This window comes from Pagrus pagrus (assembly GCF_965226575.1).
Source record: "Pagrus pagrus genome assembly, chromosome: 14".
Lineage (NCBI taxonomy): Eukaryota > Metazoa > Chordata > Actinopteri > Spariformes > Sparidae > Pagrus > Pagrus pagrus.
This window is the reverse complement of record NC_140198.1, coordinates 17,338,634-17,410,722: the sequence shown is the minus strand read 5'-3', so window position 1 is coordinate 17,410,722 and position 72,089 is coordinate 17,338,634. Positions and strand designations below refer to the sequence as shown.

At 39.7% G+C, this 72,089-nt stretch overlaps 3 protein-coding genes across 3 annotated transcripts; all 3 read right to left on the bottom strand.

The window, feature by feature from the left end:
- Positions 1–34,716: 34,716 nt before the first annotated feature.
- Positions 34,717–56,941, bottom strand: ubash3ba (ubiquitin associated and SH3 domain containing Ba). The gene is made up of 14 exons (XM_084374467.1): positions 56,095–56,941; positions 40,126–40,179; positions 39,727–39,913; positions 39,370–39,568; positions 38,927–39,096; positions 38,574–38,782; positions 38,038–38,182; positions 37,814–37,934; positions 37,578–37,700; positions 37,321–37,413; positions 36,659–36,803; positions 36,307–36,413; positions 35,972–36,081; positions 34,717–35,868 (listed from the first exon to the last, which is right to left on the bottom strand). Exons 1-14 carry the CDS (start codon positions 56,220–56,222, stop codon positions 35,731–35,733), a joined length of 1,929 nt encoding a protein of 642 aa, XP_084230593.1. The 5' UTR covers positions 56,223–56,941; the 3' UTR covers positions 34,717–35,730.
- A 1,646-nt stretch (positions 56,942–58,587) lies between these two features.
- Positions 58,588–67,282, bottom strand: f11r.1 (F11 receptor, tandem duplicate 1). Its single transcript, XM_084373994.1, has 10 exons — positions 66,874–67,282; positions 64,114–64,173; positions 63,089–63,205; positions 62,312–62,455; positions 61,850–62,052; positions 61,654–61,756; positions 61,213–61,320; positions 60,248–60,260; positions 60,082–60,142; positions 58,588–59,966 (listed from the first exon to the last, which is right to left on the bottom strand). Exons 1-10 carry the CDS (start codon positions 66,923–66,925, stop codon positions 59,931–59,933), a joined length of 897 nt encoding a protein of 298 aa, XP_084230120.1. The 5' UTR covers positions 66,926–67,282; the 3' UTR covers positions 58,588–59,930.
- A 1,965-nt stretch (positions 67,283–69,247) lies between these two features.
- Positions 69,248–71,766, bottom strand: thy1 (Thy-1 cell surface antigen). Its single transcript, XM_084373387.1, has 4 exons — positions 71,720–71,766; positions 71,134–71,172; positions 70,631–70,954; positions 69,248–70,525 (listed from the first exon to the last, which is right to left on the bottom strand). The coding sequence occupies exons 2-4, from the start codon at positions 71,162–71,164 to the stop codon at positions 70,419–70,421; spliced, it is 462 nt and encodes a 153-aa protein (XP_084229513.1). The 5' UTR covers positions 71,165–71,172; positions 71,720–71,766; the 3' UTR covers positions 69,248–70,418.
- Between the last annotated feature and the right edge of the window lie 323 nt (positions 71,767–72,089).

Genomic DNA, 72,089 nt, shown 5'->3' with positions numbered 1-72,089 from the left:
AACATGGTATCGAACATCAATATTTTTCAAGGTATTGTATTGAAGTTAGACAATTCAGTATTGTTACAACACTAGACTAAACTATTAATTCATTAGAGGGAAAGATGCAATATACTGAATTCCACAATACTGTGTGCACTGTCAGTTCTGTTTTTTAAGCACAAAAAGGATTTTTTTTAAAGGTGCAGGTCGGTCAAGGGCCGTGCAGTTTGCTCCGTTTGGCTGTGATTATTGCTCCAGGACCTCCGCAGGCGAAGAAGCCAACAATCCAAGCATGTGAGGGAGAGGCCTTTCCATCTGTGTGCAAAGTATGCTTCAGCTGTGATTGAATTTGGATTGGTCTGTTCAAGTACTATTTCGGGGGGCATATTTGTGCCACAACTTGATTTGCATAAACATCTCAGTGCATCAACCAGAAAGCTTGTGCAACTGAGCGGCAAACAATTAAGGGCAATTTGGACAACTACAAAACCTAATCATAATGAAACGGATCAAAGCAAAAGGCAGAGGTAACAATAGAGCTACCTTCAACATCATAATTATCTATTGTAGGTCCAATTAGAATGCACAACACCGCACATTATGTGATTGCATCATATCACACTGTTAAAGTGAAAATTACAAAATTATAGATCTTGGTTACAGGTAAAAGCCAACCCCTGCGGATATTGAAAACAATGCAGCAAAGCATTCAGTAGCCATTTTTCAAATGGTCACAAAAAATTCCTAGTCAAGAATAGTCTATTAGACAGGAAGAAATCAAAGAAAAGGTGCAATGTAGGTTATATCTTCTAGGAATGCACAATACCTGGCTCTACCCAGGTGCAGCAGTTTGACATCATAAGTGCAACAACAGCATGATGCACTTGTTCCTCTTCTCCTTATCCCTCTCTGTATTTATCAGCTGTCTTTATTGGATCGCAAACCAACTTCTGAGGTGCATACCACCACCTGCTGTATTGGCGGATGTAGATGCTGCCCTTGTTACGTCCGCCAAGGAAGTTATGTTTTTGCCTGTGCCTATTTGCTGGCTCGTTGGTTGGTTTGTCAGCAGGATTACACAAAAACTACCAAACAGATTTCCATGAAACTTGAACGGCGGACTGGTCTCAACCCAGAACAGACCCCATTAACTTTTGGTGCAGATCCAGATAAAATGATGTATCCAGCGATTTTTTTCTCACTTTCTTTAACATTGCGAGACATGGTGTTTTTCAACAAGAACTTACATTTTTAGGGTAACAATGGATGGATTTTGATGAAAGAAATCAGGCTTATTTAGGTGGCTAGTACAGTTTGAGGCAGATCCAAATAAAAACCTGAATCTTGCAAATTTAAATATGTTTTATTTGAAACTGGGTTACGCTTGCTTGAACTAAAAGGGACTGCTGAGCATTGACGGAGGTATGCGCTCTACTGAGTGCCATTTTAGAAAAGTAAATGAAAGCAATTAGTTAGTAGCAATAGTTTTGCATTATCAGCTCCATTTACTGTCTATAATTAGCAGCTAATATAAATTTCCCAATACGTGGCGAATAATCTATTGATATAAATCTCTAATATCTTCTTAATGCTGTCTCAAATACATAAATACTTTATACTGTATAGTGCTATCTATATTATTCAATACGGGACTGGAGTTGATATCAGCAGTCAGCTTGATATCAGAGGACCAGGAGTTTTAGAGAGTTTTGATTGACAGGCCATTCAGCCTCTCACAGTCAGTCGTGGTAGTTTGGTGGTAGCCTCTCCTCTGCCCAACCCAAAGCCAGGCTTAAAAAACCTCTCTTCAGAGACGTGTGGGTGAAGTCGCAGAGAGTGTCTGCAGTCTGTGGTCACGCCTTTACCCTCTGACAAGTTACCCTTTTTCATTTTGGACATCACTCTGTGGAAGCCGCATCACTGGGTCCTTTTAATAAACAACTAGTGGAGCACTCCGGTTTGGAAAATGCCAAACATTACGCAGACATTGTCAGACTGTTGCACACGTCTGCTGTAGCGAAGTAAAAGGACAGCCAATGATCTGAATCTATGAGATGGCAGTAATTACTCTGAAAGAATGAGCGTCGGAGTCAGCGTAGTACAACAAACAAGAGGCAATTAACTTTTGCAGCTAGCTTTTCTTAGACAGTAACAGTTCACTGACTGGAAGTTAAACTCCAGCAAGGATGTGGTTTCAGCTTACGGCATCATAATCAATCAGAAGTGGATTATAAATCATCCATTATCACTTTTTTCTTTTTAATCTAAAGATGTATTTGTGTCTTAGCTTCTGATTATTGATTAGGTGCAAAAAAGGCTATTATAAATCTATGCTCATCACCAAGGAGGTGTGGTAACTGAAGCAGAAGAGAAGAGGTTTACCAAGCTTTGAAGTAATTTAGACTGAGCAAACAGGCTGCAGCGCCCTTTAATTTTGTACATTATTATGAGTATTTTACATTGTTGTGACAGTGGCCATATGACAATGAGTGGATATAACGATTACTTGACTGAAAGAAAATTAACAGCAAACTACTTTGACAATTGATCAATAGTTTGGGTAGACTGAAGAAGCAATGTGAAGATGTCAGTCTGGGCCCTGTGATATGTTTTTCAGTTTTTTACTTTCAGACTAAAATCCATTAATAGTGAAAATAATCCGCAAAATAATCACTGATGAAAAATTATATAGAATTCAGCTGACAAGACAATCTATGAAAGCATCTCTAACAACAGTACAGGTAACTGGCCAACTTGTTAACAGCTCCTGCAGGTGATTTTTGCTCCCCAACGACTATATAAGGAGTCAAAACTGTTTCTGCAGCAAAACTCATCTTCTCTTACCAACAAGCCACACTTGTTCATGTTATACATGTGCTCGTTAAGATGTTCTCTCTCCCATCCTGATGTCTTTGTCTTTCTTGAGTATACAGTTTTGCTGCCAGTTTTGTTGATTTCATTTTGTTCTATTTTGTCTTATTTAGGAAGGGCAAGTAATTTGTTTTCTTTGAGTTTTTGTTTGATTTTGTTATATATTTGTTACCTCTCCAATTTGATTTGTTTTGTTTGTTGTGCTGGCCCTGACCAACCTGAAGCCAATCCTAGCTCCATCTTTTTATCACATCAATAAACAGCAAAGTCCTTATATTCTACAATCTGTCCCTCTGGCTGTTTGGGACTATTTCATATTGCCAGCTCTAGACAGGGCATAACATTTGGATTCGTGGTAAGCTTGGTAAGTAGTTTTAGTTTCTTTGTAAGTTTTGTTGCTGTGTAGGGAAATTATGGAGTTTTACATCACTCATAATATAATTCTCTGCTTCATTTGCGTTTGTAATGTTTACAAACACTGGATAAGGAGATTTGATTTTTAATTGGTTTAACAAAGCTAAGGGGACAAGTCTGTTTGGCTCAAAGCAGGCTCTCATTCCACAAGAATTAGTTACACACTGCAGAATCTGCTGTTTGTTTTTGTTAGCCTGCTAAAGTTTTTAAATACAAAAAAGGACTGTTTCCACTGCAAGTGACAAGATATAGAATTATTATGAACAGTAACTGACTTAGTGGAAAAGTTTGCACTGTATTTCACCAAGTTTCAGCATGTGTTTCTGTAAAAACTGGAGCTTCTGCACAGGTAATGCATTAACCACAAAATGACTGTGTTTGTAGCAATCCACCAAGGAATGGACGTATACATGCACATTCCTCACTGACATTATGACACAGACATCCACAATAAAGTGTTAAGTAAGACACAATCAATAGTAACCACAATACCAGTCATACACAAAGTAAAGAGAAACATATATCAATGTTAAAATTCAATTAAATAACTAGTAAAAAACACAAAGTACTTCAACCCAATAACAAGTTGAATTAAAGCTTCAAGTTTAACAACAAATAATATTTTTAGCAAGTTTCTTTTAAACACAGAAACAAGGAAAACTGATAAACTAGTATAGTATGTGGCTGCTGTTTAAATTCAAGGGTTTTCACATACAGGATAACAAATACGACAATAACTAGAATGGCACTGAGTAGGGCGCATACCTCAGCCAATACCCATTATGTCAGCTACACGTTGGTGATAGTTGCAGTTTTCTATTTCTATTTTTTACCATACAGCGGCTGAAAACATAATCAAATCCATTAGATCCGGATTTTCACTAGGATCCACATCACATTATACTCATAGTAAGTACAAGCCACCTAAAAATGCCAGATTTTTCTCAGCAAGATCCACGCATTCTTCCCTGAGAAATTAATGAAAATGTCTGAAAAACATCTACTAATGTTAAAGAAAGTGAGAAAATATTCCATGAGCCATCCCTTTATCACATCTGCACCGAAAGCTAATGGTCCTGGGATGACACCCATCCTCCACCCAAGCTTTGAGGAAATCTGTAGTTTCTGTAAATAAACCAACCAACAAACAAACAAACAAACAGACACGGGTGAAAAAACAAACCTCATTGGCAGAAATAATAATAATAATAATAATAATAACAATGATTTGCATTCATGTATTCATTCATAGTAATTCTATCAAAGGGGCACAATTAGTGTCAGTGTAGTCTTCTTCAGTTGTAGGTCAGAAGTTCAGATGAGTGACTCAACACTGCCTGTGTCTCTCTATAGAACAACTGCTTTTGTTTCCAAATGCCATCAGTCAGACGACTCTGCTGGGTGTGTCTTTCCAATACCATTTCAGACATGATTCAGTGAAAAGCCATTATGAGCAAGAAAAAATCCTCAATTTCAGCAATCAAGTAACTAAAGTGTGTGTGTGTGTGTGTGTGTGTGTGTGTGTGTGTGTGTGTGTGTGTGCGTGCGTGCGTGCACGTGTGTGCGTGTCGGCACTTGGGTGTGTGAACTCACTGTGGTTTCCTGTACTATTGTGTCTGTGTTTGACTGATGACTCAGTTGCACTTTCACTTGTGGTGAGCACATGAAACAAACTGGTCATTCAACCACATTTCCACCAGCAAAGCTCTGAAGCCTGAATCATATCCTCGACCACACACGCACAGACACACACACGTACCTTAAAAAATGGGAACAATTAAGCACATATCTCTTTGTCATAGTCTTGTGCAGTGGTGAGGGCGTGAGGCACAGATCACACAGATCCACCCAAGTCTACGCTGCAGACACACGCACAAGCACACACTACACAGAAAACAAACACACACACACGCACACATTACCTTGTGAGTCATGAACTATAGCTGTGAGGCTGGGAGGCAGGGACAGACACAGACAGTGGGCAGAGGGTCTGCAGTGTCTCTCCTCAACGCTACCCCAACACAAGTTGCCTCCACCAATCACATTCCTAAAACCCTCATTACACACCGACCCGCATGATGACGCAGTCAGCTGTCTGATAGAGCTGCAGTGCAAACAGTATTTTTTTTCTTTTTTAAATCAAGCATTGTCTGCATTTTTCATCAGTGTGTCAATATTGATATAATCTTTTCATAAACTATTTCAAACAGATAGGTGATGAAATGATTTCTGAAGGCATTCTTTTAGAGAATTCACTGAATTGTGATGCAGCCTTTGAGATCAGAAGAGACGTCATTTAGACCTCATAATTATTCAGTTCAACTCAGAATAATAAGGATTAGTTAAATATCATTTATATTCTAATACTGACATGTATTTGATGGACCTCCCAGCTATACAGGCATTAATACAGTGTGTTTCTTTTAGCCTTGTCCCAGACATCTCTACCCACCTACAGCTCCAATCATTTCAGTGATTCAAACAGTGAACTAAAATGTGATGCCAGTTCAGTCAGATTGTAACTGTGTTTCAGTGACCTCTCAGTATAACTTCGCTGAGAGGGAATATGTGGCTGGTTTTCTTCTTTGTCTCCCTCAGTGTGTTGAGGTGGTCAGACGAGAATGCAGAGACATTCCTGTTATGCCCAGTAAAAACAGTAAGAAGCTCAGTGATGTGGCTGCCGTCCCAGAGGTGGTTTGAACAACACTTTTTTATAATAACGTAACATCACTGCATCAAACCCAGATGGAACTTACAGCTTCACAATGCACATTTCAAAGGCTCAAGGTTATTATAACTTGACCAAGTAATGGACTAAACAGATAAATTGTTCATTTATTTTGTATTGTAAAAGGATTGATTAATATTTTGGTGTTTTGACATGTGTACAGTGTGCATCACAAAATATTAACACAGAGACTGCATTGTAAATTCTTATATTTTGTAAAAAATGCCAATAAATACAAAAATGTGTTATATGAGTTATATCAAGTTATTATCTATATTAATAATTTCATTATTTTACCATGATATCAAATAAGTGAACTTTAATTTTAAAGAAACTGCCTCAGAAGTTAAGTGACAATAATTAAAATGAGTTTGTTGTTTTGTCTTTATTTAAGTAAAATACAAATGACTCGCCGCTGAAAAACACCTTGAATAAGCACATTTTGGCCAAGGCAGCATGGTGCACCTGTGGAGTATGGCTGCATGTGCAATCGGGCAATCATATGCAATGAAAAGTTAAAGATATTTCAATTTTTAAAAAGCGCAAGAAAATACGGTAGGTGCAAGAGAGGAGCACATGCCAGGTGCAACATACCATAGGAAAACAATGGTTTTGCTGGTGATGCTTTTCTAGCAATGCGTCTCAGTGTGACCGACTGTGAAGAGAATATTACACCATATTTTGCATGGTATTACTGCATTACTTGTCTTGGCATTAAAAAGCTTTAAACAATGTGCGTGATCAGTTCTCCTTCACAACAAATTCACTTTTCCTCTTCTTGACACATGAATGAATACACAAGTCCATCACTGTAAAAACCTCAAAGTGCACTTTCATTGGAACTCAAAGTAACAGGTGTCACCTGGATCTCAAGCAAACTATACAACAACAAAGATGTTGAGGCCATTTCACAATTAAGGTAATCCATTTGGCTTCTTCTGTTCTAAACTGAGGACAGAATCGTCAGAAGAAAAGGTCAATCAACTCTAATTAACAGTAAAATATTATATTTTAACATCTTACAATAAATTCTGAAACATTGTTTTCTAGAGATTAAAAGGGAATTTGGCTGTTTGACTTAATCACTTTAATGTAAACACTAGAGAGCTCTCAGAAGGAACCTATCTCTGACAAATCTCCAAATCTGACAAAAAAAGTATTTCAATAAGTTTATATATTCAGAAATGTTTGCTCAACATGTGAGGGTTAGGGTCCACATTAAGTAAAAAATTCTGAGAGACGGTCATGGGATACATCTGCCAGATTCTTTTCATCAAGAAGAAAATCTCAGTAGTTCAGGAGAAAATAGCAAAAATGTCAATGTGACAGACCCAATAGTTCCAGCATCTACTCAGATCATCTACTCTATGGGGTAAACATGCTGTGTGTATGACATGCTTAACATGTACTGTTATTAGGGCTGCGTTTAAATAATCTATTTTCTGATTCAATTCGATGAATGAACAATTGAATGATCCGATAACAATGAATAAAATCCTGTGATCAATTTTTTTACAAATGCCTTTTCTCATGTATGCGTGAAACTTTAAACCTGTTAGTCTCGCGTGGCCTGCCTTTGACTCTTCGTGCAAGGAGACCTGGCCACATAAAAGACTAGTGAAGGTCCACTGAAGGCACCACCAAGCCTACAGGCAAATGTCTGACTGCATTTCAGATTTAAAACTATGATGACAAAGAAGAGCTTGACAAAAACAACGCCATAGATAAGATGCGCAAAATTGAGGTAAAATAGTTTCTGGAGAAACCACAGAGACATCGCCCGGATACTCTATCTGCAAAAACCTTCAGTCTCAAACAACTCCCACGAGAGAAGGCATTTGGCATTTAGGTAACCATCAAATTCTCTGCATGCCAATAAAGTAACTGAAATTGTCGCAACTTTCATGTGCAAGGATATAGTCCCATAGAGCGTTGTAGAAAATGATGGCTTCCGAAGCCTCATTAAAATATTCGAACCACGCTGTTTACCAACACAGAAACATTTTAGTTACACGACAATCCCAAAACTCTATGCATATGTGAAACATACAGTCAGCAGAGAGAGTCGCCCTAATTTGTGACAGCTTGACATCAAGAGCAATAGATTCATACCAGTCATTTACTTTTCATTATATCAACAAAACCAGCTACACGGCAAATAATATAGTAATCTACAGTTTACAAACAAGCCATCATAAGGAAGAACGCTACAAATACAGTTCGCTGACGATGAACGCTTCCCGCAACAGCAACCAGTGATCTCTGCTGTCACCTGAACAGGTGCACAGGAACAAAAACAACCTCTGCACTCTGACAGACGTTGACATAATGGTCGTACAAGATGTAGTGAAAGGTCTTTTACTAGGGTGTGTGTGTATGTGTGCTAGTCTGTTTGTCTGTCTGTGCATGCCCATCTATATGTATAGCCAATGTAACAATATTAGGTGATTTAAATATGTGAAATCTCTATTAGAAATGTGGCCCTGAAGGACAAGCTGTTTGCAGTGTCAGCATTAGATCCTCACATCTTTTGTCCGATGTAGTCAGTGATAACACATACACTAGACTGATGACTGAAGCAAGTGTAATCTAATGCAAGTTATAGAAGTACATTAGTGACTGATTGTAGCAGCTAAAAAACAAGCAAATCAAACTCCTGAATATTTTCATCTTAAATCAGCAAGAATCTGATGGTGATGGAGCTGAGGAAACTGTGGCTGTACAGCAAGAAGACAGCGCCCTTGGTCCTGTTGGAGTGGATGATGCCCCTACTCCACCAAAGAGGTCAACAAATCTTCTGGAGTGATGTCTCCTTAAGTTAGCCTAAATGGAAAATGCCACCAAACTGCAGTAAAATTCCAGCTAAAAAGGCAGGAAATCTGTGGCGATACCCAGCTCTGTTAATGAGTAATTACAAGAATGTGTCTACCCACACACAGAAAGACAGATTCCAACACTGCAACATAACATCCTACTGTACATTCCACACAACTTATGTGTGTATCCATCTGGTACAACACCAACAAAGACAAAAATCGTTCACACATCAGTTAACTAGTACTGCAATGTAAAACTTCTGTGCTCACGGGGAACGTTCTCCCCTCATTCACTCATTACACAGGAACAAATGCACTGGGAGTAGTGACACATACAGTGCACACTGATAGAGAGGTCCTCTTCTAGCTGCCCACTGCTGTCTGGCGTGTCTGCGGCCGTTAAGACAGTGCTGCCACGCTGTGTCAGACGAGGTAATAGGCTTTTTTTTCTGCTGTGACTGACTTGACAGACACTGAAGCTGACAAGCCACATCCTGGCTTCATTCTTCAAGGATTGACAGAGGCTGACCCTGGAGTGCAGCACAGTAACAATAAGACACTCCATATATTTCGAGTGGCCAGTATACATCCCTGATGAGATATGAGGCTTCACTGTATAGCAGGAAGAGATCTACCTGCTTTCACAATGCTCTATTTGTCCTCTCCTCAATAACGGACACTGAATGCTGTTACACTGACCTTGTATGAATGAACGACTGACATCCATATTTATTAAGCCAGACAATTATATGATTCTTTTGGAGATCAAGTTGAGCTGAGGTGCAATGCAAAGTTGAAATGTAAAGGAGATGGTAGTGAGGCAGTGAACGAGAAGAAGAAATTACCAGAACACACGTCCCCCCTTCGTATTTGTCCTCCTTTTTCTATTGTCAACAGCAGAGGAACACACTTTCTCAAGGCAACAGGGTCAGCCACCCCATTAGCCATTGTTGTCAAGAGTAACAATGTGATCGGGAGGTGGTGGGGGAGTTGTTGCTGATTAAAAAACTAATTGTACTCATAGTTTTAGTATAGAACCCATAATATAGACTTTGAACATCTGCGGGTACCAAATTCAAATTTTGTTATTAACAACGAATAACTGAATCACAACAAATATTCATGCTACTATGCCGTGACTTGCAAAATAAGCAGAAGTACAGCACAGTAAAGATGGCTCCTTTGAATAAATTCTCAATTCACTCTTCTTTTTTTTTTTTTTTTACTACTGCTGGTGTCTTGCTGCAGTGCTTTGTGATTGGTTGAAAACATGTGTCAAGTCATTTCAGTGCTGTCAGGATAAGGGGTGTTATTGGCTCGTGCTCCAACACCACTCCACCCCCGCCAACTACCCACATCCCAATGCCGTGGTGTGGTGTGGAGTGGGCAGGCAGATGTGTGCATCAGGTGGGGCGGCACTCCTGAAGAGGAGGAGGAGGAGGAGGAGGAGGAGAGGGAGGAGGAGGAAGAGGCACTCGGGGGCACACCAGGTAACGGAGCACCAGAATGGGGACAGTGGAGCAAATGGATGCTTTTCACCACCCTTGATATAGTTCAGGGTTGCAGTGGAGGACTAGTACACCTGTGCTTAGATTTTGCTGTATTTAGCCAGAGAGATACATTCAAATCATCCCAGCAAGTAGCATCAAAATGGCTAACTAGGTCATATGAGGATAAAGTATTTTAAAAACAGCTGTTCACTTGGGCTTACGTTAAGGGTAATTCGCCTTATTATGATCAGTGACAAGAGGTCGTACCATTCCATGGCAGGACAAAAAGCATGTTAATTTTAATCTATAATCCACTTTCAGATAAGTCAAAGTCATGACCTCTCTCTAGTCTCATTCAACCCTCTCTGAATGTACAGACTCAGTGACAAGCCCAAGCTCACTTCAGGGCAGCACATCAAAGCTCAACAGAATTGGAGAAGCTGGCTGGCATCGCACTTAGACCTCACAATGACACTGTGGTTGAAAAAAAAAAAAAAAATGTAGGTCATGCCAGTGCTCTGAGTCACTTCATGTGGTCCTCTGCCATCCACCATCGACATAAATAGCGCCAACACCACACAGACAAAACAAAACACACACACGGATTCTCACTCACACAAGGTGAAGTGGCCATCGACAAACTGTCGCTTTGTCACATCACAGCAAACTTGGCAGATAAGAACAGTGAAATGGGAGCGGAGATTTTTTGTGTTTTGTTCGTGCTCTCAATGTGCTGTGTGTGGAGCACACATCGGGTGCAATGGGTGTGACTTCCACCTGCAGGGCAGTCAAGGAAGTAAGGCTCATTAAAGACTCAACTTACCGGCGGGAACGTAGATTCTGCTTTCGATCCACCACACAAGTTCGCACAGCCACCTACGAAAGAGTAAAATGATGATGAATAGATTATAAGTAATCGAAGCAAGCAAGTAGTCAAACGTTGCCCACCGACAATGCAGTCATATATGGCTTTTGGTTTATTCCGGAGCCCCACGCACATCAGTGTAACATTTTAAGCAGAGCAACAGTAGCTGTTTTGCAGATTGAGGTCAGGATTTGGCTCCGAGTGTTATGTAACCCGGTATATGGGCCAGAATAATAGTATTACATATGAGATTGCAGTTCAAATGGGAGTCACGGTGGTGAAAGGCAGGCTGATGCAGACTGCGGCAGTGTCTGTGTTTTCAGGCTGTGGCTCGGCGCTCGTAACAGACAGACATGCCCCAGAGAGCAGTCTAAGTCTTTCTTCTTCTTGCCTCGTTTCATTTCTCCCACCCCATCAGTTTGTGTTCTCCCCTTTTCTCACCCACGCGCCGCTTTTCTGTTTCTTACAGTTCTTTTCTCAGATTCCCTGATGTCGCCATCGCCACACTTTGATGCTTCCACTTCCCCATTTAGTCTCACTGTGACAAACTGCCAGACATCAAGACAGACAGACAGATAAATGAGATAGATAGATAGATAGATAGATAGATAGATAGATAGATAGATACAGACAGACACAGACAGACACAGACAGACAGACAGACTCACTTCATCTCTGTATCTAGCATCTCATTAGGGTCTTGTCAATCTGTCATTGCCACTTCTGTTTTTTTTTCTCTCTCTCTTGCTCTAGAAGGGTGGGATATCCGCATTGGTTGCTATGGCACCAGACAGCTCCTCGTTTCCTCAGACAACGGCTAACTGTGATTGTGCGTCCCTGTGTGTGCATGTGAGTCTGTGCACGTGCATGTGTGTGTGCATCCACATGTCTAATTGTGTGCACGAGCAAAGCACACATGTGTAAGGGCCCCGTGTGTTTGATGTGACAGCAAGCAGCAGAGTGATAATCAGCAGTGTTTGGTTTACTGTGCCTTCACTGCAATCAATCAGTGTTTTAAATCTTCCACCTGATGACTTGCTTGATTTATTCATGAGATGTGGATGGAGTTACAGCTGGCTTGCGACTATTTGAGAGGGAAATTGAATTTCTATCAATGCTAGATTTCAGTGTCTCCGCCTCGTCTCTGTTTCTCGGCACTCTGTAAAATGTGTGTGGATTCATAAACCCACATCTTAGGGCATGCATCCCTGTTGACCTGCCCTTCCTCCTCTGTCTGCACTCCAGCAGAGGGCAGTGTCAGCTCGACACTATTCTGTGCCTCTCCCCAACTACATCCACTGAATGTTTATTTTAAGCAGAGCCAAATTTCTCCGAAAACACGCACTGACTTTGCACTATTTGGATAAAAATAAAATGATTAAAACGTGAGTGCTTATATTTTCTGACCACAATCAAGCACAGTACATCGACACATCAAGAGGCTAACGAGAGAATAGAAGGAGTGAGAGAAAAGGGCCCTCTTACTGCCAAGTAAGACAAGTTAACAACAATACACCGAAAAATATCAAAATCTCACAAAATTGTATTTTAAGCTACAATTCACATATTATTCACTCAACAAGATAAGATGAATGCGAAAGCACTTGCAAGAGATCTTCAAACGACGACAGCGAGAAGCTGTTGAGACTACAAGAACTTGCTGCTCTGACAGCTGGGGTGGTAAAGAAAGGGAGCACTTGAGCACTTGTCTGTGTGTGTGTCTGTTTGCGCGTGTATGTGAGGAGGCTGTGGTGCTTGGTGAGAGAGGTGTGTTTTTTTCCACCCTGTGGGGCCTCAGGCTGGGTTAGGGTGAGGCGGAGCTTTGGGGAGGCGCAGCATGGGGCGGGCTGTTTCAGCTGAACTCAGTGCACTGTAACAGCACTCGGGGCGGGAGGTCACAGAGTCCAGCATTCCTCCAGAGCGCTGTCTGTTTACACGACTGCCGTTGTGCCGGGGGGAGGTGGCAGCTCCGCATAACTACACCATCAGATAACACTCATTGCTTGTATTTATGATCATCATCTAGCGGGGAGACAAGAATCCTTTCTTCATTGTTTCAAATGTTGAAAACTGCTCAGGCATTTTACTTCTTTAACCCCTTCATTCTTGCTTAGATAAAACCTTAAGGGAACAAAGGCTTCGAGGTAGACTTAACCAAACACATGATCCCTGTCTCAGTGTGTGTGCAGTCAACCCTTTGTTTATCCAGTAATATAGGCATAGTGATATACTGTATGCTTCCTCGTCACCTTTGTGTTTTACGTGCACAGAGATACTGAAGAAACATGTGACTGTACAAACTCAGTCCAATTTAAACATAGCAGACGGCACCTGTAATGTACAGAGACATTTGCATGCCTCACTTTTCAGCCCAAACCTTGTCAAGATGTGAATTGCAATAAGCAAAAAATGTGACTTTAATTTTAGAGCCATTATACTGAAGTATCTGCAAAATACAAAGGGTAAAACATTCTCAGCCAAAGAAAACCACTTCAGTCTGCTTAAACGTAATTGTACTGACAATAAATTACCTTAAGGGGAGCATAAATCTACTCAATTATCCGGTCTTAATTGTTAGCTAAGTGCTAAAAATAGATCAGCAAGATCGCAATTCAGATACCAATTTATGCACAGTGTCTCCACATGAATTTAATATTATACTAGTGCGTCAAAAACAGACTAATTCCAGCTCCAACAGAGCAGCCAAAGTCAAAGTCAAAGGTATCCATGAGCAGGACCGTGGGGCCAGGCCAGAGCTGAGATTATCTGGGGTGGCTCAGACTAAAAAGGACCAGCTCAACCTCCTATCAAGTGGCCGAGCTTATCAGGTTATTTATGCAGGAATAGCTTGGACTTGACTGGGCTGTGCTGCTGCTGCTGCTGCTGCTGGCCCCTCTGCTGGGCTAATTTGGGCTGAACTTTGACTGTAGCTCCTCTGTGCTGCTGCTCTCACATCCCAGAGCCTAGAAGCCAGCTGGTCAGCTCCAGGGGAGCACAACAGAGATGGGGAGTGACACCCAAGCCCTAGAGAGACAGTGCTCTGACTGTACTGTGGACTAGGGAGGGGGTATGGTTGTCAAAGGCTCCATTGTTTGACAGGCCAGCATGGTTTCACGTGCAGCGCATGATTCTCGATGCGGGTCTGAACTATAGCCCAGTCTGACCTAAACTGTCCGGGAGTGTGTAGCTGCAGCCTCCCTGGGCAGGTTAGAGTGTAACCTTGTCCGTGTTTTCTCAGGAAAGTGTGTTTATCTAGAGGACCAACACGGAGGCCCTTTTGTTTAACTAAGTAGCAAGGCTCGCCCTAAAAGTAAAGCTCTCTGAAACACACAGGAACCAGGTGGCCCTTCTCTGTTCCATTCACTGTTATTTAGATACAGTTTGCATGAGTATGTTTGTTTACATGTGTGGGGAAAAGCAGAATGCAGATACACAATCAATTACATGTCTGTGAGATGTTCATCCAGCACAATAAAGGCAGCACACGAACATGAGAGGCACCTACTGTATCTTCTGTGGTGAGTGAAACAGCTGCAGCCAATTAAATGCTAATAGTGTGAGGTAAATGGCCGGGCACAATGTGGCACTGGTAAATCAAAATTCTGGTATTCTTCTTGCTGTGACTACAGGTTATAACAGCTCTGCACCTGCCAACTCTATCACAGAGATTCAGCAAACCAAACCAACCAACGAGTGAGGCTGTGTGTCACTGTCGATTTAGTATGAAAGCAATAGCAAAAACGACAGAAATACTTCTTAACATTACTGAACTTATTTCAAGAAAACTAGGTAAAATGGCTGGTTATCCAGCAGGGCTGAAAAATTAAGTGCAATATCTAAATTGCAGGAGCTGCAAATAAAGGTAAAATGCTCACAACAAACCATTTTAAATGAAGCCGGCCTACAAATCATATTGTCCAGACTAGGGCTGAGCAGTATGGCCTTAAAATAATATCACAATATTTTTAGGCCATATCGCGATATATGATATATACCTTGATATTTTGAAATCTTTTCAAAAGCACTGACAAAATCAAATATCACAATATTTTTGACTAAATAGGCCCTACTTCAATATTGATATTGCAACATTATTGTAAGAATGACTACTGGTACTTTCACAACATACTAACTAAATGAGATTTCTGAGCAATAATCATCAGCAATGTGAATATAATGATGAAGTGGGTAAAGGCAAGTATCAAAACAAGTAGAACAGAAAAAGAATAAAGCAGCAAGAGGACATACATGTAACTGTGCTAAACGTGTCTGTCAGGATCTTTACATGCTCACAGTCACAATGCAGGTGTAATGTTTACCATGGTCACCATCTTACTTTAAAGATGCTAGTGTGCTAACATTTTTGCAGGTATGTGGTCATAAAATAAAGTATTGGATTAAGTGGCATTTTGAGCTGATTAAAGTGTTCAAAGGTAATTAGCATTCATCCTGCTAGGGATAAAAATGAGATGTCTAAACGCCCATGTACTGAATTTCATGGCAAAATGTCAGCCGAATGATGGCACTTGAGTCAAAGTCTAGGGATCACTAAAGTCATTTTGGCAATGACAGATCATAGTATTTATGCGATGGAAATTACCAATATCAATACAAAATTTTATGTCAATTAATCCGACAATTGTTTAGGGTCTGGACCAAATTAGTGGACCACACACTCATTTCCAAACCAAAGGGTTCAACCAAATGTTTCTTCTATTAGCTTAATTCTGTGTGGACTTAAAGACCGTAGAGTCTATCCCAGAGTGCGACGTCACATGGAGCTGTCCACCTTTACTCTCCTCCATGTTACGTCGCACTCGGGGTTCGACGCTTCTCCAGTGTTCATGTGTAGAGGCCCTGGTGATACTACGAGCAAAGTTTCATGTTGTGTCGAGTCTTCTTAGTGTTTTAAAAATAGCGATTTTGATGCTACCGTAATGTTGCCCCTAGCACGCAATTGAAAATGATTTTGACCCGAAAACGAAAGTATGGTAAATCTTAAAAGGTTGCATTTTGGCGAGAGTTTCACTTTAATTAATCAACACAACTGCTAACAATACCACTGCTCAGAAAACATGTTAAACGCTTGTTAGCTACAGTTCCCAGTACAAGTTTGTTTACTTTGTCTGTCCGTGGCCCTGCAAGGGATCAGCATGTCAACTGCTGTCAGTCAAATACAACAACACACCACTCCAGCAGCGGAGAGGAAAACAAAACATTTCTGTTATTTCCCTAAGGTACTTTACTTCCTTTTAATAATAAAAAGCCAATTAACAATACATTCAAAAATCATTTTGACATTATTTTTGAAAGCAAAAGGTATTAAAATTCCAGCAGCAGTTAAAGCAGATTGAGTCAGGTGAATGAATCTACGGTGTTCTGGTAAAGTGGACAAACCTGAAGAGAGTAATGTGAAAATGCTCCTCAGGATATAGGACATACAGAATGCGTCTTTCAGTTGATATATGTTGAACATTTCCCTGAGGTAGAAACTGTAGAAAACATTTGAGAACATCTCCAGGACTTTTCTTAGGTTTGCATATTTTTAAGACGAAAACCTTGTCTTTTAGTTGTTATACAAAAGTTATAACTTTCTAAATGTCTGAATAAAGTTATTTTTTATTTTCACATTGAACAGATAAAGTAAAATAAAATCTGATTTTATGGCAAACAGGAGGATCCACACTATCTGAAACCCTGAAAGAAATAAACAACTCTTGTAACAGTCAAAAGAGAATAAGGACAAAAGAGCTTTTTGTTGTAAGCCAGGTAGGCATGTATAATAATCTCTTGTTTTAGTTGAGAGTGGTCAAATCATTTTGACTTCCAAAAATCCACAATGCTAACAGGAATAGAATATGAGCAGCCCACAATTTATTTTTTTTAATTTTCAATTTCAGCTTATAAAATCCAAAAACATGCTGCCTCATTCATATTTTACATAATTTCCCCAAACACATGCACAGACACACATGCACAGACACACAGCCACTTTAGACACTTGCAAAGCAGACTCCTATCCTGCTAACCGAGTTAGAACCTGTCAATGCCACGCCAACATAACTTAAACCTATACATAACTTAATCAATTACATTCCATCTATAGCCAAATAAGTTCATACTATGCTGAATATGCTCATCACCACCAGATAAGGAGTCTGTGGTGACTTTCCCATGTTGGTGCACCAGTAGTGATGCATTTTACATCAACCAGCAATGTCTGGTTTGCCAGAGCTGAAGGGGGATGCACCGTAGCAAACAGCAAAATGGCAGCGCCTATGGCGTCATACGCACTTCGACAGTGTTTGTGACTACACTCACTGCCAGACGTGACCAAAGTTCCATATTGCAGTTTTATGTCTACTAACTATTATAAAAACAGTTTGCTCATAAATGACTGAGGAGCTGTATATTATTTAAAAAATTAGCTAGAGTTGCGCTCAAAAAGTTAACATTAGACTACAGTAAGCTGTTATAAAATATGTTGCACTGTATGCTCTGTGTGCTGCTGTCGATGCTGCTAAAATTAGGTCTCCTTACTTTCATCCAAAAGGGGAAAACAGCGGCACCAAAATCCTGCTAATGGCCAAAAACACATGACATCTGCAGTGACAAGAATTATTATAGAGAATGAATAGAAAAATTAAGTGAGTTGACATTTAATCTAGTGCTCAATAACCAATTGAGTAAACCCATCTTCCCCTGGTCAGAAGCTGCATGAATTACTTCAGCTGTGACGTAAACTGTGTGTTGGGTGTTGGGTGCTTGACTAAATGCCTTGTGGCAACTATACACCTTCATGCACCAACATTCAGTCGTGCATATAAACCATAGGGAAAAGACAAGTTCTACTTCATCATAGGCCTCACTAATATGGATAAGTGTTTCCACATACAGTATATGGAGACCACAGATGACACCTGAGTACCCCTTTAAGATCAAAGCATGCACCTACAGAAGAAAATATCCGTGCTCGCCATTGGTGTAATTATGTAACCAATACTTAACTTACTTCAGTTTGTGACCCTGCAATTGACAGGTTTTGGGTTTCATGCAGGACTGATTCTGCACAACTTGAGTATGCATGAGGGAACAAAGGTTATTATAATAACTGCAGAATCAGGGGTGATTGATGGTGGAGTGGATAGGTCACGAACCAGTTTGAATTCCAGACGGAGACCTTTGGGGTATCATTAAAAGGCATCATGCATGTGTCTACTGTATGATGCATCAGTGACACTGAATCATTGTAATCAGATACTGGAGGGTCAGACTGCTACAATTTTGAGCTATGCGGAAGTGAGTGCGGAGTAAATCAGACTCTTCAAAATTAGGAGGAACTTTGGAAATAAACACTTCTAACTTTTTGCCTCCAAAGAGAATGCACACTCAGCAAGGATGTACCACATACTGGAAGCAGATATAATGCCTTTTCTCTGGCCCAAGGGTCTGGATTTCCACTCATGGTGCTGATTCAGCCCACGATGCAGAGGCTAACTATGAGGAACGGGTTGGCAGTGAAGGGAAAAGGCAAGAGGAAAGATCTTGTTTAATAACCTAAAACATTGAAATATGAAATTTGTGTCAAAAAGATGAACTTCTAAGAGCTTTTACAGGATGTTAACTTGCTCCATGTGATTGATAGTTACTTTAGCCTTTGATAGATTCAATCCAATTCAAGCCAATCCAACAACGACGAGGCCTTGGTTTTTGGCAACAATGACTCTCTCATTGTAAGGACTGAGCTATCACACAACATTTTGAGACACTGTAAGAGAAACGTCCAACTCTAGGGCAATGTTCTGAAAGATGTCCACCCTACAACCTTTTTTGAAAAAAGTTGTGATGGCACTCATCAGTCTGTGTTTGATTTCCGTGACAAAAATGGTAGTTTTATGATCTTAAGAGATCCTAGACTTAGTTTAACAAATGTTCAAATGCAATTATGCAAATCCACTTGTTTTACCAACAATCCTATTCAACAAGTTGAAAACAAACATATCCAAAAACATACTTTTATCCCACGTATATCTAGTTTCACAAAGATGTTTCTCATTCTCTTGAGACAGACACACATGCCACCCTTTGTACATCATAAACAACTATCAATATTTGGTTTCAACTTTAAAGTTCTCAATCCATTCTTCATGTGCACACTGCATACATCTTTTGATCTCTGCAGGAAAGTATAAGTAGCTAATTTAATTATATACTTGGCTTCGACCCATACTCGACGCCAGTGCTGGATGAACAGCAAGTCAGTGACGTCTGTCCGTCGGAGAAACGGAGAGGAGGAACTGGACTGAATTCAGACAGATCAATCTAAAAAGTGTAATGGGCCTCGCTTTAACCCTCCTCTGTCTCTCAGTTTAACTGTAACCATTCTCTATGATTATACATGCAAATGTCTGACTCTCTGTCATTAAATAATATATATTCTACCATCTTTAACTTGATTATCTTTTTAACTTTATTAACCTGACTCTTTTTCCACAGTTACCACAACAGTTGAGTGCAAATACAAGGGAAAATCACAAAGGAGAAATGAGTGATTGTTGTGGTCGAAGGGATAATTGAATGCAGCCATCCTTTTTGAATGAAGGAGAGAAAGAGGAAATGCGGGTTACCCAGAGCCCAGTGTTTGTCTTCTGCACTCACATATGGTCATCCTTCATGCACTGATATAACTCTTTCCATATTGTACATCTTTTCGCAGCCACATGAGTTACTGGATCGAACTACGGCAATAAATCAGCTGGGCCGGTATTTTGGCTGATATTTAGTTATTGTAGGTGTATCATATCAGTGTAAATGTCAGCCAAAAACATGTTTGATTACATAGTGTATCAACCAGTGTGGGGAGACAAGTGTGTTTTTTAACAGCAGAATGTCCTGTTCAGTAAACATCTTATAGGTCTATAATGATATCGGTATCCGTCTCAAAAATCTGGGTTACAATACAGTATCCACGACTGGAATACAAGAGCATCAAAAACAATCTGAAACAATAATTTCTACACCAGATAGCACTTAAAACTTACATCGGGTTCAAAGGGTGTTTGTATATATCATATTTGTTTTAAAAACAAGAAGCACAAATTAATTGACTCTCTGTAATGCACTACTGACCCCACTGTCAATCAATCTGAAGCTCTATACTCATTATTTTTCATCTGCTAACCCCCAAAACCACACGCAGCAACTCCCATCTGCAGCCTGAAATTACAGAAAATCCAAAACAGACATGAAACAGGTTAAAAGGGTTCACAATCTAGCAAGCTGAAGAGATTATTCTTCCCAGGAGAGGGAAAAAACTAAACTAGAGACCAACTTGCGAGGGGATCACACTCTGTCAATGACTCAGTAGTCATGCTACATTATTACATGAGTAGTCAGTACTCATGGGTTGAACAACAACGAATTCGACCGTCATTTTGATCTCAACTGTAAAGTTTTATGACTGCATCTTACATCCAAATATCAAACAGACATATGAACACCTAGAAAAATACTCAAAACTGCAATAGGTGTCTTCAAGACCATATTATATGATGACACACACACATGCAAACACACAAACTTATATTACATACTTCAATGTATTCTCTTTATCTACTTGATGTATTACTGATTAGCAAATAAATATTAACATATATATATATACATATTTGACGGTAAAAATGCAAATATTACATATCAGTGTGGTTGCACACTGGATACTTTATATGGAATAAAAATGCATTTGCATTTCCTTTATCGGTTGACACAGAAGTGAAATGATGGTCTCTAGATGAGGTTTAAGTCCCCTTCTCTTTTGCAATTTTCTCTGAAAGATGACAACTTTGTTCTTAGTTACTTAGTGCTTCAGATTAATGCATTTAATATGCATCCAACCTTAAACGATGGTTATCACATCTCTGCCATGTCTCTAAATCAACCACAGCTTCACCTGCATTGTCTCATTCTTTCTAAGTGAATGCAGAAATTCACAATGACTTTAAAGACGAAATAATGCTTGGAGATGGAAAAGTGAGAGTGTAATAGTTAACAACCTTTCTTTACAGTAGCCTCACAATCTTGTGTTTGCTCTCACTGGTTCAGTATGAGATCAGCTACAGACACGGGGCCGGCTCCATACTGTAAGACCCTCCGTATTTCAAGCAGGTTGATCACAACAGCTGGACTCCAGGTCAGCAAAAAAATGTGAAGAGGTTCACCCAGAGGGGTGCTCTCCATTCAACACTCTTTGCTCCTCTGCAGACTACAGCTCTGTCACGTGTGTTACCTGAGGAGGATCAGGAAGGCAACATCTGGATATGTTCTGAGGGCTGTAATTTTAGAAGCTCTCCAACACTCTTAATCCCCTCATAGTATGTTGTTTATTTTGGTCCTGTTCTCTGGTCAATAGCCAGATTTCTTAGAAGCAACCACCAGGTTACTGGGACTGACACAGTGAGGTCCTGCAAAGCAAAAAAAGATCTGGCTGGTATGAAAGCATTCCTCAAGTACAGTGAACACAGTGATCTTTGCCATAAAAAGATAACAACCACTCAATAGACATATTTGTCAAGGCAATTTATGTCTCATTCATGTAGCTTCTCTCGAGCAATGGTATGAGCAGGCATTTTTTTTTTTCTATGAGAGGTTGTTTTGTTTGCATTCTAGGAAAAGCACTTGAGCTCAGTACAACATCACAATGTATCAGTTTTTCTTGTGATTAAATATGGACCATACAATGAATCTCTTCAAGTTCACTGTTGCAGATATAAAATTCATCCCTGCTGTGCGAAGGCCTTTACAGTTTAGTGTGGATTCTCAAATGAGAAAAGGGTAGTAGTTTCTCTGAAGGAAAGCAGAGATGAACATCACCAAAGGTTATTCTAGAGGACTGAAATAAAATCTGATTTCATCGCACTTAGATTGTAGTTTCTCTTAATGGAGTTTTTGCCGCCATTTATATTGGAAAAAAAACAACTTTAACTTCAAGGCATGTAAACATTTTTCAAGAAACCCAACATAAACAAATGCATGTAACAATATGGGACCTTTATGGATTCAGCTAAGCTTTAGACTGATCTCTGCTCTCCTGGTTCAGTATACAGTAAGTGTACGCTCAGGTATGGCACCTAAAACATCTTCTCTATACGACACTGCCAGTTAACAATAACAACCACATGCTGAAACGAGACAAGTGGGAAGAGAGTGAAACAGCCTACAGTATAATGTGGCAAATTGTTTACAAAGGCTGTGAAAGGCCTAAAGGAACAGACAGAAAAGGACAAAAAAGCAAAAGGGAATGGAGAGAGAGAGAAAGAGATGAGAAGGGGTCAAAAGGGCAGTGAGTGAGGAGAGAAAAAGGGAAGCACCATGGTCATATTTTATAGCCGACAGCAAGCGTGTGGTCTGGCAGGCACACCGGGAGTTAGTTTATTAGAGTCATTTCTTTTACGAGGGGCTGTCCAACCCAAAAAAAAAAAAAAAAAAATGAGCAGGTTCAGACCAGTCATATTTACCCACTGTCTTGACAAAAGGATATGGCTCCATAAAGCACTATACTGAGTCCTTCCTTATATAACCAATCCATATGTAACCACAGATTCATGTGTACACAAGAGCACTTAATGCACAGATATCCATTAATCCTGTGTGTATGTGACACATACAGTATATCACAAGGCTACCCAACAGCTGTATCACGGGTGACAAGGCACATCTGAACGCAAAACCAGTACATACAGTGAGTCAGCACCAATGAGTCTCTAATGTGATAATGAGTGAATTTCTCACCATATGGCGTCAAATTAATCTATAAAGATCTTTTTTTCAGTTCACAGCTTAATTATATAAAATGTATAATATAAAAAAATATTCAGTGAAATTCCCTTTGTTTAGATAGAAATACAACAAACATTACGCTTGTCCAATCCAAATCCAATCCAAATGTATTTATAAAGCATGTTTAAAAACAACAACAGCTGGCCAAAGTGCTGAAGAGCAAGAAATAGCAAAAATAAAACAACACAATATAACACAAAGACTATAAGAACATGAAAGGCAACCCTCATACTGAATCAAAAGCCAAGGAATAAAAATGTGTTTTGAGACGAGATTTAAAAACAGACAGTGTAACGGCCAGCCTAACATGTAGAGGCAACTCAATCCAGAGTTTGGGGGATGCAGCTGCAAAGGCGCAATCTCCCCTGTGTTTCAACCTAGATCTGGGGGCAACCAAAATCAACTGGCCACCGGCCCTGAGTGACCTTGATGTAACATGTAGTTGTAAAAGGTCAGAGAGGTAGGCTGGAACTAGCCCATTGAATGATTTATAGGTAAACAATAAAATCTAAGCTTGTGACTTGTCTTCTAATATTTTGTCTGCCACCATTTTCAAACACGGAAGAAGAGATTATTATAAACATTTGCTCATATAATACCAACAAATGTCATATGTCATAATGAGACACTGCAGGTTATTTTTAAAAAAATATTCACAATAACTGCAAATATCAACTGACTAAAAATTGATTTAGGCTTAAATGTTCACAAGAAGCAGCATCACCTCTCAAATATCAGCTCCCCATTTATACATACTACTCAAATTACTGTTTGCTTTCAGCGATGCTCCTGTAGTTCTTGGTATAAATGTGCTTTTTTTTTTTAAGCAAACATCCAACAAATATCAAAAGACATGACAGCACACGTACTCCCACAATCTAATGCTACTATTTCAGCTGAACCACATGACTGCCACATCACGACGGAGCTATAGCGGCAAAAACGTTCCATCAAAGAACAGGGATATTTTTATTAAGAGATATGTCTTTAATATGCAATCAGACAAGCAGAGGATTTCGGTGTCACTAACGCCTGGCCTGTGGTTTGTTTAGGGATTACTCTAAACCGTTTAGTGAAATGGTGTGTGATCATTGCAATGATACTGTCTTTTCAGCTCTAAGCCTCATGCCAGATACTAAAGCGAAATCGTTCTTCTGTCACATCCTTTCACCTGCTGCCTGAGCTTAACTACGGCCTTTAAACAGTGACCTCAGTCCTTCAATTAACCAAGCAAAAAAAAAACTGGGCCTCAATGATTCTCCACATCACAAACATATAGAAATATTTATGTGATGAACACCTTCTTTCTCCAAGATACAATATATTTCTGTCTCTCCTGAATAGACCACATATTAATAGACAGAGATTTTGCTACTAATCGACAACAATCCCCAATAACTTCTTTCCTACTGTAAACATAATAGATAAATATGTAATATCTCCCCTAACAGACAAGATAAATACAGCACAGAACAGTGGGCTTACAAAACCTTAAGTTTGGTACCTCTAACAATTCAGTCTCAGCCACCAGCACGGCAGAGCGACCTTCAAGCCCGGCTGTTGTTATTTTCCATAGAGGTCAGCAGCTAAGAATGTGAAGCATGCAGAGCCTGAAACATGCCTTTCTCTTCCCAACAACCCCCACCACTTTTTTCTAAATAATTTTAGCTGTAAGTCGTATACAGTGCCTCCATTTCTGTTTGTTTAAAATAAACGTGTTTTAAAGGATACTATAAACTGACTCTACCATCCTGTCTTGCCTTTTTCTGTTGCCTGCCCCACACTTTTGCCAGGTTTGTGCCCCACAGCATTGTGAGCAAGATTACTGAATACAGTATGTCACCATAATGATCTTGGTGAGTGTTTCCAAGAGCAGTAATCATTCGAGAGACCTGTGAAAAAATAGGAGAGCTATTTTAATCTGTTTCCCTGCAGGATATCCTTGGACAGTATGTAGATTTTCCAACAGCGTAACTCAAAACAAATATGAACTGGACTTGAATGTCACCCTAAGCAGCGTAGCTAACCTTGTGGCAATTGGCTTTGTTAAACTGTGCACAATATGAAACTGCGGATGACAATAAGACAGGATAGGTAATTAATTATTCATTCAGTTTTCACAATGATTTATTAATTTCCTTTATTTCCTAGGAAATATTTTTTTGCAGCTACTCAAAGGTTTATATTGATATAGTATATAACATGTAACGTCTCTATGTAGGACCTGAAATCAAGCTCTGTGTATCTACAGTCTATGAATGTAATGTAGAAATAACATCCATCTGCATGCCCAGTTGTTACCTCAACTTGATCATCACAATCTACTGTGACAATAAAGCTAACAATTAAGGGCTAAAGCTACATGATTGATCATTATTAACTTTAATTTATCATATTCTTAAGTCTATTCTTTACCAAAGAGTGGACAGACAAAGTTAGTGACTGCCTGGAGCAGAAGATCAAATATGTAATATATATAGTATAATATGTTTTCAGGAGTTTGTGGAGACAACTCTACTTTAAAAACACACAGAGCAGCTTGAAAAAAGAGCACTTGCTAAACGTGGCAAGCATCACAATCATGACTCTGCTCTACACATCTTTCTCAGAGTTGGACAGCAAAGTTGACAGGGCATCCTGAATTCTTGGCTGATTAGTTGGTCTCACTGTATTCTCTTTGGTTGCATTGGGTGACAAAATCATATTGTTTGACCAAATACCTCAATATTGATACTGTGACAATATTGTGACTATTGGTACAAAATATTAACACAATGACATTTTTTTTAAATAATCAGTTATGTGGAAATACTGAAGTCAGTAAAGGCAAATTTAGAAAATGACATCACTCAAAACTAGGAAGAGAGAACAGTTATATCATATATCCAAAATCTAAGCTGGTATATAGTTTCATATCACAGTAACAATATTACATCAGCCCAAGCTCAGAGTAAAAATGGTTGCCGTGATTTGCAACTGTTGTCATGTTGTGAGGCAGATTTTACACACAGCATGCATCTTCGTTCGTGCTTCCCAGTAAGTTCATCAAATCTGAAATATCCCAAGATGGCCACATTCGAAATACTGGGTGCATTTCTCCCAACATATAACAGTATTCTTAGCCTAATGTTCACCCACAATTCAATGCAGGAAAGTGATGTTGCAACCTTACTTTACAACTTCATTGTTTAGCCAAAAAATCAACAATCAACATCAGTAAGCTATGATTTTGTGTGAGCTGCAGACTTTAGATTAACCTCTGTCACTGTAAGAATGTAGGGTTAGGGTTAGTACCCTGACCCTTTTTCATGTTAACTGCAGGACAAAAGTTTGTACACAAGTAAACTGTGAAGTCTTGCTGCCAGAGTCCTCTCTCCATTTCAGTCTGCTCAGGTGGCCCTAGTTTTGGTTTGGATTATCCTCAAGTCAGCTTTGGCCTTAACTGGTCTGACTGTCAACAGGTCTCTTTTGGATAGAGTCTCCTTTTTAGAGAATTAATTAATGCACATCAGGTTTCTCCACACTGTTATGTCTGGACACCACTGGGTCTCAAGTGTGACCTGAATCTGTAATAACGCTATGTTAAGCTCTGTATTCATACAGTACATGAAAGAAATCCATGATGCTCATTTAACTTTTAATTAGTGCTACCTTCTTTGATCATTGTTACCGGAGTGATCAATTCCGCCCTTGTTTGTCAACATCCATTTAAGCTGCCAACAATGTTTAGCACTTTAGCTCTCAAACAAGCAGCTACACTGTTTGAACAGTTAGCAGGCTAGCTATTATCCACACGACTCTCCCTAATGGATTCATCATTAACAGCACAATGCATGAAAGCATCCATCATGTCCTTTGGGATCCTGTTCATGCTTACACATATTTAAATTTTGCACTTGAAACAACAGCTCCAACCACAAACAATAAAAAGACAGCATAAAGCAACAACACAAACTGCAGAAAGGGCGCTACAGATGATTGGCTTACAAGGAGACTGCTGTTATTTGAACCGCCAGGAGTAAATCCTGCCTGCTCTGGAGTGAAGACATCACACTGTCCCGTTCCTTCCTGTGTGTGGAAGTGTGTGTGGAAGTGTGTGCCTGTGTTTATTTCTGGACATGTGAGATGTCTGAACAAATGAACAAGAGAAAACAAGACATACCCTGAGAGAACCAGAGCAGCTGAGTCTAATCCAAAGATGAACCACAGACCAGCCAACACATCATAAAATCCAACAAACACAACACACGCCCCCACACGCGTGTGCACACACACATACACAAAGAGATAAATAATAAACCATGTAAAGAAACACTGTAAGAGTGCTGCAGTATCGAACAGTTTACTAAAGGGTGTTAGAGCAGTTGTACAAGAGGGTAAAAACTTTTATATTGATCTTGGTTGAGACCAAACAAACTACAGTAACATCAGCTGTTTGAGAGTAACTTACCCTTTTCCACACAAGTCAGCTTGTTGTCAGTCCTTCATTCCAGCTAGGCAAGTTTGTTCCTCAGATTTCTTTCGTCTCAAGATGGAGGCAGAAACTCTCCAAACACAATTCCTTTGCTCTGAGTGTTTGTTATTCTGATTCTACCAGGTCCAGTTCTGCTTCTCTCCTGCTGATTGCTGCACGAGCTGCTAACATGACAGCACAGATAAACAACCAGCTGGAATGAGAGAGACCAGTGAGTGCTGAAACACAGGTGCATGCTGCTCCCAGCGAATACAAACACAGAGAGACAGCTCAGAGGAGCACAGTATGAAACGTTCTTTTGCCAGTGGTTCCCCTTATGTGGGACTCAAACCTTACTCCACCTCCCTCCTCCTCCTCCCTGCACCTCCCCTCCCTCTCTCACAAACAGCTCCAAGACAGAACAGAAAAGGACTCAGAAGTTGCTGTTTCTTGAGATTTTTCCTGTGAACAGTTGTAGGTACAGCAAAGAACTCCTGTCTTTTTGCCTGCATAATTCACAGAACAACTTATGTACAAGAAAGTTGAAGTACAGCAAACGAGTGTGACTTATTTTTTTATCTAAAGTATACAGAAACTAGCACCTCTTTCTTGACAGAACGACTAGAAGTATTGGTACAAACTGAGGTAATATTTGCAACTGTTCTGGAGATAAGAAACCCTTAACCAGAAGTGCAACTATTCCTTATTAAAATCTTTGTAGAGATCAGTTGTAGAAGGGAGATGAAATCACTGATGTTTTACTTGTTTATCTTTATACAGCATGATAAAAATAATCCAATGTTGCTTTCATTACACAAACCTCCAATTTAGAGTTAAATTTTATGTTCCTTCTGACTAACTTAGTCAAACCTGTACAGAGTTGAATCATCACAGAAATACCCTGAAATGCAAAAAGTATTTCTGTACAAAGGTCACTAAGCTTGGAGACGTCACATCTTTCACACAAAATAAATAAGACAAACAGCAGCCGTACTGTTAAGGAAGCATTACTTTAAACACACAATGTATGTAATTTCTGCCGCAACTGGTCTCTCATCAAAACAATGAAAACAAAAGAAGTAGTTTGACACCATCGTGAAGGAGCATGGGATCATGGGAGTCTTGACTGTCTAACAACCACCCGTGAAAATTAAAATGAAATCTATCTACGTATCTCAGGCAAGGTTAAAGTTTACTCATGCTGACTGACTTCCTTCCTTACTTTTGACATATCATCTGGTGTTTCAAGTTTCCACAGAAGTTAAATCCACAGGCAGCCATATTAAACGCACCATTACCTTGAATAAAATCACAGATTTCTCTGGTTTGAACATTGTTGGAAACTTTTGGTAAAATGTAAGTACACAGCTTAACAAAATCTATAACAAATGTTTAGATATTTTCAGAATTTTTTTCTATAGTATATAAAATAATATAGTGACAGGAAACGGGGAGAGAGAGAGAGAAGGGTCTAGAGTCAAGGCCAGGCTGCCTTGTTAAGGACGAGGCCTCTGTACATGGGGCACATGCTCTACCAAGTGAGCTAATGGGGCTTCAAAATGACCTACAGTAACTGTGCATTAGTGGAAATACTCATCACTATGGTGTTGAAATTTAAATTTTATAAAAAGAGGTGAGGGGGAGGGCCCATGGAGTCTTTTGCAAAAATGACTCAATGCCTACCTTGGGCAAAAGCTGGCCTTGAACAGCCCTTGCCAGCTCTCACTAATTTCTGAAAGACCAAGTAGCATTTACAGGAGTCTAAGCAGAACTTCAATATTTTCCACTATCAAAAATTAAATTATTATTTGTTACCACTTCTATAGTGAGAATATTGTGAAAATAGTCAATCCAGAAAATATGCTCTGAACAGTTTAATATATAAGGTTGATAAGATGTTGTACCTGGCGGGCTGCCTGCTGTGTTTGCTGCAGTATATTCACATTCCCCCTGTTCTTGAACGCTGAAACCAGTTTAGCCCATCTTGAGAATATGAAGTGGCCTCACTAACTCGTGACAGCTGTGTCAAAACCTATTAGCGTCCAGGATGACTAGCTCTGTTGTTCAAAGGCATAAGGCTAAATCTGTTATCACAGAGAGCCCTTAACTTTATTTATATTTGACTGCTATTAAGTAGGCCTGTCATTCTTTTCAAAACAATCACTTAATTCAACCAATGAAGCCTAATCCTACACTATCTTTGTAAAATAATTGACATTCATTTAATTTTAAAATGTTAATTCACCCCACCCACTGCCTTCTTGGGTGACGAGCTAGCAGGTGACTTTGTTGTCACGGTGATGTTAGTGTTACACCGTGTCAACACAGGAGGCGTAGCCCGAGCTGCACATTAGCAGTAGCAGCTTCAGTGCTCCATCTGTGTCTACACAGGATGCGTTCAGGCACAGCATTGAGTGTAGGTCACCCACATTTTGGCAGGACTAAGAGCCCAATACGCAATCAGTGTAGTTATGTGTGTAAAACTGGGGAAAATAGACTAGAGGCATAAAAATACACAGGTATTCAGCTGCACTGATTAAGATTAAACGCGGACCTGTTCTGTCAGGCACGCGTGAACATGAAAACAAATAAACGCAGCTGGAACATTTTCTCTGCAGACGTGCAATAAGGCAGCTGCATTTTTAAAAGTCAACAAGCAGCCTTATGTTCATCCTTGATTTTTTTTTTACATTTATTTTGTTGAATCCCAAACGACACTGTAGAAAACCCACATTTGCAAATTAACTGTGTTTACCGACAACTCTTTAGTAGCAAAATCACAGAGTGGTGAACCTCGACCCATCTGTGCTCATGAACGACTGAGCTTTCCAAGGATGCCCATTTCACACCCAATCATGACACTGCCACCTGTTTTTTAATGTTGTTTGACCTGTTAAAACCTGTTTGAAATGTGTGGCTGAGATCAAACTCAGAATATATAATAACATATATTAACAAAAAACAATGAAGTTGAAGGTGTACGACATTAAATATATTGGGGAGGGGGGTTTCAACTGAGTATATGTCCAAAGGGATTAACAACTATTACATTCTGTTTTCTGTTTCTTTTTTGTAATCAGGTTTTACAAATGACTTCTCAGATACAACGTCATGACAGCACCGGTGCAGCACAGCATGGTAGTTTTATATGTTTTGCATTGACAAAGACAACAGCAATTTAACCTATTGATTGATAGAGCAAAAGTGTATACAATACATAACAGACAGTGCAGCTGTGTTCATAAAAATACTTATTATTTTCAAGCAAACTCTTTATGACGTTTTGTTGAAGTTACAATAGATGATTTTATGATAAACACAATGCATTTTACCTGCCCAACACCACACAGCACACAGGTGAATGTAGTGGAGCACTTAGTAAATTAAGAGCCAGATAACTCACACAGAAGTACGTGTGTGAGTTGCTCTTGACTTGATTTTTGGAAAGCTTTTTTTAAATTGTTTGTATTATTTGGATTTCACATGTTTGTGACCACAGCTTCTTGCTTGCACTGTCCACAAGTGGCCAAATGCAGCAGGAGAAGGAGCCCATGGCAGCTCTTAATACTTTTGCATGTGTTTGATTATAAATTTCAAGTGAGGCAGAGTGGTCACATCTTAAAAATAAAGAGCTGTTTTTACTTTCTAAGTGTAAATAAATAACAAACACATAGTATGGAAGACACAAAGTAAATGAAAAGTTTTAGAACACAAATTGAAGAGTTTTATGAATAAATGTGTAATTATCAATTTATGTATTCATGTATTTAAATCCAGAATATTGAAAAAGAAATTACATTTGAATTAATCAATCAATAAACTGAGGACTAAGATTTATTGAGTAGCATTACTATACCTATGTGATAAGTGGATCCTGCTACTTGGATATTCAAAAATATCAAGTGTTCATTAACAATATATACAGAACTATAAATCTATGATACAAAATAGTCAGATCTGCAAATCACCAGCATTTTTACTCCTTGTTTCATATTTCCTAACAGCTGAAACAGAGACAAGAACAAACCCTTATCCAAGTGTTTAACTATGTAGACGAGTGAGAGTGTGTGTCACTGAATACCTACCTGCTGTACGCAGGAATGTTGGTCTTCGCTGTCACTGCGCCCTGACCCCTGCAGGGAAATGTTATTATTTTCATTTATTTATACAGTTTAGTGTTACAGGTTAGCTACAATAGACATGTAACAGAAATACTGTATATTCAGCAAAGCACAAATAAAACACTTAATTAGATATAAGTATACATAAGACACATAACATAATACGTGCCAGGATATTTGAATAAGGTACAAATATTAGTCACACAATTGACTGTCTCTTAGCTATGTTTTTAAATGGATTAAGTGTGACCCGACCTAACCAGCAGGCACCAAGCCAACTTATATTACTTGGCCTATTTTATGTGGAAAGCATGTAAATGTTAAAGGTTTTATTGGTTTTGGTATCAGCTGTTTCGGTGGGATTAGTCAGCAGTAATCACTCTGTTGGCTCTGCTATCTTATTGAGGCAATGATCTTAAAAATAAACACTAGCTTCAAGTTTATCTTGAGCATAAAAATACTTTAATATTTACAAATATGCTGTAGCTAAGATAAGGTCTGTTTCAACCAGGCAAAGCACTCAATGCTTTGCTATTTCATAGTAGTAGTCGTCTCATAGCAGTCTCAAACATCACTGCTGATCACGCTGTACGAAGAAGATATTCAGTCTGGATTGTGACACTGAAATTCTTTAATACGCTGAAATATTTAACCCACAAAATTAAAGATTTTACTCACCGTTTGTCTCATTAGATAAAAGTTTAGAAATTGATGGCCCATAGTTTAACACATTGTTAAAACTGCGACTGATATTGGTCATCAAACAGCACCATCTAGTGTTAGTGTGTGAGTGTGAGCGAGACATCCTGGAGCTTCAGAGAAACTAACTCAAGAGCGCTGATGCCAGTTTATGAAGGGGATTCATTTCTAGTCATCATTTATTTATTCTTTTTGTGATGATTGTTCTACTACAGTTACTGATATTGTGTATCTTACATTGAGCGTACAGACTGTTGTTCAAGGACCCTGGTTATAATTTCTCACACATTCATAACAGACTATTGTAGTTCAGAATATGTATTATTTTTTTATTCAGCAGCTGTTTGGGAATGTTCAGAAGATTAGAGAGCTCATTTATATGGATAAGCATGTGAATAGAATTACGTATTAGTCAAACTAAGTATCAGGAGCATTGTTGACTTTAAATTATCTCGTTTTTTGCAAAGAGAGCCAAGAACTTGAACTTAATCCGAGCATCATGTGGGACGATGTTTCCTGCAGGACTTCCAAATGTCCAATTAGATCTTCTGTAAACTGCTTAAGTGATATTTAGCATTTTTCTTCTTTTACTTCCTCATCAGGGATTGCACCACACAATTAAAAGCACGGGCACTGTGTGGTGATATCGATGTGGCTTACTCAATTTCATGCAGTGTTGTATAAAAGTGCTCAAAAGTCATTATAGAGTAAAATATATAAAGATATCATGTTAAATATTACTCTGGTAAAAGTAGTCAATGTCAGCCACACAAATAGTACTTGAGTAAAAGTCTTTAAAACCTTATATTAAATGTCTGTAACTATCAAATGCTCTGAAAATAAATGTACTTAAGTATCAAAAGTACAAGTAAATATTGACATATTGTATACTATCCGATATTCAGACTTTCTCCAGGTACCAGTGATTTTTATTTTCTATCCGATTGCTGATAAAAACAAATACATTTAAAAATGTGCTGTTTTGGCTTTGTTGCAGCATGCAATCTGCAAGATAACTAGTAACTAAAGTTATCACAAAATGTAACGTTAGAGAGTAAAATGCATGATATGTGTATTCATCCTGTTCAGCATGTTAGCTAGAAATGCACCTCTGTAGCCAGAATGCTAACAATGTTTGAACACCAGGTGCCTCCAATTTTCTAATATTTTAAAAGTATAGTTCTGCCTGTCATTAGTGTTAACATTACCTGTAGTATAGACAGTTTGTTGACTTCAACTCCTAAAAATTAACATTAAGTTTACATTTTAGCAGGCTACAAACAGTAGTGACGAACACGAAATGCCTCACCTGAGTTAGCAAGAGTGGGAACTCAAGCTAGCAAGATAAATTTAGCTAGTAGCCGTTAGCGAACGTTGATGTTAGCCTGTTAGCTTAACGCTTCGTACAATATTCATGACCAATCTCTTTAGAAATATTTAAAGCTTATTAAAGAAGCTGTGGTTTTACCTGAGGGTCCAAACTGTCCAAAAAACTGTCCTCTTCTTGAACGGAGCAATTCCTCTTTGGGTGGCAGAGCTCCAGGATTAAAGACATTAAACCAACATTAACTTAACAGAGTTCTGAGATATGGAAGTCCATTACCGCCAGTAACAGATAATAAATTAAGATAAAGGCTGAGTAAAAAAAATTATAATTATAAACTATGAACTATGAAGTCAAAAGTCTGAAATTATTAAATAAAAATGCTAAATAATGGGATTTTAAAAAGTAAAGTTAAAAAGTTAAAATTGTATTTAATTTAAACAGTCAAAATGATAAATTTAGTCATAATTATGAGATTTTAAAAAAGTCAGAGAGACAGACTTTTTGTCTCATAATTTCAAGTTTCCCATTGTCCCATTATTATAACTATTTGAATTAATATTTAAATTCTCACCATTTTTTTTCTTTTACTGGTGGAAATGTGCCTCCATATATCTGGGATATTGAGAAAAAGGAGGCTGAAAAAGGCTAAATTCTTAGAAAGAAAAAGCAAGAAAGTAAAATAGAAAATTATTACATTTAATTCATTAATTTGGAGAATACTGAGTCTCAGATTTAATAGATGTTTGTTTCAGAGCAGACATTTTTCTATGTCATAGTACAGGTTTATTAAAAAACATTAATGGCGGCTGCCCTGCATTTGACTGTGAGTCTATAGGGAGGTCCTGCTGTTGTAGCCTACATGAGGCTCACTTAAAATAATTGTTCACTGGGACAAATAGTGGAACCAAGCCATCGTTAGGCTAACGTTTTTATTTCCACATGTACTTTTTCCTGCTGTGACGAGTCAAAATGTCTGCGGTCAACTTGGTGCTCAGTAAAGTAAAAACATAGAGTCAATAACACATACTCGGTAGGTATGTTCCCTCACTGTAACACTGTGAACAGTACTGTAAATGTCAGCCAGACGTTTTGACAGAACACATGGCACGGGCTGATACTGTGTGTATAAGCCTTCATAACTCCACAACTTTGCTTTATTCATTTATGAGAGTATAGATTTTCTGTGTCATACAACAAATATCAAGGCAGTCAGCACTTAAATCATCTGATATAACAAAAAAAAAGAAAGATGTTTGAAAAGCAGTGTGGTTATCAGGCTAACAGACAGGTGTCGGGCAGAACTTTTAGTGATTGCACAAAAAAAAGTCTGTATTTCATTATATATTCATTTCCTTGAGTCATACTGACTTGGTTGCTCCGGTTGTGGTAATCAAAACTGCATTACAGGAATGTTGAAGGACTCATGTGGGCACGTGAATGTTAACTTAGAAGAATCACTTACTGATATGACATTTACAGGAATAAAACAGGAATCATAAACTCGCCGCCTCAGCACCAGAAACATTGGATCAGTTCTCCCGTGCCTGATTGTCAACATTTCTTTTGTGCAATTTTTTTCGCAGGAGGGTCGTAGCTACAAGTTAAATAATAATAATAATAATAATTTCTGACACGTGTAAAAATATTTCTGTGGTGAGTCTCTCTCATCTAATTCTTGTGGTCACAGTGTGTGAGAAGGCAGCAGAACACAAAGTCTTCACCGCCCCACCTGAGGAGGAGCCGCAGACGAAGCTTAACGACACCTGCTCATGGCATGAAGCCCCGATTCATCGTCTACCATCAGGAAATATCCGGATTTCTCGTAGCACCTCCATATTCTGGGTAAAGAAGTGGAATGATGAGGGAGACGCTACAAAAAGCCACCCAATATTGTAGCTCGTTTTAGCTGTGACCCCCACACAAACTGTCCTTTCTCATTCCTGAGCAGTGCTTCTGAATACATTTGCTTCAATGAATGCACACATTTTTTTTTGCATGATGTCTTTTACGGAAGCCAGACATGTTTTGTTTAGTTTGTTTTTGTTTTTAAGCCGTGTGGGTTAAAAATAAATACTTTTTTCAGCAGTTCAGGGCTGCCAAAAGATAGAGAGCCAAAAACAGCATGTCCTTCAGTCTTGCATTAGCATTTCCCTCCAGTTGAAACTGTGATTGGGTCCATGTGTCAGAGGCAGGATGGGTGGGTCGACCAGCTGCCACACCCCGGTCTCTCCCATTTCTTCGCAAGCGCAAAAACCCAAGTAAGGAATCTGCACAAAGAGGAGACAGATGTTGTATGTTAGGAAAGAGAGAAGATATGAGGAGGAGTGGATAGAAATGAATGGAGCGTTGTAGGTAAAGCAGCGAACTGACCTTTCGGACAACTTGGACAAAGTCCTTGGAGTTTTGTGGGGTGAGGCCTTGAATCTGGCGAGTGCAAGCCTCCAGGGAGGAAGCATGGGCCACGATCAGGACCGTGTTTCCTGTGTGAAAGAGGCAGAGAACAGAGAAGCACATTCCATGGATACCATTAGCTTTCTATACTGTTAAAGGACACTGCGTTGATGATAACAGGCAGCTTGAGACACTTACTTTTATACAGAGAATAACAAGAAGAATTATAAATGTAATCATCTCCAAAAGAACGTTACAGCAAGTGATTGTTGCCAACATTCAGCACTTATTTTAAAAACATGTTCCCAGTTTACCCAGGTTCTTGCACTCTGTGAGGATCTCTCGTGTGACTTGGAAGCTCCTGCTGATGTAGGTGTCGTAGGACTCTGACACCGCCAACTTACTTATGGGAATATGAGGTCTAGGGACAGAACGAGTGATAGAGAAGGTTATATCACATTGCAGCAACACAGATAAAAGTGTAAGTTAAACTCCATGTGAAGCGGTTGAGGCGCGTTTACATGACAACAGCTACAAATGAAAAAAGTTCTTCCTTTGCGTTTTAAAAAAGATGCCAAACGCAGCTGATGTGTAAACAAACAGCCAAAAGGGAACAAAAGTTTAACGTTTTATGCAAAAAAACTGTTGTGTAAACAGTCTGTGTACCTGTATGTTGTGTCCACACTCAGGTTAGCAGCGGCCAGCTCAGCTGGGGGGATCCAGATTGGTAAACATGTGCCTGAAACCCACTTGGTCCATTCAAACAATCCTGGCTCCACACGGATCTTTGTCTTCCCCTCCTGCTGGAGACCTGATGCGAAGTGAAACACAGAGAGAGACTGTCAGAGAGGAAGATATCTCAGGTCACACTTTGTCACTTTGTCTTTGTTTTGCAGAAAATCTATAAATACATCTTCCCATGAAATGTAACACTTGGTGCAAGACAATACGACTAATTGTGTTGGTCTCATGTGTCCTAACTCAATAAAATGATGACAAAGCAAATATTCCAAAGGAGTGTGTTCAAAGAGGGTAAGTTGGATGTGTAAATGGTTGGGAAAAGGAGTGAGACCTCCCGTCAAACCTCTTTCTCTTTCTACCCGTTCGGTTTCCTAATGATGTCTCCAGACACCGCTGAGGTTTCGCTGGAGTTCAATAAAGTGTTACATAACGAGACAAATCCTGTTGAGATGTGAGCCAGACTGAAGGGTTCAGACCCAAAGCAAACACTGAAAATACAACTTTTTCATGCAGCAGTAACTTTAAAATTGTCAGCTGAGGAACACGAATAGATGTTGTGGATGAGGGCGGTGAAGCTGATGACCTACCCTGCAGAATTTGTTGAGCAGTCTGGACGCAGCGAAGAGAAGGAGAGCAGTAAATAAAGTCTACCGTCGCATGGCTTTCCAACAGGGCTTCACCTGAGATGGAACAAAACACAGCGGGATCCTACTGTCAGGCATCTTAAGCGTTACTTCATTTGGGAAACATCATCTCTACTGTATGTAACCATCCTTACAAACTAAATCCTTGATACAGCATATGACATCTTTTATAGACTAATCTGCACATGAACTGTACTGACCTACAAGACGGGCCTGGGTGGAGCCAAACACAGTAATTGGACAATCTTTATCGTAGTCCCGGTGACCTCCGCTCCGAGCTGGCAGGCTCGACGGCATGTTGAGATTCGAGCGAATGTATCGGCCTGCGAAAACATTAAAAAGAACCTTATAGAAGAATGAATACTTAAAAGAGTCTAATACAGTTGATGCGCCTACAGTATAAAAATGTGTCGTTAATCTATGCTGACATGCTAACCTTTGGAGTCAAAGCACTGAGTGACCCAGTGCTTCCCGAACACCACGTCCATCCTCTCCCCGTGGCGACACACAAACAGTCTCATCTTGGACAGGGAGGACTGGCAGGTTGGCCTCGACACCTGAGGTATGGATTTGTTTTAAAATAGTGAGGCACAGAGACAAAAACACAGTCATCATCAGTATTAACACACTCTTATTGGGATGCACTGCAGGACGCTGTACCTGCATAGGAGGGCAGAGGCCGGTGAGGCTGGGAGTGTCCATCAGACTGTCAAACAGACTGTCATTCAACTTTCCGTCAAATAACAACCCACCCACAGTGCTGCCGGCGATGGAGGGAGAGGCACAGTTGAGAATAGAGTGAGATCTGCGGATGAAACACAGAGAACATTGCACTTACACATATTATGATTTCAATAATATTTGAATCAACTGTGCAGCCGTAGTCAAGAAGTAGGCTTAGAAGATGAATTATTTTCATTTCTATCACTTTAATCTCTCCAGTCAGCCAAGAAAAATCCCCTCATTTCTGTGCATTTTGTGCTTAAACTTAAAAAAAGCACACTGAAAGGATTTGTGGATTTTCAGAGATAACACCCAGTGATGTCTTTGTGAAGTGTTTTCAAAAAGGGACAACCAGTGATAATCTGCTGCTGCTTTCAGTGCTGTTATTGTGCTCTATGTGCAATTGCAATGTGAAATTGAATTTTTTAAACGCAAGAAACACTTGATGACAGACTAGTTCTACTACTTCTTACCCATGGACAACCCAGGTGTCGGACTCATCGGCACGGTTGACGTAGTTCTCAGGCAGCAGGCCCGACAGCCCCGTGCCCAACGAGGTGCCGTACACCCAGCCCTCACTGGCACTGCTCTGCTCCACCGGAGACATGAAGATAAAGTCTCCTGGCACCAGCTCAAGCTCGTCGTCATTCTGAGGCACATACGGGTACATGACTTGCAGCGTCTGCAGGGGGGCAGATGTTAGACAGCCATTAGACATTTATATCTTATGATTTTAGCAATATTTGCTGCACTGGAAGTCCAAAAAAAAACAATCAAACAAATGGGGAACAAGAGGAAGTACTAATATCGAAGGAAGCAAATCTACCTCATGATTGGCAAAGCGAATGTCCCTGGAGAAGAGCACAGCCAGCCAGTCACAGCCCGAAGACACGTCCACGCTTTTGGCCAACTTCTCCAAAATGGGAAGGTGGCTGGCTTGGAAGTGGTACGCCAACGTGACATGAAGTTGTTTCTTATGGGGCTCGACATGAACATCTGGACAGAAGAAAAAGAAAGTGATCACTTTACATTCTTTCAATTATAGCGGTCCTCCACTGAACAGGGTAAGATTTTCAATAATAAGCTCAGAGTATGAGAGAAAACTGCCCTTCATCCATAAAGTATGAGTTAAGTAAGTAAATGCAGTTAATGAAAGCTTCTTAAACTGCATCATTCCAGGAGCACCAACATCAGCCCTGTACTCTGCATCTACGAGACAGCGCTCATGTATCCAGTGGTTTCCATCAAAGGGACAAAGAGGACTCGAACCTGCTTTAGCTGCTGCTTCGGTGGCAAAGTCGGCAGCGAAAACCTTCAGGACGTCCGCCACCTGCTCCTCCACAAAGAGCCCTATGAAGGTTGAGGAGGTGTAGAGCTCCAGTGGGAGGGGCGAGGGTATACGAGCCTTCCACTTGGCCACGGTGGTCTGGAGAGCGTCACACAAGGCCTCCACCTTCCCGTCGGCACACTGAGTACGGAGACAACGACACAGAAGATTTATAACTGCTATGAAATGACAGAAAGAGTTAAATGATGATAAATATGTCCCGCTTTTGTGATATGAGTGCTCGTTAATTGTCTTCAAAGATGTAACCTGGCTCCCTCCACATGAATGTTGACACTGACCATGAAGAACTGGCAGAGGGTGATGTGGGGGAAGATGTTGTGAGCCTTATTCTTGCCACAGGAGAGGCGGGACTGCTGCCAAAAGGTCGAGAGCTGCTGAAGAAGCTGCCCGCTGGGTCGCATGTACAGCACATACTCTCTGGGCAGAGGGTCATCCAGGAACGGGTCATCCACGTGGGAGAAGAGCCTGGAACGACAGACGGGAAGACCAAGGGAGGTGTGAGAAGACAGGGAGAGAGGACAGCTAATGTCCTGCAGAGGGCAGCACTGGTATAATTGCACAGTGACACATCAATGCAGTGCGAGGAGTGAGGTCTGTATGTGTTGTGTTTACCATTTGCAAGAATAGCACCTGTTTTATATTAAAAAATGTGGGAGTGAAAGTATGCATGCTCTCACCAGTCACAGGCTGCCTGGACGTTTTTCCCTCCTGTCGAAACCAGAGCTTTCAAGCTGCAGAGAGGAAGAGAGAGGCAGATCAAAGCACAGTCACAAAAATCAATAGTTTCTCTTCCAGGCCGTGTTTATTAGGAGGAGATTGCTGAGCTTCCACATGACGATGAACAAAGATCAAACGTCCCCAGAGAGCTGTAAAAAAAACAACAAGCACACAATAACTCTGAACAGGAGTTCATTATTCATACCAGAGGTTCATGAAACCCAGCACCGACGCCGATTTTCAAACGTGTTCTCCGCTAAGAAATAATAAAAAACATTGTTCCCTCAACCAATAAAATGTGCTCATCCCACTCAGTGGATGCATATTTCTGTCCTCAGTTCAAGCTGGGTTTAATATGGAACTGAATCCGAACACAGTTATGTTACAAGTGATTCAGTCAATGATTAAATAATGACCTCAGCCCACAGGCTCGGTTATCAATTAATTTCCTCAGCAGGCAAACGTCACAACGTTAGGACCCCTTAAATATGATAGTGACACAGAGAAAAACAGACTTCAAAAGGAAAAGGAAGGCAGTGTCTATGTTTTATCTGTGTCATTTCATAAACTATCATTTCTTTTCTGAAACAAGAGAGAGCTGATTGCGTGATTACTCTTGAGTGCTCCCAATCTAATTAGTGTCTTTTTATAAAGCCTCTGGTATAGCGGGACGCCTCTGAAGGGATTCACTCACCCGGGCAGCTTTCCCTCAGACTGACACAAAAGATCTAGATGTGACTGTACTGCTGAAGGTTCACAGTACAACTCTCTCTCTCAATCGACGCATCAACGACCAACTTATTCAACACAGTTACAGCCTTGTCTGCAAAGATGTGGCACACGTTAGCACAAATGGTCAACTTGGTATTTCTCAATTAGGGTATGCGCATTGACATTAAAGGAACAGTTCGTGCAAAAATGTACAAAAACATTTCTGGAGCTTAAAAAAAACAACAACAGCGTTGCACCGACTGTAAGGTAGATGGGGACTTGTTTTAAAAACATTAAAAAACAATTCGAAAAAAAACATAAAATGCCTCCATACAACTCATCTGTGTAATCCAAGTTTCCAGAAGCAATGGGATAATAAACTGATTTTAAAAAGACGTCATGTACACCCTTGATGCGCGGTCGAGCTTGTGCACCCACTTCAGAATGGGTGTGCTGCGAGGCTAACAGTTTTAGCTTACCAGCTATAGTGAAGATTTCAGCTTAAAAAAAGGTGTAAATAACGTCTTTTCATTCCAATTTAGGGACTCGGGGCTTCTGGAGACTTGGATTACTTCGACGAGCTGTATGAAACCATTTTATATTCTTGTCCGGTTGTTTATTTAACATTTTAAAACAAGTCTCCATCTACTTCAGTTGAAAAATGTATAAAGAATGTACATCCCAATATATCCTTGAAATAACTAGTGAGCGATGTTTGTGAGCCTAAGCCAATGAGAATTTATCACCCATCAACTACATTAGATAAGCCGAAAACAAACCCTCCATTAGGACGCCCTGTCCCTGAAGGCAGCACTGCTTGTCACTGCTCTGAATGGCCGTTCTCACGAGCAGCAAACAACAAACTACAACTGATTTTAGAGCAGGAAGTGTTGCTTTCTGCACCACCGTAGAGCCGCTGTTTGATGTAGATGCAGACATGTGGAGCGTCTCTGTGTGCGACCGCTGACGGTGTTCATCGTGCCACTCTAGCGTTCAAATTCAATGAGCTATTTTTACATTTGTCCCACTGAGAGGGTCCTAGATACAGCAGAGGCCCCGAACCCTGGGGCAGTGCGTCCTGACCGAGCACAGCGAGCAGGATGGGAACGCCAAAGCTACAGCATTGTGACAGATGGCTCGCACCGACCTACTATACAGAAATATATGGAGGGTGAAGCTGAATTAAATTAAAGATACAGAGACAGAGACGCATAAATAAAACTTTCCTCAACTGGTCTACAACTGGTTGAAGACAATAAAACATCTTGGCTAACTGATTCAGTTTTATTCCAGCAGTATAAATCACAACTGCAGACGGAGAGTCATCTGCTGGCTGCAGCCGTCTTATTCAGAGATTCCACCTGGTGCTGTGTGGAGGAGGAGGAGGAGGAGGAGGAGGAGAAGAAGAAGAAGAAGAAGAAGGGGATTTTCTCTCATGACGGGATTACAAGCAGATGTGACTGAGACGTCACAAAGTCCGATTCAGGCCACAACACCGGATTGCTTCCCTCTTATCTCTGCTGTATTTTATGAGTGAACCCTTGTGACAGGAAATAATAGAAAAGGTCTACTTGAATTTAATCCGCTTTTTTAGGCTGCTGAGATGACTAGAAACCCTGCTCCGGGGATAAGACAGTATAGAGCATCGAGCAGGAGATACAGCATGGTGTTGCTTGTCATGTCCAACATCAATTACAGCAATGTCTCGAACAAAACACACTTTAAAAAGACATGTAAGAGTTATCAAAACATAAAAACTGAATCATGATAGTTGCTCCTTATTCCTTAATATCGACCATCTGCCAATTGTAGTCTGCCAATCTTTTTTTCTGTTAGATGTTTGTACATTTTTTCCCAACAAAGCACAGCTGCACAGAACATGTATAGAAAGCAGAAAACATTCACGAAAATTCAAATAATATATAATATTATTGATGTAAAGTTAAATGAACAGCCGATCTTATGACAAGTTTGGTCAGTGGCACATGTGCACAGGCACATTGTCTTATAATCTGTCTGTGTCATCTGCCATCTCCTGAGAATTCACCAATCAGACGTGTCGGACCCATTGTAGAGACGGAGAGCCAACCTGGCACTTGCTTTGATGCTTTAATCCACAGAAGGTCATTGTAATAATAATAATCTTTATCAAAAACCACAGGCAATCAGCACACATTTTAGTACAAAGAGAAAAGGAAAATGATTTAACGACACCTGCTACAATTTAAATAAACTTTTATTTTCTAGAGAATCTTTGTGCATTGTTAGAAATACAACACAGCGAGCTAGACGACATTACGAGTGTGTTAGCAGAAGCCCTCAGTGACTGTAACCCCACCCTGCTAACTAACAGCCCGCTGACACTGCCTTATTCATCCTCATTTCAAAGTGTTGACAACAACTGTGTACTTTTTCAAACTCGTAATGTAAGAACAGTGTAAGACTGAGAAGAACCCTTTTAAATCTCGACAACTTTTTTGTCATTTATTTATTTATTTCTCAATTTAATTTAAATATCATTTGACTGTCTTTGTATTTCCGGCAGTCATGTTCTCAGCTGAGTAGTAATAAACTACCTCTGTTTGAACTTTTGGATGCCGTGAATGAAGGCCATTCAAAAAAATATAAACATATCCTTCTCGTTAACCAAGTCGAGACAGCAGGAAGACATCTGGCCTGGCTCAGGCTGTTGCGAACAAGCAGGAAGTCGTACTTCACCACCTGACGCCTAAAGGTGAGATGTATAGCTTTGATTTCAGCGACCATGTGTGCTGTGTTGCTTGCACAATGTCGACAGTGAAGGTGTAATGATCTGACAATCGTTGTATGATAGTGGTCACATTGTGTGTGTTTCAGTCTTCACTATCTGAAACCTTCAACTCTATTTTGTCAACAATTTCTTTGTGTTACATTTTCTCTTCCCAGTTTGGTGGTTTCCAGGTTTAAAGACTAGTCACATTCCTGATTAAAATAAGGTATCCCTGCCCACTTTATCCAATCAGGACCGAGAACTCCTCCAGAGGAGGGAGGGGATTGCTAACTGCAAAACGGACAGGAAGTTAGCGCTCACAGCAGCTTTCACCTATTTATAGTTTGGTGGGTTGGATGCCAAATAATTTACAAAAACAAAGCCATTTCGGCAAAACAGTTACATAAGTGACTGATAGGTTTGTTTTCTGGTAAACAATTACTCGACTAATCATTACAGCTGATCTACAACGTTAGCTAGCTTTTGGTTCAATACCAATATTGTAGTTGCTTCTTTTTGGATTGCATACGACATAAAATGACTGATGATTCTGAGAAAGTAAATATTCAAAATAGCAGATTTAGCCAGACTTGTAATTCCAGGCTTCTTGGGGGCCCTCCCACTTTTCCATGTGTATCTTTTTCACACTGAACGTATACAATAACATGTTTTGATGATATAGTACGAGCTCTGTTTAGTTTCCATTTCTCCAGGGAAAAGAAAGCGTGCCAGCTGTAAATGATTTGGTCCGCACCTCCAGCACCACAGTCCTATGTATAGCATCTGCTGTTTGACACTGTTTGATTTGCTGGACTGAATATTCATGCTTCAAATTTGTTTCCTATCCGTTCCACTATAGTTGAAACAGTCGCGGGCAAACCGTCCTCAATAACTACATTTAACCCGAAGGCCTCTCCTTTGCTCTAAGCAAGAACTGAGCAAGTTATTTATAAACTGCATTTCCTGTTCACAGCTTGAGGAAGATAAAAAAGATTAGAGAGTGCGAGGGAGCGATCTCACTATGGATTTGGTGTGGCTGCAAACTGACAGTACTGCTTATATAGATGACAGCGACCGTTATCAGATGAGGGCTTTAACTTCATTTGCACATGTACCAGCGCTGCAGGCCATATTGGAAGCAGCCGTGCAATTATTTTCACCCACATATGGCGAGTGTTTTCATTTCCTGTTTCCATATTTAACCCTACTACAGTTTGAATGCTCTGGCAGCCTGTTGCAAGTTTAAACAGCGGCATTTTTTTGTTTTTCGTTTACATAAGCATTCTTTGCGCTCTTTATTACAGGTGACCTTTTCGCTAAACTTGGACATCTTCCAGGCTGCTAGAGAAAGTTATCACTCTGTATCAGGCAATCTGCACAATTTTTAAGTATCTCATTAGTGCGATCGCTCCCATGTCATTGCTGCATAGAAGCCAAAATGAAAGAGGAAATCATAAATTAAAACCAGAAGTATGGCGCATCTGAAATAAAGTAAACAGAACCAACACACACACACAAATGTGTTCACACACTTACACTTGCAGCTACATACTCCCAAGGGCCCCTCCCTGACTCAGCTCTATGGGCGAAACAACATTTCCTGTTTACAGGCCGACGGCAAGCACTCATCACTAACCACTTATCGCTATAACAGCGTTGAGAGCACTGCTGCTGCCCAACACCAGGCTGCACCCTAAGGGGAGCACCGTCAGCAGAGGAAATGTGCTTCCCTGCGTCCAGTCTGGCCAACTGTGCTCAGGCCTTGTGAGCCCACGCCGAGCCCAACATCAGACGTTGCGGCTTCAGCGTCAACCTTTTCACTCGCCGACTGCCCGGTCAGAGCGCATAATATAAAAATCCAGCTTTTGGCTGACTTATAATGGCACTTGTTCAGGGTCAGACAAAAACGAGGGAAAGAGGTAAAATATTATACGCACAAAGCTAATGGCTTTTATGTCAGCAAAGCAAAAACAGATCAATATCTTAATATTTGTAATATTTGTTTGAGCCCATTAGTCATTACTGCATCGGTACACTAGAACGTCTTCCATTTTAATCTTCACACCTGCAAAGTTTCATGACTGCACGTTTCTCAGTCGTGACGTTATTGTGGTTAGAAAATCTGTATACAGACAAACAGACGCGCTCATAAACACCTGGCAGAGGATGCAAATCAGCTTCTGCGGTATTTCTCGCTACAATAGACCCTTTTCTCAGAAGAGCTTTTGATTGTCAAAGCAGAAAACCACAGGTGTTACCCAATATTGTTACTGATGGCACGTTCAACCAAGTGTCCCGCAAGCCGTGTCAGTGAGTGAGCGTGCTCAAAACCAGAGCTTTACAACTAGCTCTCCTAAATGGAATGCAGCCATCATTAACGTCATAATGTTTCCTACTTTGCCAAGTAAAAATGTCACACACAAACACACAGAGAGAGAGAGAGAGAGAGAGAGAGAGAGTGAGTTAGATAAAAAGACTGACAGCACTGGTATGTCAGTGTGTTAGCTAGCAAGAACCTGGAGCTAATTAGCTTGAATTAGCATTGGACTGGAAGCAGCTAGCCTGGCTCACACTGAAGCTCAAAATCCACCTGCCACCACTTCTAAACCTTACTTATTAGCGTGATTAGTATTTTTTTGTTGACCCATAAACACTTTATGACAAGGTCTGGTTTTTGTAGGGAGTTAGCGCTCACTATTTTTTGGCTAGCAGCAGCGCAGTTGCTTATTGTTGGAGTCTGAACTATTTGTAGCACGTAAGTTGTTTCTGCTTGGTTACTGATCACGAATAAACAAGGCACAGCTTGTTACCATAAAGTGCTGTACGGATTACGTATTTTTGTAGGTTAACCCTGAAGTTAGCACGGCCTTGATTCAAAAAGCCTACGGGATTTTTGAATTGGATTTTGGAATATGGCTGAAAATAAGCTCCGTGACAAACACAAGTTTATGATACTTACGCATTTTGTTACACGAGGTAATCTTCACAGACAAAAAACACTTTTGTGATTTTGGAAGCGTAAATTAAATTGCTAGAGGTGAAAAGCTAATGTTAGGCTATAAACAGACCACACTGCGTTCACTTGTGTGAGCAATTGCCATTATTAAGCCACGTGAGCGCATAATGATCAAATTATGGGACATTTAATGATGTATTTTATGTCGTAGAACAACACGTGTGAATATCTTAAGCCTGTGGTAACCACAGACCTTATTCCAGGCATTTAACTGAAAACCCATTCAAAAAACCCATTGACTTTAACAAGGGAACTGAAAGTGCTAAAATGCTTACTGACTTCTGGGTTGGAGGCCTCAACACTACAGCACTCTATTAGTGGTGTTCGCAGGTATATTGTTTGACTTTGGAAAGAGCTAGGTTAACTGTTTCCCCATCTTCGTGCTAAACTAAGCTAACGGCTGCTAGTGGTAGTTTCATATTTTGTGTACAGACATGAGTGATTGATATTATAATCTAAGTCTCAGCAAGAAAGTGAAGAAGTGCTTCTCGGCCACAACATTTTGTTTAGGGTCAGCAAAGTTATTAACAAAGTCAGCTCTTGGTGTAAAGCTCTTTTCTGTGGAGCTGACTGGGCAACATCACAGTCTCTAATGTCTCTAACAAAGCCATCTGTGTACAGCCAGTGTCTGGAACCGCTTCTCCGCTTCTCACTTCATTATTTCCGTAGAAAAGAGCTGAGATGTCCACGAGGGCAGACAGAGCATGTCAGAGACTGACACCATTAGATGAACTGTGCGGGCCTTTGTGTGGCTAAAGGATGTTAATAATATTCTTTGCTGGGTTATTTGTGTCCATCAATCATATCAGTTTGAACAAATGATTATGAATCCTTCTGTCAAACCTCACATGAAGCGTGTTATTTCAGCATGAGTGGTATTTTTAGCGCTGCCTGACGTCAGTGAAACAAGTCAAAGTGCACAAAGCAAATGTTTCACTAAGAAGGAACGGTGCCAGAATTATGATGCATCACACAGCATTCCTCAAAGTCCCAGGATGTGTCATACAAAGCTAACAGCAAAGGAGTTGTAGCCGTCGTTGGGAGGCAAGTTGATGTCTTAAAAAAGTCTTAAAAAATCCCTTTTTAAAGACAGACTGGCTGAGAAATAATCTATGAAGACTCAGTGAAGATTTTTAAGCATTTATTCTGTCCACTCAGTAATTGTGTCAGAGGTTTGCAACCCTAAGGCCTTATTTTATTGAGAAAAAAAAAAAGTACACTAAACTATCTGTAACTGAAATGCGAATCCAGCCGCCCTCAAACCACCGTCTCAACAGAGCGCTCAGTAAAGGTCACAAGCCACTTCCGGAAATGGGCGACTTCCTCTTGGCTGTCTTGAATACAAGCTCAGAGTTTGTTCTTGTAAGTTGCACATGCAGTTACCGAAGTGTCACATGTATGCATAAGATGTGTTGTAATCAATATGTCGAGCCTTGAAGAACTGCAAAGTGGTCTTGTGGTGCTGTTTTGCATATCAGACAACAGTGAGGTTATAGATTTTGTTGTTCTGGTTAAGGCAGGAGTTATGAAACAGATGTAGGTAGGCGAGCAGGCTCCCTGACTTCCTGTTAAACACACAAAAGGCTTCACAGAGTGACTGGGTGAGAACAAATGTGAGTTTACCGTACATAATCTTATCCCAGCTACAGCTCATCAACCACACTGGCTTTAAGCTCTGCCTTCAAGAGACGCAATGAAACAGACAATTCATCTGCATGAAATAAGCACTGTATGAAAGCTTCCTTAAGAGTTGATTTACCACTGAAGGATACAAAACAGAGCTGTCCTTCACAATGTGTTACTGTCTTATAAACTGGGGCTCACTGACAAACATGAAATGTTATTATTCAAATACTTACAATATTTACAGTAAATACATGAGTGATGTGTCATCAGGTAAAGTCAGTCCCGTGAGGACTCTTCGTAGAATCAGTCTTGTGCTGAAACAATTTCTCGATTAATCAATTATAGAATTAACCGAAGACTGAAATCTGTCATGTATTTGTTTGTCCAGCTTCTCAAATGTGATGGTTTGCTGCTTTTCTCAGTTGTATGCCAATGTAAACTGAATATACTGGTATTTTGGAGAGTTGGCTGGACAAAACCAGTAACTTGAAGGTGTCACCTCGAGCTTTTGGACATTCTGAAGAGCATTTTCACAATTTTATTCTATCAATGGTTGCGTTAATTGCAAAATAATCTACAGATTAAAGATATAATATGTAAGAATTCTTCTTTAAATGTTTAAAATGACAAGACCTTTGTTTGTTGTGTTCTTACATTCTCCCAAATGTTTCCAACAATGTTCAAACCCAGAGAAATACACAAGTTTACTTGAGATGCATTTCACTTTGGAGATAGAGAAGTCGGCGAATGAGACGAAACTTAATGGAATTAAAACTTTATAACAGTCCCTCGCCTTTGAACATTTGTGCCTGAGTCACGTCAGACTGATTTTCATCCATAGTGGAGCCCGTTTACTGGTGTTTTCACAAGCAACGAAGCGAGTTTGACCGCTGGATCGTTTGTGGCGGGGTTTATTCACCCCAAACAGCCAGGTTACTTTACTGCACATTAGCCATTAGATAGCGAGCAACGGGACACATTCAGGGTGTGTGTTGTCTGTGTGTTTAAATTTAGGTCAGCTCCCACCAACTTCAGCACTCACCAGAGACTCAGGTTTTCTCTCTTACTTTCCTCTCTCCTCTATGTACAGTAATGTTGTTCGTGTAACATAAACCCCCAACAAATGAGGTCACCTCCGTGGACTGTTGCTGCAGTCAGGTTGATAAATTGGAGTGAAGATAAATCCACTCTTTAATCCCAACAACTACAAAGTAATTTCTCAGCTCTCCTCCCGTCAGTAAACTGCTCTGGATTAAACCAGAATCACTGGACAATGTCTCCAGGTATAGATGGGAATTTATATAAATCCAAAACCATCCGCAATTTCAGACTTTCAGCGTTAATATTAGCAGTGCCTGTGTCTCTTCCAATCGATCAAGCAATCCTGGACAAATTAGCATTTGCGTAACTTCAGGGCTATATTGTTTCAAATTTGAAGTACTACTGGACCATTCAGAGAGGAGCCATATTCTTGTTGCAAAAATGAAATGGTCAAGTTGTATGAATAATGTGAGGCTTGCTTGAAAATAATGGTGTACCATATGTGCTTCAGGCTGCAAATCGAGCACAGACTCTCTGACCCCAGTCTGCTCGTTGAATCTTCCACACACCAGTGTCATAGTGAGAACATCTGTGATTGGTCTAAAGCAACACATGACATTGCTGTATTGCCTCAAGGAAAACTTCGGGTTCAATGCCTCCGTCATCTTGTTCGTACCAGAAAGAGTGAAAAGGCTTCAAAATCGCCATGTCTACGTCTCTGCCGTCTTTGTTCTGTTTCATTTTGGTCATTTACTTCCTCTTTCTCTTTGTTCACAGTTGCCACACTATTGGTCAGGGTTACTTAACAAAACAAAGTTGCAGTAGGTGATTATAACCAAATCTGTGTCTGTACCCCGCATCATATTCAAATGTGCTCCTATTTCCGCCACATTTATTTACATGGCTGCTTGGAGGCAGGTTTGTGCCTCATGCATGTCTGACAAAGAAGCCACAGACAGGCTTCTGTCTAATCTGCTGGTAGAAAGTTTCTCATGCTTCTTAAAATTACCACCTCATTTGCATAAAAAAGTGGCTAATTTCAGCTCTCCACTTCATCGGCGCTAAAAATCACTATTCTGCCAGTAATTCAGCTTACTGTGTTCAGTCAACCAGCACAGGGTGATCTGTGTTGTCTCCAGTTTTAAAAAGGTATGCGACTCCGTGCCCAGTTATTTTGACCACAAGCATGACATTTAAAACTGCACCACCCTGTATGTGTCTTTATAAAGCACGGACCAAGCTTCACATCTCGACACAATCTCTTTCAGTGGTACCAACTATAACACAGGTGGTTCCTCTATACATGCACCATGACCCATATATTCACACACTATGTTCTGCATACAGCGGACAGAAAAACCAATACTGTTTTGCAGGTCAGGGGGGACTTCAAATTTAGATAATCAAGATAAATGAGAAATTACAAAGCAGGGACTGAGTATGAGTGCACAAGCACATAAAGGACAGAGTGGGAAAAATTTGAGAAAGTAAACTACAGCAGAAAATTAATATTTAACCTTGTTCACAATGACACAAGGAAGTGCCTTTGGAGCAAGTGCCATTTAAGAGACACCAGAGAGCATTTTGTTTACACACTGAAGCAAATATAGATTACTAATCATTAAACAGGAGCAAGTTTCTACAGGCAAAGTTAGAACAACACAACAGTGCACAGCTAAACCCAGAAGTCTCAGGGGACATTTTTGTATCTCATAACTATAATTTTTATAATTATTATAATTATAAAAAGGTTAAGCTTAAGGACACCGAGGTCATGCTTCGGTATTTTTTCTTGGAGTTGGGTTTTAGCAACCTTGAGATTTTATGTTGTACAATAAAAAATTTAAAAAATGTACACAGTTTTTTTATGTTGTTCCAAGAATGTTGGGCCACTGTGTAAAACATAATGAAAAACAGAAATGCAAATCCTGTAAAACTATATTCAACTGACCAAAGACAAAATATTTTATGTTGAAACTGATAAACTTTGTTTGTTTTTCACTACATAACACTCACTATGAACAACAACTCCTGACCACGGTGTGTCTTTTGTGCAGTTCCAGCATCCTACAGCTAAGACCATAATCAACAGTAGGAGTAGCGAACTTGAGTGACAAAACGTGCAAACTGTCTGTCACGTTCTCAGTCGCATCGCTTTTCAAATCTGCTTCCGACCATCAGACAGAAGCAAGACCAGTGTCCAACCAGCTCCTCTCTCATTACACTGGTCAGTTCCTGAATGACTCAGCACAAAATCCACTCAATTAAAACAGAGGGGCTGTTTCTGTGTGTGTGTGTGTGTGTGTGTGTGTGTGTGTGTGTGTGTTTGTGTGTTTGTGTGTGTGTGTGTGTGTGTGTGTGTGTGTACATGATTCATGCTCCCAACTGGCTCAAAAAAAAAGCCCCCAAACACAATGAAGCCCTTGTTCCCTAAAGCTATGACTGATAACTGATTTTCCTATTATTCCTTCTTCCTCTCCCACCAAAGTCTACGGAAATTCACATTAAATCAAAATGTGGACATCATAAGTTTATTTTGATATTTTACTGTAATGTGTCTGAGCTGAAGAGAAGATCGAGAAAATCCACACAGGTGGAGAAAATGTCAAGTGTTCTTGAGTGCTGGGTGTTTTTTACTTTCTCAACCAAAATATGTCGGTAGTAATAACTGAAATCATGCATTGACTGTCTGGCCAGAGTCGTACTCTTCTGCGCTTATTCATTATCGCTCACTTTCTGATTTAAATCAACATATTGCTAATTTCAAGGTATTTTATGTTTATTCCATTAATTGATTTTCCATTAAGTTAGGGGCAGCTCAACAAGCTGTAAACACAACACTGACACATACTGTTACAAAATCATGGCGACTGTGTCAGCAAACACTTGCCTTTACACTTTAATCAGGTAGGGAGCAAAATTAGCATTCATGAGGAGTTGTGTTCCACCTGGCTAAGTCCAATATTCACTCTCCTTTAAGCTCAGTTTTTGGTCTCCACCACCCACTGAGCACCTTCAAGCTTGCTTTTTTTGCTAAAAACAGCTGTCTGTTGCTGGAAACAGTGCTGATAAAAGCAGTGTATGGGCTTAGTCACACCTGGATTTACAGCCACCAGCATTAGCAAATTCATATAGCTTGGATTACTTTATGGTGGGGCCAGCTAACACGTTAGCCATTAGTGTGCTAGCTACAGCAGTTCAGCAACTAGGTCTGAGAATGATCAACACATTTCAGGACCCAACCATTTCAGGTGGACAAGGGAAAGTCACTTTGGCGTGACTTCCTGTTATGTGAGAAACCGAAACAATGACTTTAAAGTAGATAAAACACTCTGAGCGGGGGAGAGCCACAGTCTGCAGATCATTTTCCATAGATAGAGATAAAGAAAAATCATTGGTGGAGCTTGAAGGTGCAACATAACATAAGAACATAACATAAGAATTGGACAACTCTCGAGTTCATACTCCAAACAAATAGGGGGCAGCAGATCATCAGAGTAACTGTAGACTCAACTGTAGCTGCTGTACGCTAGTTAGCTCAGTTAGTTGTGCAGCTAGTGGTGCGGACTAGGAGCTCTGAGTGGTATTACAAAAAAATCGACCGGCCAGGGAAAGCTGGTTAGCATGCTAACTTCAGGAGATATCTCTACAACACAATAATTAGATGTCTACTATGTGTAACTTTAGGTCATTTTGGAATGTTTTAAACTACAATTCATGCATATTGCACATATAAAGCATGTAACAGCTTATATTCCTCAAAGTTAAGTATCAAAAATTCTTCTTTTTGGTATCGAGAGCAAAACTCAACAAAAACATACCCAGCCCTACCCATACTCTGTCAATTATCTGCTGAATACCCACAGATGTAAAGGTAGCACACACAGAAATCTTCAGTACAAAGGTGACAAATCTCAATTTCACCAATTTATTCTGGCCATGTCAGCCAACATGCTAACGTTTCGGCCTAGTGGCCCTCATCAGAGTATTGTAATAACTACTGTGCCGTAAGCTCCACAGAGAAGAGTCACTGTGCAAAAACATGATGCAGCCACACCTGTGTTGATTTCAGTCCGTTTACATGTACGTATATTTTGTATTACGTAATTGTCTGCATTTTCTCCGATCATTGCTACTGAGTCTCCACTATCAGACCAGACAAGCTTGAAGGTAATGACGCTAAATTATTCTGCTTCATTATAAATTTATAGCCTCAATCAAATCAAAGTGTATGAGTCTGTCTGTCATCAATTATAGATGTGAGTCTGCAAATATAACCAACCCCAGTCATTCATTTTGTCTGCAGTGGTTCATTAGGCAGGAGGAGAAAGAGCTGCAGTCTGAAACGATGAAAGCCTGGATGACCTTAGCCAGTTTTGCAGAGGATAAAAAGGCTTAATTTTGGAGATACTGTATCTGTCTAGTAAAAAGAAGTAAGACTGTTAAACACTTTTGGGCTGAGGGAAATAGATAACTGCCAACAGTTATTTCTAAATGTTTGTCTCTTGTTTAACATGTTGAGACATTTTCATATCCTGCAATCCAAATACTGAATAAAGTAACAGATCTAGGGATTAATCGTGGCTCTCCGAGATTACTGCCGCTGCTCACAAAGACTCAAAGTGAACTATGGCAGATTTTCTTTTGTTACAAGGAACACAATTTAAGGCACGCTTGCACATACAGAAAGGCTTTTGTGTGAGATGAGGTTGTTCAAATCATCAGGCTCGATACAGAATGTGGGAGTCAGTGAGCCCACGAACAATGAAAGGGGACATTATGATTGTAGATTATATGATCAGGTAGGGTTCATACAGTGAGAGGAGGGCGAGATATATAAACTGAGCCGTGCCTATTCGTTGTTGCCTTTTCATTAACAATGCAGCACCTCAATAATTTAATATTTTTTATAATTCCTCAGGCTTTAATAGGAAATGTTCAATAATTATGAACTGTTAAACTGGGACGTTTGAGCCCTCAAACTCTATTAACAAGCAGACTACACATCGTCATTTTTTTATGTTATTACATAATCCATAGACGACGTTCACAAACTAGGACTGCTTGTTTCCTGGCAACTTCTTCTCTCAAGGATGAATGAAAAGCAGGAGCATGCAGGAATGCCTGCGGGATCAGGTTTTCATTGAAAACCGGGGAGAGTAGGCGAGTGAAATGTATGATTCAGAAAACGCTGAGCATCTCTTGTAGTTGTCATCTTTAGCGGGAAATATGTCCAAAAAACATTTGGACAGGTCCACACACACACACACACACACACACACACACACACACACACACACACCTATACAAGTGATGCTGCCGTACAATGACACTACTTGACCATATTAATTAAGTGTTAAGTACTTGTGCTTTATTTGAGTATTTTCAGAGGAGAAATTTTGTACTTTTACTTATGAACTACAGTTATTTCCTGTTTTTGCCTACACGATAATCATGGACAAATAAATTCACAATAATGTTATTATCACAATATTTACCTGTTTACTGTGTGTTTTGTCTCTTTTGTGGCAAATACACTCAAAATACGAAGGTGGAGGAGAGAGTCTGTAACCATAACTGTACAAACACATGCACAAGGAGAATTTACACCTAATGAATAGTAAAACAATACGTAACCAGATGACCTGACAAAGATCCACAAAGGCAAAATATCTGCATTGGCTTATTCACACAATATTATCATGTGTGTATTATGAGAACTATATTATTATTTCATTTTTTAATATCATGGTTATCATCAATACCGGTATATTGCAACACCCCTAGTCGTTGCCAAACAATCATGTTTTCTTACATCTGGAGAACAAGATTTGGCGACCGGGGCATCTCTGAAGCCCGACAGTACTTCAATATAATGCTACGTTGTCACACAGTTGACCTTGATCAAAACAAATTACAGCTTCATGCCATTTGGATATTGCATTTAACCATACTGCAATCTCGATTATATTTGAATTAATCTTGCAACCCTATGTAAAATAGTAACAGATAGATTAAACTTCGGTCTCTACAATGTTAAAATGCTGCTGACGTGTTAATGCAACAGTGATAATAATGCAAAGTAAATTAGAAAATGGAACGGGCCACTGTGCCTGCATGTAAGTACACAACTTAGTTTAGCTGGTACATACTTACATACTTTGACTTTAGTAAAATTCTGAATGGAGAACCTGTGTGTGTAATTAGGAGTATTTACATTGTAGTAGGTAAGTCTACAAACTACAACCTGATGACAGTATTTATCCAGTGCATTTTCGATCATATATCGCTGCATTGGAGGCAAAGAAGCACATTTATTAAATTAGTTGACTTTATGGGCAATCTGACAGAGAAATCACTGATCCCGATAATCGGAAAACGCTGAATATAATAATCGGTCTACCCCTGATATCTAACATCTTTATTAAGGTTTAAAAACTAGACACCAAACTCCATATGATGGCACAGTCCTAATGCATAACCTGCAATATGGCTGTGGAAACTAGAGTTCAAAGGGGGTCATCATCGGATATGAGCAGACAGGCTATGTGACATTAACAACATCCTGCAGAGATGCTTCAGATGAGCTGTTGAGGTTGACGCTAAAACACACAGACAGACACAGAGACAGATACAGAGACAGATACACAGACAGATACAGAGACAGAGACTGAGACAGATAAGGAGAACAGGAAACTTTAGCTGGAGAGTGAACGTGAGGGATGCTGTTGGGAGTTGAGCCCAGTTCTGGTGGTGTGTGTTGGGACAGGGGAGCTGTGTACTCACGCCCTGGTCTTGGGGAAGCCCATAGACAGCAGCACGTCCAGAGTGGACCCATGTTTGATGGTGCTCGGCCGGGTCTGGCGCTGCCTCCGCGGGGTCACTTTGGCGTACAGTTCCTCTTGAGCTGCCATAACTCACTGCTCCATCGGTGTGTCAGGTCCTCGGCTCCTCTGCTATATGTGTTCTCATATATTTCAATACAATAATAATAATTTTTTTTTTAAAAAGAAGGACGGACGCGGTGGACTGAGACTAAAACAGGGCTAGTTGTGTGAAGCGGAAGCACGCAGAAAAAACACCAAACCCTGCGAGGAAACGAGCATTTCTCTGGGTTGGACAGACGCTGTGAGCTGGATCAAGCTGCCTCCTGACGGCTCACACATGAAGTCAAAACCATCAGCAGGGGGGTCAGCCATGGGAAGTCACTCCTGCTCTCTCAGCCGTGCCCCCGATACACAGTCCCCCGACCGAGGTGGACATGTCTGGTTCCTGCTCGCCCCTCGCATCCGGTCCGCTCGCCGAATGACACAAATCAAACGCGACTGTTATGAGCTTCCTCTTCATACGATGTCTTATTTATGAATGGGTCCTGAGTGAGCGGAGGTTCAGTCTGTGGAAAGGTTGCAGCTACCAACTGAGCAGCCCCGTCAGTTAAAGGGACAGTGCATCGTTTGTGAGGCGAAACAGGAAATCTGTGCTTAATACGCGTTTAACTGGAAGTGACACACACTCTTCTCGGTTAGACGTGCTCTTGTTGCCCCCGTGGACTAAAATGAATCCCATTAGTTGAGGCAGTGTGGTGGAAAGTGTCGAGGTAGGGCTGGATGGTGGAAAAAGTTGCTCACACTTCCTGTCTGCCAGAGTGGGTGTCGACAGTCCACGCATGCGCAGTGCGCAGCAAGGAGAGCAGCACGCCATCAGCAGTTGCCATAGCAACTTTCGGGCGGCAAACTTTGTAAACACATCCCTAAATATAGTTTGACGGGAACTCCTTCATTTTGTAGTTTTTCTACATATGCCTACATTTAAGTGCATGCATTTTATTTTGAAAAGTATGGTTGTGGTTTCAATCATAGACATGCAGAATTTGGCTTTGTTGACCAGGAAAAGGGTCTAATCTTTGTATTTACAGTTTCATGTGACCTAATGTTAAAAAGGAAAACAAAGCTTTATAGCAATTTAATAAAAGGCAGTCATTGGTAATAAAGCAAGCACCATCACACTGTGCTCAAGATAAGAAGTCAAGCAGAATGTATAATGCTGTACAGACACATATTTATCTGTATGGTGATGCCTATTTACTTCTTCAATTAAGTGTATATTATTTTAAAACTTTTCCAAGGATTGGCACAGCCGAGATTTATAATCCTTTAGTGATTTTTGAACTGACTTTGCACATCCAACAATACTTTTCTTCTATATCTGAAGGTACAAAAAAGGCCGTTCAAACCACGGTGAGCTTAAAATCTTTATTTTCATTTTTTTATTATTTTATCTTGTTTATTACAACCTTTAATCTATCTGGTGGGTTTGTAATTGTAGAAACAAGTTATACAGACAAGATTTCATACACTTGGTATTCTTTGTTTCAATTCAGTTGTCAAAAACAACCCTTTACTGATTGTGTTGTGATCATATAGATTATTGGGGATATTGGACTCTTATGTGATCTCTCATTTAGCATCCCTCTCAAGCATCAACAGTTGATATGAACTTGTGTTCAAAGCAGAGGGGTAGTGATCACTGGAGTAGTTAAGCTGCCATGGTCAATAATAGGCTTTATTTTTGGTCACAGGGTTTCTTTTGCTTGGATCATTCACCGGTCTCAATGTCTTGTCTTATTCTCCAATTTGCTGCCATTCATCTTGTCAATAAAATAAATAAAAAAGTGTGTAATTTTCCTGACCAATACTTAAATGTAATGCTTTTTAAAACCATGTCACGGTTTGTTTGTTTTTTTAAATAAAATTTAAGATTTTTGGACAAATAATTGTTTCTATTTCAAGCATTGCAGGTAAGCTTAAAGGCACTGTATGCAGTATTTATGTGGGCCTGTAAAGGTAGGTTTTATGTAAGAACATGGTTATTAGAGTGACTTGGGTGAATCTCCATTTTGCCAATAACTGCGAGTATAAAGTAAAAAGGCAGTATTAGGTTCAGGAGTAGGTTTAAAGCTTTTTAACGTCAGAAATGTGGACTGTCAAGTAGAAGACCTAGACTCATTCTGACCAAAAAACAGATGAATGAATTAGATCAAATTTTTGTGGTAATTAATTGAATTAACAAATTCAAATCTAAGACTACTTCAAAGACTTTTTATGGCCCAATATTAAAAAAAATTGAAATTCAGACATAAGACTTAAGAACCTGCACACACCATGCCTGACACAGCCTTCATAAAATGAAAAACAGAAGTGGCACATATTTGCAATTCATAATGTTGCTTAATGGTTTACGCAAGGCTGATTATTACTGTGTTGAATCATGACAGTAGACTCAATTTAACAGCATTTTATTATTCAATATATAAAGCAAAGTTACAGCCATATGAAAGCTCAAGCAATTTGGAAAACTTTCCCCAATTTAAATATTGTACATTCTATAAACTCATGATATGTACTGACGTCTGACCTTATCAAACCAGTTAAAGACATAACCTGAGAATTTCTGAATGTTTGGGTTTTAGTGGCCAGAGGTAGACCACAGAACCAAAATTATGACGATCACATCAGAACAGTTTGGGTAATCATCACTATGATAAGGCTTCACATGCCATACAAACATGCTGGTAAACATTTTTTGATTGTTTCACTTGTCACCAACTGCCGTGTCCAATTCCTTAAAAAGTGCAGCATCAGACCTGCCATGTTTGCTTTATCAGGAAGTTTACTGAACTGTCTCAGACAACAGTAGCAAGCAAATATAATGCAAGTCAATCCACAAATGTGTTTAAGAGAATGTGCACCTGAAATTTTAATGATGTAAATGCAAGAAATGATAGTTTTTAGGAAGATTTGAGACAACAGCTGTTCTAAATTACAGAGTAAAAGTGGTTTTGTTATTTACAAGGCAGAGAAAACAAATACATTTTATTAGAAAAAGAATGTTGTTCAACAGTTCTGTGGTTTGTTAAAAATAACAAACAAAAACACCAAGATAAAACAAATATTAGAGACACTCAGCTATGATACTAGCTCCATCAACATTTCAGCTGTGATTCACAGACTGACTGATAAGAGAGTTGGGCTGGAGGAAATTAAGGTCATGGGTCAGTAAATGTAATAAAAATGTGACTGAAGCATTTTTTCCAAGTCACCGTTTGTTACTTTGGTACTCATGTCCATATTGCTTAGAAAAATAACTAAATACACGAATATACCTGAATTTTTCCTTTTACATGTAGTGGGAGTATCTATCCTTCCTTTAATTTGATATGTTCACATGTAGATGAATCATTTGAACAAAGAAAATGAACAGGTATTTTCATTAGGAGGCACAAAAATATGAGAATCATGCAGAAACACACACTCCATAAGTAGAAAAATGTCTGAGTCTAAAAATGGTCACTATTAATCCACAACTCATATTAAAAAATACATGGGAAACAGGGCTCATCGCTGTTCTGTAGTAAATTATTTCCTATAACTTAAAAACGTTGCACATTGATGCATCTGAAATACGAAGGTAGACAGTTCAGGTCAACTCAAACAATCACACTGGTCTATAAAAACTGCAACTTCAGAGCCAATAAAAAGAAAGACGTCACTTAAACCCTCAGGAATAATCCATGCTGAGTCATTTAAAACCAAGGTGTTGTCCTCATCACTGTTTGGTGCAGGCTATACCACGAATGATGACTTCTGTTTGAAATCTCCCTGTAAACAAACACATCACACATTAGAACTGGAACTAAAACTAAGAAAACACGGTCCACAACTAAACAAACATGATAACAAAATCTATTAGAATGACAACGATATCAATACTTACATCTTCATCTTCACCACCGTACAATGATGGGGGCTGGTAGAGCACGTTTGTCTTTGGTTTGCTGCAGGGAGAATTACAAAAACATGTTGAGCGAAAGAGTCAAATCAGTTTTTGGATTATCTGCTAAAATCCATCGGACAGTATGGAAAAAAGAAAATCCTCTTACCTTTCACTCTTTTCTGTAACGAGAAGAAACAAAGCAACGTCAGTCCGATAAAGATTTGGTACATCATACAAACATTCAATTGATATTCAACAGTCAGGTGGTACCACTGACCACTGCAAATGATGCAATATCTTTTCTGAATAGCTAGACGGAAAGTAGCAGAACTGAGGTGCCCTTTCCCTCCTTCCACACATGACAGTAATATTCATGGTCGGGTGGTGGGACTTAAGAAAAGGAGAAACATGAAATTTCCTTTAGAGTTTATTAGAATGTTTTTGTATTTGTCTTCAATAATGAATACTGAAATCTCTGAACACACGTCTTTTTTAAGATGCAGAAAATGGCCATGATTTACAGTGTGGATAGTTAGATAGGACTGGTTGTTAATGCATATACCAATGTCCCCGGCTTGAACTTACTGTTGACTTATTTTTTTTTTTTTTTCAAAAAATTGTGGCAGCTGAAAACAGTTTTACCTTGTTAACTTGTACGTCGTAGGCTAGTTAGCCCATTCATTAGTTATGTCTGTCGCTAAGCACACAAATATTTTTTAACCAGAATTTACAAGAATCGATGAACAACCGTCATCTGAGATTATAAAGGTGCATTGTTTTGTTTTTTTCCCTGAGCTTTTGTATATATAATGCTTACTTATCAATTGTGAAAACTAATAAACAAAGCAGAGAAAAGTCAAAGCGCAGTTTTAACCCATTTAAACTCTAAGCATTACAGGTCAGACACAGGGGGAATGTAAAGGTCCTTGGCACCTCCACTTTTTTTTCTCTTTTTTTTTTTAAATCTGGCCCTCATTAAAAGGTAGTTGAATAGGCCTGGTCTAGACTCTGACCTAATTTAACACCCAACATGCTGACTATGCAGATGTCCAAGGTTTCTATTAATGTCATCACCGAATGCTGATGATCACAGCAAATGCTATGATTTTAATATAATGTGGAAAAACTCACTGGGCAGGTATCCTTTCTTGTTGGCATACCAAATGCCGAATGCCAGTGCGGCCAGCAGCAGCAGAGCCACAATGACTCCAGCAACAATTCCTCCAGTGTTTACGTCACCTAGAAGAAAACGCCACATTGAGAGGTTCATCAGGTGAATTACAACCAAACACAATGGTAAACCAGTCAATTTTCATGAACTTTTTAAACTGTTGCAGCACCCAAATGATTTTTTTTTTTTAAAACGAAAATGAAGGTTGTGTCTTCATGACTGGAATTACAGTTTCTATTTAGGTAAACACCTTTGATGCAGCCAAACCAGTTTAAGGCTCTTTAAAGTGTTGGCATGCAGCACACTCCACTGGCTGAAACTGGTTACACTAATTCTGTCTCATGAATATGTAAAAACTCAGGTTTAAGCATGTTTCTGAAATTAAAGAAAAGAGCACTTACGGACTTCCATTTTTGTGGCTCGACAGCTCTTCGGGGGACCAGCAATGTTGACAGACTCACAGTAGTACTGACCTGAGTCCACCTTGCGCACAGGTGCAAACGCCTGAGTAACAGAGACAGAGATTATATTTTAATTTGTTAAAGCCATGGGGATTAAAACTGTCCGTAAAAAGTGAAGTAATAGCTTGTAGCTGACCAGTTCGCCAGTGGCTGGATTTAGCTTGTAGGTGTAGTTCTTGAAGGCTTGAATCTTGTTAGGTTCAGTGGGCAGAAGGGTGCCATCTTTGTACCATTTGTATGTGGGCGGAGGTGAGCCGTCAGCATCATGGCAGGACAAGATTACGTTCTTGCCCGTCGTCACAGAGGAGGGAACCCTACACAAGGGTGGAGACGGAGGCACTGCGGGACATAACATTCAGTTTTCAGCACGTCTCCACATGTACAAAGATCCACCATTACATTTAAAACACAGAACAATATCAGAATATTAACGATTTTATGGCAGCGATGTGAGTCTAAGTTTATTGTAAATAGAAAGATCTATATATATATATATATATATCTATATATATATATATATCTATATATATATATATATATATATATATATATATATATATATATATATATATATATATAATTACAAAGGGATCCTTACCCAGAACAGTCAGCTGCACTTTGGTTTCCCCAAACTGTCCGTTGCCGGATACCTCACAGTCGTACACTCCAGTGTCCTTACGGGTCACTTTGGAAAATCTCAGATTGTTGCCGCTGTACAATGTCACTCTGTCAGAATAGGGTGCTGTGGAAGAGTGGCCGCATTATATAACAGACTTGAAGACATTCAGAGAACATATATCCCCACCCAAGCTGCCCAGTCCTCTTTAATTTTTTAAATAACACGGAGAGTTTGGAAAAGTGACTTGCTGACAGCTAAAATAGGTTGCTGCTATCAAATTTAGCAGGATTGCTTATGGCTAATACAAACATGTCAACTACCTCTGCACACTATTAGGATGACTTTGCAAACAAATGGGCATTCAAAAATAACAGCTTTTTTTGAGAGGTTCATTTAAGGCTGCTTGAGACATGTAGGAGTGCATTTAAAAGGAATTTGTAGAAAGATATCGTGCTAGCAAGTTATGACTCAAGGAGATAAAGAATTTTATCTCTGCACCTCACACCTTAGGAATTAAGAGCAAAAGTATGGGATGCTTTATAAATGGTGACGGTGCTGTTGGTGATATGTTACATGCACTTATCAGTTCTTTCATGAACCAACTTTCCACAAAATATCATTAAAAAATAGTTTCTTGAAATGTACAGGACCTAAAACAAAAACTTCGTTGGTGGGGGGAAAAAAACAGTCGAAGTCACAAAATCTGGACAAAATGATCAGAAAATGTTTGTCATGCTCAAGACTGAATCTACTTACTTGTTAATTTGCCATCGAAAACCACATACATCTGTGAGCCTTTTAGGTTCCTAAACTTCCACTCAACTCTGGCTTGAGAACCAAAGTCAGCTGAATACGAACATGTGAGGTCAGTCCCTGAAATGACAGAGTTCACGATAAATCTCAAAAAAACACACAGCTACTGTAAAGGTTTTCACTTCCATCATGCAATATGAAACAAAAGGAATTAATAAAAATAACATGAATCCAAAATTATGTATACCCGTTTGAAGCATGTGAATATCTGCTGTCACAGATATATCAGTATCAGTATACATCACCAGATATGTACCAATATGAAAACTTTTCATCCAGAAAAAGATGCTTGGGGTAATTTATAATTATTAAATTCCCAGTGAAGCTCACAGTTTCAGCGCACTGATGTCATTTTGGACAATAAGACCTCATCTTCCTCTGAGAACAGCTGGTTTATTCAGTTATTGAAAAAATGAACATTTCTGAGTTTGTACTGTTGCCTCATTAATGTTGTAATTATTACAATTCTGAGTTTGAATTTCTTCTCCAAAACTACACAGTGGCCCTTTAACTGTATGGTAGAGAGTTGGAATATTGTATAGCTACGCTGTGATGTTGTATGTGTTTCATGCTCCTCTGAAATTAAACAATACATTGATTTTTGATTGTGAAGACAACCTTTTAGGAAGTTACATTCCCCTTTTTAAAACACAAATCTAGTAAAGCTACTTCCTCAGAAAAACTGATAAACTGAGACAAAGCCAAACTTCCCATCTTTGTTCTTTAGAAAAAAGAAAATACAATTACTTTGGTGTATATAATTAAGAGATAAAAATGGCCTTATAATTGATACCACAGGATCACCACACAAGAAGATATCCACCTTTATTTTAGCTCATCCTTTTTTATTGAAAATAGAAGTAAGAGTGTGCAAAAATTCAGCAATCAATTCACTGCTAAAATAATCACTTATTAATTTTCAGGCTTATCTTCTGTCATTCAAATTATTTTATATTTTCAGGACTCACCTTCATTCTCTTTCGCCTGTACACTTGCTACGGAGGTAGTGACTGAAAAGCCACTTACACCTGGACACAGAGATGAGAATAAAACAAGTAATTAGACATTGAGTTACATAACAGGCTGCCACTATAATACATCCCTGTAGATTGCATTACCTAACAGATTAAACAGTACAATATACAAACACAATAGACAAACACAAGCAAAGGGAAAACATTATAGACAGGGGAAGCACAGCATGACTTATTTTACAGTTTAAAAGGTTACTTATATGACTGATGCAGTTATTGTTGAGTTTAATTCGGAAGTACTGATGTCTTTATTGACTTAAGTGACAGACAGTCATCACCACAATTTTCAAAAGACACTGAGTCTACATTCTCACTTTCTTTAAGTATAACTACTGCCCTAACAACATGTGCTCTGTGGGTGCAGCAGCAGTCATTTTGTACTGACTGGGATACTGCTAACATTGTCAAATCAGTCCATTAAGAAATTCTGAGTTTTTAAGAGTAATTGAAGAGTTGGAAGCCTGTATTTATTTACCTTCCTCATATGGGGTTAAGATTGAGTAGGAGGCGAGATAAAATCACTCTGTTGAAAGATTTATTAAAAGGTGCACTATGAAGAAGAGACAGATCTTCATCTACTGATGTTTTTATGCCTAAACAAACTCTTTGTTTTCATGGCTGACTAAAGTGAATAAACAAATTGAGCTTTGTTAACAATTTCGTACTGTTTATATTTGGCGGACCCTGCCATCTTTCTAGCTTCAAACAGTGTTCTGGGAAAAAAAATATAATTCTGAGTTTGAATTTCTATCTCATTAATATTGTAAGTAATACAATTCTGAGTATAAATTTCTTCTCCAAACTACATAGTGCCTCTTTAAGGATGAAAACAGGAAGCTGCAGTAGACTGGTGATTGAGGCTGAGATGATCCGTTTGGATGGAGATTAGCATCAGTGCTAAACTTTTTAAAGTCAGAGAGGAACATCTGAAGAAATGTGCTCGCTCTACTCTGAAAAATGTAATCATGTACACTCGTCAACTACACTACACGGAAGACAGATTCAGGTCAGAATTTGATTGATGGCAGAAGGAGGTGATAATCAGCCATCCAAATGTAGATCAGCCATTTCACACCTGAATACTTCCAGTATGTTGTCTGAGATCAAAGCTCAGATGACCACAGTAGCAGTCACAAAGAAAATGACATTCTGAAGATCACAGAAAAAGCACTTTAGATTGAAGAGCACAGCTCTTGTCAAAGACCCAAAGCATGTTCACGAGCCTTCAGGGTGTGGACCAAAAAAGAAAAGAGTTTCTCATTCCAGACTGCTGTGCCAGAAGAAACTTCCGGTGAAACTATCAACAGTCTGGTTGAAACTGGGTCTTTTCAGGCACTGCTACCGACAAAAAAACACGCGTAATTAAATCATATTGGGCCTGCCTGTCACATCTTATAGGTATCTATATCACTACTTTATGTGCCATTAAAACACTGCCATTACTTTAAGTGTTAGGCGTTACATGATTTAACTACTACGTTGCTGACGGACAATCCTGTGTAATACCGTGAAGCTTGAGCAGCAGGAGCCAGTTAATCATCAACCATGTGCAAACCTAGTCTTTCATTTGTACGCCTCACCAAATTCACTACAAGATGAAATATACAGCAAGCAAGACTTTAAATTAGTGTGGCTACCAATGATACATATATTGTTATTCAAATTAACAAGTGACACTTTTATTGTAGATGCCGATGGCATTCAGACTTTCTTGACACCCCGCGGATGTTTACTCACAGCTGGTCTCAGCTGAGATAAGGCAGAACAGTCACAGTTTTGGTTTGGCGTAGAGATAAGCGTTGACTGTAAAATGAAACCAGAGCCCTGTGTGACTTCTTTGTTTGCATACTTTAGGAGTTTCAGGGTTTTGTGTTGATGTGCTGTTGATTTGTCCTTGAAGTTAAAGAACTAGGAATGCACTCAGGTTAGAGAGCCTAACAGCAAATTCCTCTGCTCAGTGCAATAAGTTTGGAGAGGCCACCTGCCGATAAATTACATTATACAGGGTCTATTTCATACAGTAGACTGACATTAAAATTCATGACATAAATTTTGACATATTTATGTAGAAATTGTCAAGAGTAACCAGGAAAATCATTGGAAACAATCATCCATGCTCCCACAAATAAAAATTCAAATACCTTGGGACCTTCATTGTGTCCTCACTGAACTCCATTTTGTTTCACATGATCATGATATTATCTTATGTGTTAGGTTTCGTACTGGTACAGGAATGAGGAAATAGTGATATATTTATATAAACACAGTCCTCCTGACCTACATTTCTGATCATATTACAATTGCCCTTTTTACAAAACAGGAAGAACAACTAGGACAAACCCGGGCCCAGGTGTAGGATAGGCTACACCTGCTGCTCTGTAGCTGCCATTTAATTTTAATGCGGCTTCACTGCAGAAATCATCTGCAATTTTAAGACTACCATTGTTTTTTATTGTCCCTTCTGTCCCCTTCGTCTCACCAACAGCCTCCTGAAGTCACATAAACAGGGCAGGCCAACATGTTGTCTAACTGGTTCGTTTGTTTAGTAAGAAAACAGGTACAGCAAACTCTTTTATTTGGGATTGTGTGTTCACAGCAACTAAAGTGGTTGTTGTTGTGTTAAACTGTGCAACAAGAGACATTTAAGCGTCGACTGTCCTCGAGCTAAAAACACTTGTTACCAAAGTGACTCACCTGTCGCAGCGAGAAGGAACAAAGCCACCGTGACCAGCCCGCAGACAGACATGTCGACCAGCCCGCTCCTTCGTGTAACACGACGGCAGAAAAACACCAAAAAAACCGATTCAAAACACGCAAAAGTTTTCCTTGCGTCGAAAAAAACAACCAACCGTGTGTACTTCCCAACTCTGAATTCACAGCGTCGACGTTTCGGTGTCTTACTACAGTCCGCTCTCACCTGAGGAATCCGCCCGGGTGACGACGGGCTCTCTCTCTTTCGGTAACAGGAGCCTCTCTTGACTCAGGTGCGTGGGTGACGTCAGGGTGGACGAACAGGTTAGACCAGAGCAGAGAAGAGCAGAGAAGAGCACAGTCGCAAGGAGAGATCAGTGGAGAAGGTGACTACACGGCTCAGGGTTATGGTCATTTCTCCTGTTTCAGTTCCTTCTGGTAAGATGGAGTGAGTCAGATCATCGTGATGATGATGAGATTATCATCTAATAATGCTGACCCTTGATGTCTCAGCGGAAGTGAAACTTGCCCACAGTAAAGCACAGATTCACATTAGCCTGTGTGGCATTCTTCTTATGAATAAAAAGGAAAGAAAATGAATAAACATATTCACTCAGCCATACTATCCCCGAAGGGATTATGTTTATTCATCATTTACAACATATAATCTAATAATAAATACTGTGGGAACTATTATTATGCCAATATTAGGGCCCATGCAGTGATGGAATACAACTAAGTACATTAACTCAAGTACTTGTACCTTATTTGAGTATTTTGACTTTCTGCTACTCTATACTTCCACTATATTCTGGAGGCCAATATATACGTTTTACTCCACTACATGTATTTAATAACTTCAGTTATGTTACTGGTACTTTGCCGATTGCATGCTGCATCAGAGCAGCAGTAGTGCATTTTTAAATCAATTAGATATTTAAAAAATGGCTCTTCCAGAGTAATCCAAGTCTCCGGAAGAGCTTGGAAGAGATTCCCAACGGTCCCAAATTTGATTTATAAATCAATCTTTAACAGATGAGCTGTATGGAGCCATTACATGTTTTGTTTTAGCTGTTTATTTTATGGTTACATCAATTGTTTAGCTGAATGCTGCAACACTGTTTTGCTGTGAAGCTCCAGAAATATTTTGTGGACTATGAAACTTCACCTGACTTTCCATCAGCATGAGGGTGAGCAGACAATGACTGTATTTTAATTTTTGGGTGAACTTCTGCTTTAGACAATGTGCTTCCAACTTTGTGGTAATAGCTTTGGGACATTTTTTTTCTTCTTGTTTTGACATGATTATACCGCCCAAAATGAAATCCATACAGAAACAGTTTGCCAAGTTTGGTGGGAGAGTTGTCTGAACGTTATCACCCAACATTAATGCCTGAGCTCACTAATGCTAACATTGCTCTTATGGCTGAATGGTACATCACAGCAGCCCTTTATGTTGTGAAAAACCTTCCTAGAATTGTGCACATTGTTATACACTGTAAAGTCTGACAAAGTGACTTTACTTCAAAAATAAATAAATAAGGAAACCAATTACATCAAAATGACCAAGTAAAGTGGACAAATAATTTTAAGTTGTTAAAACTTTGCAGCTTGTACAACTTGTAGCTACAAATTTAATAGTCTACTTTACTTGTTAATTGAGGTAATCGGTTTCCTGACTTTATTAAAGTAAAGTCAACTTTTGAAACTTACAGTCTGGCAGCATAATGTCCAATTTTTAGAATGAGATGTTGACAGTTGTTGACAGTTACCAGTGGTTGTAATGTGCAAGCATTCTCATACTTTATTTGGCTGTACACATACTTTTGGTGATATGGTGTGAAGGTGCAAAGTTAAACGCATTTATATAAATTTAAAAGAAACAACTTTGACAGAATCCATTGTGATTAACCACTCTGTATCAGTTTGGGGACATTTTATAAGTTATTCAGACATGGAATAAACATTTGCTCTGCACAGGCAAGTCACCATATTGCTACATCAGTTTTTTGAGGACAGTAGTGGTATCGCCGTTTTCATTTAAGAGGCTTGTAATCTAACCACTCAGTGTTTTTACAATATCCTGAAAACAAATCTGTTTTCAGGATATTGTAAAAACACAGTCACACCTTTGAAGCCTGTGTGTGTAATCAGACCCTAATTACATGTTGTTGTACATGTTGTTAATCTCCAAACTACCTGCTCAGACAAGAAACTCTGATTTGTGTATTTTTAAAGTTTGGTATTTAAACCCAGTGCTGCCCTCTTCAGGACACTGACAGCACCTTCTGGATAATGCACATGCTAGAGTTCATGCACCAGCACATTTGATTTGGTAGGTTAGTTTCATTTAAGGAGCATTGTTGTTCTTTGTTGATGCCGTTATGTTCAGTTTATTGTCATTATACAGTACATAGGACAGCAGTGCTTTTCAGTGCAATTAAATGATTGTGCTTTAGCTACACACCACCTACTCATCTACATACAGAAGTAAAAATCCTTGACATTATCTGAGAAAACATCGCATCATATAAAGCATGTTCCGTGTACATTTATAAATAGGACCGTCACTGAGACGTGGAGAGACATACCGTGTGTTTATGACAACAAGCCTCAGCTGAACATGGATCATGTGTCTCCGGCACAAGTGAAAGGCAAAATAAAAACTGAGGTTTTCTTTTGGTTTGCTTTGTGACAGCCACCGAGGGACTTTATACATTGTCTCCCCGGAATAGAATAGAGACTGTATTGCTCATGCATCCATTAGTTGTCAATCATAAACTGTTTAAGTTTTGGTTTTTCTGCTCATCGTTAGATTAAATCCTTCCAAAGCCATCTTTGTTGCCCAGATCGTATCGACAAACACAACACAATCTTCCACTGGCAGACCTCTGTGGCAGAAGGTCGCCTCTATCCGCCCTCATCACTTGGCAGCCAAGAAGAGACACAGGGGACAGATTTCAGTCGGGCATAATAGATTGCTTACCTTAAAGAGCGATGAAACTCTGCAATAACGTCATGTTGCGGAGTGCAACCTTGCATCACTTTTGAGCTACCTCGAGATAGCTTAGTTTTAAAATCTCTGACATTTGCCCCCCTCATAGACAGTTCTTCCTATCTTGTGATTAAATCTACAGGCTAAATGCTCATTAGCTTTCATTATATTGAATAAAACTGCTAAGATCATTCAATCTACATATTAAATATTATAGAATATATACTTTCAGTTTTAGGATTAAGTCACATTCATGCTTTTTACTCATCGCCCTGTTAGGCACTGTCAGAAATCAATAGGCTCCATAGATTTCTATAGTACATTGTTTATATGTGAGCGTACTTTAGAGTATAAAGTATATGCTGTAGTACTGTGTGTGCTTAGTATTGAGTGCACGATGCAGGGTAAGCAAGGCCTGTGACGTACCAAACGTATACTGTACGACATTCAGTTCAACTCATTGCACTTTGTGCATACACACAACTTCAGGAGACTCCAATCACCAGATGATTATGGATGCAGTGTTAACGTATGCAGCAGTTTGGCGCCTTGTTCACAGCCAGTGAATTTCCAGCAGCATGGGAAGTGTCATCAAGGTCAGCAGTAGGCCACTGCAGCTTTGTAATAGGACACTCCACGCTGAGCAGGGGAGGAGGAGCACTGCAATAAGAGAAATAATGCAGGTTCAGAAGGAGGAGCGTTTTGTTTTGGCAGTCACTCAAACCTTTTTTGTAAAAAAAATAATAATGAGCACAGGCAGCTTACTTTTATCAACCACTGAGGTTTTGGTTGCGATGGTTGAGTCGGCATATTTGATGTTGCAGGTGAAGTTGGACTTTCCGTTGGGCAGGTTCTTAAACAGCAGGCGACAGATGTTGCCCGGAAACATGCGGACCTTGGCGCGTTTCTTGAAGGGGGCGTGCTGCTCCTCGTCTGGGTCGGTGGTGTCAAAGAGTCGTTCACCATTTGTGTACTTGCAGAAAGGCTCCGGTGCCTCGGCGGGGAGCGCATATTTGCAATCCATCCTGAGGTTGTGCTCATCTAATGAGCAGTAGTTCAACTGAATCACCTTCTGGGCTGACGCAAAGCCTGCGTGTGGTAAAACACAAAGAGATGATCAGATATTTTACCAAACACATAAAAAACACAACTCATTCTGGTCAGAAACACACTCAGATGAGATATGCTTACTTAATAAAAGAGGGGAAAACACATATACATATGAAAATATGTCCTAATAATATTACATGACATATATATGATCTTACCAAAAAGTAAAATTGTGGCAAGGAAGAACATTCTCCCAACTTCCCTGAAAAAAAGAAGATATTGGATGAAGCAGAGTCAGAGCAAACTAACACCAGAACCGAGCCTATTTATTTTTCTTTCATCCCCTTACATTATTGAGATTCAAATCAAATAAAGCTGACCATGCTGTAAAGAGCGGGGTCAGATATCTGAGACATGATACCACACTTCTGCAGCTCAGTGCAAACCCACAGAGGTTACTGTAGAAGAGTCACTGTCCCATAATACTGAACAGCAGAGTGAAGCCTGACTGCAAACTTCATTGGTAAATTGCCAACATTGACACATTTCTGTGCTCCACCTCTCTCGGGAACACAGGCTGATTATTTGTCTACTTATATTCAATATATTAAATAAACACATGAAGCAGTTCAGCTCTGTTTTGCCTGCTTGATGCAAACCAACTCTCGCCTTCATTCCCATATTTGCTCTAGTGCTGACTCCAGTGGTAAGCCAAATATTTCATGCAGACTCAAAGAAAAGCATTGTTCAAAATGCTACCATAGCTCAAATCCAGAAAAATCACAATACATGAATCATTCTCACCTTGTCTAATGCAGTTTGAGCTTCCCTCAGTGCTCTGCAGCGTGATGCCAGGGGTAGATACAGTAGAGGTCGGCTTATAGAAGAAACAGAGGAGAGAGTGAAGGAGGGAGGCGGACAGAGAGGGAGGGGAGTGGGAGAGAGAGAAGGGGGGAGAAAATGCTGCTCCACTGGACTTTGGGGACATTTCTCAGTATTGTATAGGATTTTTATTGATTCCCCCCCCCCCTGTTTTACCAGAGTATCACATGTCAATACACAAACCTCTGGCCACACATTGAAAGATTGAATTCAGGTTGCTGAATGAGACAGAGAAGGGAAATGTTGTGATGTGGGTTTGATAAGCTGAGACACCTCAGGAGCTGTTCTACAT

What these genes read in the sequence shown, in the direction of transcription:
- thy1 (XM_084373387.1), bottom strand. Translation starts at nt 71,164, where the DNA reads ATGTTCTTCCTTGCCACAATTTTACTTTTTG. An exon ending in TGCCACAATTTTACTTTTTG is followed by an intron (nt 70,955 to 71,133) that starts GTAAGATCATAT and finishes TACCACACGCAG; the next exon opens with GCTTTGCGTCAGCCCAGAAG. An exon ending in AACCTCAGTGGTTGATAAAA is followed by an intron (nt 70,526 to 70,630) that starts GTAAGCTGCCTG and finishes CTCTTATTGCAG; the next exon opens with TGCTCCTCCTCCCCTGCTCA.
- f11r.1 (XM_084373994.1), bottom strand. Translation starts at nt 66,925, where the DNA reads ATGTCTGTCTGCGGGCTGGTCACGGTGGCTTTGTTCCTTCTCGCTGCG. An exon ending in ACAGGCGAAAGAGAATGAAG is followed by an intron (nt 63,206 to 64,113) that starts GTGAGTCCTGAA and finishes CTGTCATTTCAG; the next exon opens with GGACTGACCTCACATGTTCG. An exon ending in AGTGCAGCTGACTGTTCTGG is followed by an intron (nt 62,053 to 62,311) that starts GTAAGGATCCCT and finishes TATGTCCCGCAG; the next exon opens with TGCCTCCGTCTCCACCCTTG.
- ubash3ba (XM_084374467.1), bottom strand. Translation starts at nt 56,222, where the DNA reads ATGGCAGCTCAAGAGGAACTGTACGCCAAAGTGACCCCGCGGAGGCAG. An exon ending in CACCCAGGCCCGTCTTGTAG is followed by an intron (nt 37,414 to 37,577) that starts GTCAGTACAGTT and finishes GTTCCATCTCAG; the next exon opens with GTGAAGCCCTGTTGGAAAGC. An exon ending in TGCTCAACAAATTCTGCAGG is followed by an intron (nt 36,804 to 37,320) that starts GTAGGTCATCAG and finishes ACTTCGCATCAG; the next exon opens with GTCTCCAGCAGGAGGGGAAG.